The sequence below is a fragment of the Podarcis muralis genome, chromosome 3 (assembly GCF_964188315.1).
Source record: "Podarcis muralis chromosome 3, rPodMur119.hap1.1, whole genome shotgun sequence".
Classification (NCBI taxonomy): domain Eukaryota; kingdom Metazoa; phylum Chordata; class Lepidosauria; order Squamata; family Lacertidae; genus Podarcis; species Podarcis muralis.
In genome coordinates this window covers 80,198,169-80,270,257 of record NC_135657.1, presented here as the reverse complement: position 1 = coordinate 80,270,257, position 72,089 = coordinate 80,198,169, and the positions used below count along the sequence as shown (strand labels likewise).

At 42.0% G+C, this 72,089-nt stretch overlaps 2 protein-coding genes across 10 annotated transcripts; one reads left to right on the top strand and one right to left on the bottom strand.

Annotated features, from left to right (window-relative positions):
* Positions 1-5,101: 5,101 nt before the first annotated feature.
* MRAP2 (melanocortin 2 receptor accessory protein 2) lies at positions 5,102-10,208 on the top strand. The gene is given in 5 exon segments (XM_077926180.1): positions 5,102-5,236; positions 5,456-5,592; positions 7,197-7,296; positions 8,490-8,845; positions 8,848-10,208. Coding segments are annotated over 5 exon segments (687 nt in total). The 5' UTR covers positions 5,102-5,177; the 3' UTR covers positions 8,883-10,208.
* Positions 10,209-14,384: 4,176 nt separating this feature from the next.
* CEP162 (centrosomal protein 162) lies at positions 14,385-49,929 on the bottom strand. 9 transcript variants are annotated; one of them, XM_028722894.2, is made up of 30 exons: positions 49,331-49,430; positions 48,759-48,878; positions 48,152-48,240; positions 46,812-46,911; positions 43,731-43,866; positions 42,807-42,920; positions 40,668-40,817; positions 39,864-40,050; positions 39,005-39,072; positions 37,793-37,875; positions 37,027-37,054; positions 35,016-35,138; positions 34,118-34,303; positions 32,724-32,793; positions 31,689-31,977; positions 29,860-30,118; positions 28,191-28,336; positions 26,916-27,146; positions 26,370-26,507; positions 25,192-25,304; positions 23,656-23,761; positions 23,093-23,219; positions 22,009-22,172; positions 21,175-21,279; positions 19,523-19,756; positions 18,074-18,732; positions 16,599-16,740; positions 16,163-16,261; positions 15,073-15,207; positions 14,385-14,768 (listed from the first exon to the last, which is right to left on the bottom strand). In XM_028722894.2, exons 4-30 carry the CDS (start codon positions 46,869-46,871, stop codon positions 14,544-14,546), a joined length of 4,377 nt encoding a protein of 1,458 aa, XP_028578727.2. In that variant the 5' UTR covers positions 46,872-46,911; positions 48,152-48,240; positions 48,759-48,878; positions 49,331-49,430; the 3' UTR covers positions 14,385-14,543. The 9 variants fall into 9 exon arrangements, with proteins under 9 accessions (XP_028578727.2, XP_028578731.2, XP_028578726.2 ...); XM_028722898.2 differs by lacking the exons at positions 48,759-48,878; positions 49,331-49,430 and adding an exon at positions 49,169-49,276 and having other exon boundaries at positions 31,689-31,715; positions 31,749-31,977; XM_028722893.2 differs by lacking the exons at positions 48,759-48,878; positions 49,331-49,430 and adding an exon at positions 49,695-49,929.
* Positions 49,930-72,089: the final 22,160 nt, after the last annotated feature.

Below are 72,089 nucleotides of genomic sequence, written 5' to 3'. Positions count from 1 at the left end.
CAAGCCAGGACCTGAGCACAACACCACTCTTGAAACTTGTGATAACCCGCAACTGGTACTCAGATGCATACCAACAGTGGAGGCAGTATAAACCTTGGACCAGCACCTCCTTGCTCTATGGGAAGCAGTGAGAGTGAAAAGAGGGGAGAGGGAGATGGAGGAGGGAATCAATAGGGGGCCATCTCCTCTGTAACTAATTGTAGTTCTGTGCTAAGATCCTTAAACGCTATCTAAGCTTTATTTTCTGCTTTACAGCCCCAACCGTTGTTAATGAGTGTTTATCAAAGCTACTTTGCTTTCTGGGTTGCTGCATTAGCTGTCTTGGAGCTCATTAATGTAGATGAGTAATCTCCATGTCTCTTCCTAAATTTCCTTTCTTTGCTTTTTGGTGATGCCTCAGTTCATCAGCCTGATTTATCAGCTGCAGGAACCCACGGAAGATGGCTTCATGGGCATAAAATCTCTCAGATTGACTTGTTTCCTTGTGGAGTATTGCGCTAATCATTTAAATCCTGGAACTCTGTATGCACATGGTGCATTTTTATGTGTGTGTACAGTGGTACCTCGCGTTAAGTACTTAATTTGTTCCGGAGGTACGTTCTTAACCTGAAACTGTTCTTAACCTGAAGCACCACTTTAGCTAATGGGGCCTCCTGCTGCTGCTGCGCCGCCGGAGCACGATTTCTGTTCTTATCCTGAAGCAAAGTTTTTAACCTGAGGCACTATTTCTGGGTTAGCGGAGTCTTTAACCTAAAGCGTATGTAACCTGAAGCGTATGTAACACGAGGTACCACTGTATTCTCTCTCTCTCTCTCTCTCTCTCTCTCTCTCTCTCTCTCTCTCTCTCTCTCTGATTGCCATGACAGGAGGCATCATCTTGATGGTTTCAGTGTGTGTGTATACACCCACAAGTGTGTGCATGCAGGAGCAAGGCACTTTTGGGTGCCATTAAATGTAGCAGAATAGAATTGGGAGAGACATGATCTATTGAGCACAATCCACCAGGAAGTTCTCTGTGCAAAGCTCCCTGTAATCGGCAGGAGCAGCAGAAGAGCTCAGTGTACACTGAGCTAAGGCCATAAACTCATTAAACATTCCTGTTTATATCAATGTGGCTTGAGCAGGGGAACTTTCCACTGGAATGTGCCACTGCCACACTGCTTGGTGAGCAGACTGTCATTTCAGATGTTCCACCTCAAGCGCCATTATGTCTCTGGCCCATCCTGTGTGGGGTGGTGGTGGTGGAAAAGCATCTTGGGATATACTCTGAAGTTCAGGAGCCAGTGCTGAACGTGTGCTTCCACAGGTATGAGCCGTGCCATCTGACAGCCTGTTGTTGTTTATAAATGGTTGCTGATGTATATAGGATTTTGCTGTAAATCTGCAAAGGATTTTGCCACAATGTGGCAGGTTTGTCATCCGGGGCTTTCATGTTATAGATTTAGTACAGTATTATTATTTTTAAAAGAGAGAAATTTGTCTTCTAATTTGTAGAAGCCATCAGAGGACTGCTTGGATGACCTATGATGTACACTTTGTTGCCAGATTTATTTGAGGTATAAGGAGTAAGGGAACACGTAAAACAATCTGCTGAATCATCAATTTCTACTAGAAACCTGTTGTTCTCATCACTTCACCCACTACCATTATTTGCAAATGCAATTTTCCAACAGCTTTCCTGGCCTGTCAGTTCTCTGACTAAACATTTGCCTGGAGCTCTCTAATTTAAATTGATGTCATGCAGAGACTCACTATGGTGAGAACTGAAGATGCTGGTGGTGGTTTAATGATCCCTTTTGCTTGAGGCAGGTAGAGAATGTGGATTCTGCCTTTTGATTTTTTTTAAAAAGATACAGTTTGATGCTGTGTCTATTGCCTTCCAAACTCCCCCTGGCAAAAGACAAAATCATGTACCTCTACACTCAGTAACTGAAGGGAGAAAACAGTCTCCGCTAACCCAGAAATAGTACCTCGGGTTAAGAACTTTGCTTCAGGATGAGAACAGAAATCATGTGGCGGCAGCGGGAGACTCCATTAGCTAAAGTGGTGCTTCAGGTTAAGAACAGTTTCAGGTTAAGAATGGACCTCCAGAACGAATTAAGTTCTTAACCTGAGGTACCACTGTACAATGACGCCTCTTTCCCCTGCCTGCAATATAGAACACTTTAGGGAAGTTTTTCCTTGGGGTTATAAGTACAGTTTCCATAAAAGTCTCTTCAAGTGGATATTTTGCTTTCTCTTGTTAAATGATAAATATCTCATAAGCACAGATAGAGGCCTGGAAAAACTGGAAAAAAGTGTGTGGAATATTTAAACTATCTCAAACTGTTTTTTTTTCTTCCTTTTCATTTTTCCCAGAAAAAAGGGCTTTCAAAAAAAGCCTGCTTTCCCCCCCAGTTTTCCCGTCCCCCCCCCAGGCCTTCCCATCTCAAAGCACAGCATAGCCATCATTGGTGGCCCATCTTTTTTTTTAATCATCCAAGGATTGGGCAGTCCTCCCGCACTTGTTGCAAAGGCATCCAGGCATTTGAAGTCTCTCTGGCTGGTGTACCCATTTCTTATGTTTATGTTCATGCTAATAAAGCATCAGCTGTTGATTTCTGAATATCAGATCGTTGTTGAGGAGCCAGAAAGGGTGATGGATGCACTCCCTTTTCCTGGTCAGGTCATATTTTGATTATGTATTCTGTGTTTTGATATCGTGTTTTTATTTTGTGAACCGTCCTGAGACCTGCGGATATAGGGTGGTATACAAATTTAAGAACAAATAAAGTGCTGATCTAGCCCTTAGGGGATCAAATGACTGTATCGATGCCATTGCCAGATCATGGATCTGTTCCTTTATTAAAAGTTTCTTAAGGATGTTAAAAGCTTCATAAGGATGTACAGTGGTACCTTGGGTTACATACGCTTCAGGTTACATACCCAGAAATAGTGCTTCAGGTTAAGAACTTTGCTTCAGGATGAGAACAGAAATTGTGCTCTGGCGGTGCGGCAGCAGCAGGAGGCCCCATTAGCTAAAGTGGTGCTTCAGGTTAAGAACAGTTTCAGGTTAAGTACGGACCTCCAGAACGAATTAAGTTCTTAACCCGAGGTACCACTGTACACTTCACCGCAGTGACTGCAAGGTATCAGGGCTGATGTGTCAGGGGTGGTGTGGAGGGACTGGAGCAACATTTGACCTCAAGCTCAAAGGGGTGTCAAATTCAGACACTTGTTATGAGGGGGGCATTTGAAGTGGTTGTGTGAGCAGGAACTTGGCTCCTCCTCCTGCTATTGTGGAGGGGAAGCAGCCTCCATCCCATGGCAGCAACAGGAGGAGGCGTAGAAACCTCGGCCATGGAAGCTGAGCTGCCGCACGATGCCTGGATGTTGCACGTGATGCCGTCTCGCCAGGCCCTGTGCCCAATGTCACGACATTGCAATGTCATGATGGTGTGCACGACGTAAGCCCCCACAATATCTTTCCGGAGTTGGAGCACCTGTTAGCTAGTCATTCATCTCTTATTAAAGAATACTATGTTAGCACTTCAGTTGGTTCCTGAAAGCTGACAAGCTTAAATAAGAGCAGGGAGCATGAGAGGGAAAGTGGTGGGGCAGGGAGGAGGAGACAAATGACCAAATGTGAAGGATTAACAAAAATTATCTCCCTCCCCCTTGCCCCAGTTTCCCTGCGTCACTCAGGTGTACAGGACAGAATGCTGGGTTTGATCCCATGAAGTGCATTGATTGGGTATGCTAGCAATCCTATGTTTTGTCTGCTTTGTGAAGTTGGCATGATAAATGTGGTAAATGCTAAAATGTTGACTAATGCTTTCAGTGCAGTGAATAAATGTTTGTATGCACCCACTGAGCTGACAACTGGAAAATAACATCATGCCCCAGAGTTGTTTGTTATGAGACATGAGGTGATGATTAGATACTGAGAGTCAGTTGGAAAGTGGCTATACTTAAAAGTGAAAGGGCCCTGGCAAGAAACTGAACGTGGAGCACATGCTTTCGTCTGAAGAACGGAAAGAAATGAATGGCTATCACATTTTCTTTTTTTTAATGCTAGTAGTTAGTTTTAGAATTAACAGATTACCTCCTGAGCCTGACTAGAGTGTACACTTTTTTCAAAACTGCAGAATTTATTACGAACTGCCTATCAAAATTAAGAGCCCAGCTATTTTTAAAACACTAAGCCTGCAGAGGGTTTTAAAAAAATCCCTCTGTGACAGGTACGCTTGGATAGCAAGAGAATACCAAATAGCCTGTACTGCACCGAACAGTCTTAATATATGTGCACACATTTTTCAGAGTTCTCTTTCCTCTAAAGTGGAAATGGTTGTGAGGCTTTAACTATTAATGTCCTTTAAACTACACTGAAGGCGCCTGATTGTGGCATTGTGCTACGCATATAAGCATACATTTGTAAACCATGCAAACGTAAAATGAGGGTTTGTAATAATTGCAAGCTGTCTCTGAATGGATGTTAGCACAGCATTATGTTCCTTTTATGTGTCTACAGCTGGTCCACAGCACCTCACTTTTAGCATAAAATCTATGAGCCCCAGAGAGTCCATGTGGCATAATAATAATAATAATAATAATAATAATAATAATAATAATAATTTTATTATTTATACCCCGCCCATCTGGCTGGGTTTTCCCAGCCACTATGGGCGGCTTCCACAAAGACCAAAAATACACTAAGATGTCACATATTAAAAACTTCCCTGAACAGGGCTGCCTTAAGACGTCTTCTGAATGTCAGGTAGTTGTTTATCTATTTGACATCTGATGGGAGGGTGTTCCACAGGGTGGGCGCCACTACCAAAAAGGCCCTCTGCCTGGTTCCCTGTAGCTTTGCTTCTCGCAATGAGGGAAGCGCCAGAAGGCCCTCGGCGCTGGACCTCAGCGTCTGGGCAGAACGATGGGGGTGGAGACGCTCCTTCCGGTATAGAAGAGGTAGAGGTTAGAGTTTTGGACTGGGGCCTGGAGGGCAGAGTTCAAATTCCCACTTAGCCATGAAGCTCACTGGGTGACTTTGTGTCTGTCACTGTCTCTCAGTGTCACCTACATCACAGGAATGTTGTCAGGGAGAGAACCCTTGTATGCCAGCTTGCGCTCCATGGAGGAAAGGCTATATATAGCCTAGCATCAGTCCTGGAATCACCTTGTGTTCAGCTGCTTCAATGCTGATTTTAGCCATCCATCAACAGACTGCAGAAGGTGGAGGTGAAGGCTGGCATTTGTAAGAGAAGAGAACTGCTGCTGATTGGAATGAGGAGTTGTGGGTAGAAAGCTGAGAGGTTTGGGGTGGGGGCTTGGTTCAGATGCGTTTTTTCTGCTAAAGCTTGTTGTCTTTGCATTTCTGTATTGATGCAGGTTAGGAGTGCCTGGCGTGCTCTGGTCCATGGGGTCACGAAGAGTCGGACACGACTAAACGACTAAACAACAACAATTGATGCAGGTTGGAGATGGCTGGACCCAGATTTATTTCCAACAGAACATCCCACCACTCTTTGCTATCGAATTCTGATTATACTTGGGAATATGAATATTATGAATATGGGCCAGTTTCCTTTGAAGGCCTCAAGGCTCATAAATGTAAGTCTTAATCTGGAAGCTCTATGTTTGGGTTGTTTCAATTACCAAAACTCTTCATTCTCAACGCGAATGTCAAGAAAATGCATTTTTGAAATTGTGCATGCACGCGCACGTGCACACGCACACACACACACTTAGTCAATTTCATAGCACCATTGAGTTACCCCTTGTAATTTTCTTAAATATTTGTGCCCATAGTTTGAGAACATGGGCTTTACAGATAGGGAAGGGGGCAACCCTGACTTCTGAGCCAAGATTTTCTTTTCTTTTATGAGCACCAGTCATTTCAGGATCACTCCATGCCTCAGGGGTACATGGCGAGCTTCTTTTTAGATTGTCTCCGCTCATCCTATGTTTCATGGCCTTGGTAATAATCACATAACCTCAATTTGTTCCTCTGATCTGAGCTGCTCTTTGCCAAGACTGTTGTGATGAGCACTACACAGTCCTTTATGAAAGGAGGCTTATCTTTCCAAATGGAATTTGCCAGAGTTGTATGCAGAACGTCAAATGTGAGCAGAGCATTAAGAAGCTGCAATCAGCCTTAATTATAAGCTGCTTTACTCTGCCACGCTGTAATTGTTCCTTTTATTGTTTGAAAATTATATAGCTAAGGAAAAAAAAATAGCTTTTAGTATCTTACTTTTGTGTTCTTGCTGTCATTTGAGTTCGCCTTCTTTGCTGGTTTTAAATTCAACCCCCTGGACTATTGGGAAGGAAATGCCACAATGTGTGTGTTTGTGTAGGTGTTTGTGTGTATGCGCACAGACCTAGCGGGTTGTTTCCCATGCTATACACGTGCTAGAGAAATCTTTGCAAGGCAGCAGCAGTGGAGAAAGCCATTTGGGTGCTTGGGGCTGCACGTGTGCCCTATGCCCAGGGGCATGCCCTGCGCCCATGGAAGAGGCCAGCCACCTGCAGGGCAGGGCCAGCCGGGGCAGAATGCTCCACGGGGCCTCCGAGGAGTCTGCCTGTCTCCCCACTCAGCTGCCCTACAGCTGAGGGGGAGGCAATGGGCAGACTGTTTGGGGCAGTGCAGAGCCTGTGGGCACTCAAGCCACCACGTCACTCCCAGGAGAGACGTGTGGCTTGGGTGCACTATAGGCCCCATGTTGAGTGCCGCCTGGCATTTTGTCACCTTTCTCAGTTGTGACACCCCCTTCCTCCGCCCCTGCAAAGCAGCACTGTTTTTCTTTGCCTGATTTCACTGACAGTGTATATTAACAATACAAGACTCTGGCCCCAGTCCAGAGTTCTTGACATGACTGGCAGTGCAAGTTCTAACATCACTGATCACCTGCTGCAAGTTAGAGAGGAAGGTAGGGAGGGGCATTTAGGCACCCCAGCCTGCTCACAAGTGACCAAGACTGTGAACAGCTGACACAGTGATGTATGTGGATTGTACGTATAGCTGGGGGCAGTAGCACACACAAATACATTTATGTGCAGAGATGAACCTCACCAAATCAGGGCTTGACAAAATGTACACGAAACATAATCAGCCAAGGACTGGGCAACAGCTGGTTCATTTTTCATTTTTGTATTAATGGAAATCTAATGCACCCACGCCGATTAATCTCCCTCCTTCTCTGCTTCTCTTACAGATTCGATTGTGATTGGGTTTTGGGTTGGCCTTGTTGTCTTCGTCATTTTTATGTTCTTTGTACTGACCTTGTTGACCAAGGCGGGAGCACCACACCAAGAGTAAGTACCACCAAACAGACGTCTAAGGCCCAGGACCCAGGTGGCAGCAGCACCTCTGTTGCCATAGCTCTTTGGAATTCGCTCAGAAATAGAGTAGACCCCACACAGGTTATGTTTTAGCCACTGTACAATTCTATGTAACTTGTCCGTTCTGAAAAGACGATGGCCCCTTGATCTTGTCAATGAAAGAATGCCAGTTACTTCAATGAAGAAAAGGACACAAGATGCTGGTTTACAGCAGGTAATCAGCCAAGGCTTGGAAGCTAGGGGAAAGATGGAAAGGGCAGAGCCCCCATCAGCCTTCTTTCTCCCACACCCCCAAACCAGGATGTCTGGAAATAAATCAGATAGCCTAATGAATATTCGAGATGAGGGATCGAGAACTGGCCCTCTGGATGGAGCTGGACTCCAAATTCCCATCAGCCTCAGCTGGCATTGCCAATGGTTGGGAGTAATGGGAAGTGTAAACCATCGACACCTGGTGAGCCACAGGTTCCCCATCCCAGTTCATAACTGTTGGGAATACAGAATGTCCAGCTGTAGCATTTAGCTGGCTTGCAGGAGGCAGAGCCCATCTATCGCAAACCTTTTCTGGCAGATGGATTCCATCACAATTTTATCCATTCTCTGAGTGTAAGGGTGCTCCCCTGAAAAGAAGTTTAATGATTTTATTTAAATCTGGATGGCTTAGGTTTTGTTTATAACTGGGTTTTTTAAATGAAAATTACAATTATGTGGAAAACATTCAAAATTCCTGGGGTTGTTTTTTTTTTTTTAAACCGTTGAAAACACAAAATTAGAACTGCATGTCAAGCTTCTCCTTTTAAGAAGAATAGCTGGAGAGGACAAGTATTTCCATTCAGTTGCTTTGTTAAGTTTGTGTTTTCACAGGTGTTTGACTTTATTGTTATCAGAAATGTATGGTTTGTCGTGGGGCAGGGAGGACAGTCCTTCCAATGAACTCTACAGAATTTGCAGCACTTAGGGTTGGTTCAGATAGGCATGTAATCAGCTGATTATTGTAGGATAAGGGCAAGCCATTGACTCAATAATGGGGAGGACATATTTTTTGCCATCCTGTCTCAGCCCAGTCTGTTTCCAGAGAGTTTTTTGGCACCTGATCTTTTATATTTGTTCCTAAACGAAATTGTGCCCAATTTTTCACCCACCGCTCCTCTCTCCTTGCTTCCTAGCACTGCGGACTCTTCTGAGAAAAGGCTCTGCATGAACAACTTTGTGGCAGACTTTGGAAGGCCTCTCGATTCTGATAGGATCATTTCTCAGCAGGCTGCTGAGGAATCCAGGCTGCTTTTTCACTGCTACATCAATGAGTATGAGAACATGGACCGGGCAAAGCAATGCCAGAGAGTGCCAGTTATGGACAGTAACATCCATTTTCAGGAAGTAATTCAGAGCAGTGAGGGACTGGAGGAGGAGCTGAATAGCCATGCAAAATTCAACATCCCCAACTTTGTGAACACTGACCAGAATTCTTCCCTGGGTGAAGATGACCTGCTGATTTCAGAGCCGCCTATCATTTTAGAGAGCAAACACTGAGTCCAGCCTCCCACCAGATTATTGACTGAAGAACATTGAGCAAGGTATTCCTTACATTAAAACAGAACACATTTCTCCTTTACTTTCTATCCTCTCTTTCATTGGTGAATACAGGACTACAGTTGAATACGCTCTGGTAACCAGCATTGGATAGTTCTATGTGGTCTTTTAAAGTGTTTGTTGAAGCCAGAGCTTTTTACACTGCTTATCGTTTTATTTCATTTTATTTCTAGAAGTACAGCACAGCTGTTTAATAAGGAAGTTATCCATGCTGGAATATGATGGGATGTGGGAGTTGTTGGATTGTGTACATGTGAAGCCCCTGAGTGTGTTTGAAAGTCACAAAACTCTTAAGCCTTGCATTTAAGCAAGCTAAGAACACAACCCTCCAAAAACTCAATTCAGAGGAAGTCAATTGTACCTAAGTGTTGAAATACAGTGGTACCTCGCAAGACGAATGCCTCGCAAGATGGAAAACTCGCAAGACGAAAGGGTTTTTTGTGTTTTGAGCTGCTTCGCAAGACGATTTTCCCTATGGGCTTGCTTTGCAAGACAGAAACGTCTTGCAAGTTTGTTTCCTTTTTCTTAACACCGTTAATACAGTTGCGACTTGACTTTGAGGAGCAACTCATAGTGTGGTAGCCTTTTTTGAGGTTTTTGAAGACTTTGGTGATTTTTGAAGCTTTTCCAAAACTTTCCTGACACCGTGCTTCGCAAGACGAAAAAAATCGCAAGACGACAAAACTCGCAGAACGAATTAATTTCGTCTTGCGAGGCACCACTGTAAATGGGATTGCCACAATTTATCTAAGTCCTGTTGAGATCAAAGGACTTAAGCACTAGTAGTGAACTTTGCACTGAGGTCAATGGCTTTACAGTGAGACATAGTTCTACGTCATTTAGAAGTAGTTGGACATTCTGTAGCCTTATGCCATATCCTGTGTTGTAGGAATGAGTGGGTATACATCTATGCTGTATGTGTGCTTTATAATCCTCGTAATGTGCAAGAACTATTCTTGTGTGTTCAATCATATGTATACCATATATACTTACTGGGACCAATTGTCTAGCATGCTTCTTGCATGTGTACAAAAAGCCCTGTAGGTATACATCATGCTCAGACAAGTACCTTCTATTTCCTTATGTTCACACAGTTGTGTTTTTCCTATAGAAAAAGTAAACGGAGATGCTCTTAATTGGTTTCAGTGTGAATAGCATGTTTTGTTTTGTTTTGCTTTTCTTGATGCTTGATCCAGGAGTGTAACTTCTTGATATACATTATTTCTCCAGTACTACTGCTTGAAATAAACTGGGTTGTTGATTTTTGTATTAAAAAAATTAAGCCTGCCACCTTCTGTGAACTGCCATACCTTTATTGTGCCATGCAATATCTAGTCTTAAGTGAGCTTCTGAATTGCATTGCACATAGCACTATGGAAACAAACTTACAAACCGAGCCATGGATTGAAGCCAGTGTCAGTTTTCTGCGGCAGCAGTGCTTCCCCTTTTGCCTGTAGGCAGTTGGATGGGCCACTGATGGGATTCTTGTTGACGTCAACCAGCAGAAAGCCCCCAAATGGCCCCATTGCTGTCATTGGACCAAATGGATGTGCCTGCCCCACCTTCTGCCACTGCAGGGCTGCAGATGTGGCAATGGCCCCACCTCCCTGGGATGTGGGGGAGGGGGCTTTGGCTTGCTCATGAAGACTCTGATCTACTAAAGAAGATACCACACCTAGACATTATGAAAAAGGAATGTGCCTCCATCAGAAAGAAGATAGCTGACAGCATCATAAGGACTCTAACCATTACGAGTCCTTACTGTTGACACCAAATGCCCTGACCACTTTGCAAATACCATTATGCCTGGGAAACGTTTCCAGCTGTGGCAATGTAAGTCCCTTTTTGCTTTTTATTTTCTTTATTTTACAAGGGTTCTCTGATGGTGGGATGGAATATTGTTGACCTTTCCTGTGGTTTTTTGTTTGCTTGTTTGTTACTGCCTTTTCTTGAGAATTTATATAACATAATTGTTCCAGCAAAGCAAATTAACATAGTATCTCCTTAAATGCTCCTATTGGTTTGTTTAAATAATTTGAAATTCAAATTTGCCCATTTTTGTTTTGAACATCCTTCACTCAATGAGCAGCTTTCTACATCTCAAAAGTTTGCTTCTAGTGTTAAGTCTGAATGAGTCCAAGAAGCATACATACAGTGGTGCCTCGCAAGACGAAATTAATTCGTTCCGCAAGTTTTTTCTTCTTGCGAGTTTTTCGTCTTGCGATGCACGGTTTCCCATAGGAATGCATTGAAAATCAATTAATGCGTTCCTAGGGAAACCACCTTCAGACCAGGTCCGGGGACAGTCTGTTCCCCGACCTCTTCTGAAGGCTGGGGGGGGGGGGGACAAGGGCTTGCAGGCACTCGCCCAAAGCAAGGGGAGCTCTCCGAAGGGCTCCCCGTGCTTCGGGCGACAGGCTGCCGCCCCAAGCCTCGCGCACCCGGCGGGACCTCCTGCCGGGTGCGCGAGGCTTGCAGACACTCGCCCGAAGCAGGGGAAGCCCTCCGGAGGGCTCCCCGTGCTTCGGGTGACAGGCTGCCGCCCCAAGCCTCGCGCACCCGGCGGGACCTCCTGCCGGGTGCGCGAGGCTTGCAGGCACTCGCCCGAAGCAGGGGAAGCCCTCCGGAGGGCTCCCCGTGCTTCGGGTGACAGGCTGCCGCCCCAAGCCTCGCGCACCCGGCGGGACCTCCTGCCGGGTGCGCGAGGCTTGCAGGCACTCGCCCGAAGCAGGGGAAGCCCTCCGGAGGGCTCCCCGTGCTTCGGGTGACAGGCTGCCGCCCCAAGCCTCGCGCACCCGGCGGGACCTCCTGCCGGGTGCGCGAGGCTTGCAGGCACTCGCCCGAAGCAGGGGAAGCCCTCCGGAGGGCTCCCCGTGCTTCGGGTGACAGGCTGCCGCCCCAAGCCTCGCGCACCCGGCGGGACCTCCTGCCGGGTGCGCGAGGCTTGCAGGCACTCGCCCGAAGCAGGGGAAGCCCTCCGGAGGGCTCCCCGTGCTTCGGGTGACAGGCTGCCGCCCCAAGCCTCGCGCACCCGGCGGGACCTCCTGCCGGGCGCGCGAGGCTTGCAGACACTCGCCCAAAGATTTTAAAATGCTGGGGGTCGGGAGCGAAGCGTTCGCTCCCGCCCGCCAGCATTTTAAGATCGCCCGGGGCAGCAGAGAAGTCTCCGCTGTCCCGGGAAGGCAGGCGGGGGGGAGCAAAGACCTTTGCCCCCCGCCAGCCTTCAGAAGAGGTCCAGGACCTCTTCTGAAGGCCGGCTGTGGGCGAAAGTCTTTGCTCCCGACCGCCAGCAATTTAAAACAGGTCCCCGGAGATTTCCCTATGGGCTTTCGTCTTGCGAAGCAAGCCCATAGGGAAATTCGTCTTGCGAAGCGCCTCCAAAACAGAAAACCCTTTCGTCTTGCGGGTTTTCCGTCTTGCGAGGCATTCGTCTTGCGGGGTACCACTGTATATATATATACATATATACATATATATCTGCTACTAAAGGAGTTGCATTAGGGAGTAGTAGTTGCATAAGGGAGCGGGTGGCGCTGTGGTTTAAACCACTGAGCCTCTTGGGCTTGCCACTCAGAAGGTCAGTGGTTCAAATCCCCACAATGGGGTGAGCTCCCGTTGCTCTGTCCCAGCTCCTGCCAACCTAGCAGTCCGAAAGCATGCCAGTGCAAGTAGATAAACAGGTACCGCTGTGGCGGGAAGGTAAATGGCATTTCCGTGCACTCTGGTTTCCTTCACGGTGTTCCATTGTGCCAGACGCGGTTTAGTCATGCTGGCCACATGACCTGGAAAGCTGTCTGTGGACAAATGCCGGCTTCCTCGGCCTGAAAGTGAGATGAGTGCCACAACCCCATAGTCGCCTTTGACTGGACTTAACCGTTCAGGGGTCCTTTACCTTTTAACCTTTGTATTAAAAGAACAGGAAGCTGGAACACAACACCATGTCTGTAATGGCAGGTTTATAGCCAGAAATGATGATTTTGTATATTACTTTGCTAGGTGTTATTTCTTTTTTTAAAAATGGAAGGTGGGAGAACGGGTATCTAGACTGTGTAGGGTCAGACTGGGTTTTTTAAAAGATGGACCTCATCTGGAGGTTATAGTAGTTGCGCTGCTCTGCCCCCTTCCCTCACTTTCTATGACCTCATTTAATCTCTAGGGAAGGTGGAGATCATGTGAAGTAATGTGGCACCATGTTGATATCACAAAGTCCTTTTTAAATGATGCATACTATTTGATCCCTTGCAAAGTTAGGGCTCCACCAGTCTATGGATAGTGAAAAGCTTAGGCATTGCTAATTGTGATGGATCAGGCCTCAGGAGTGTCATTAAATGGCCTGGTGCTGGTGCACGTAAATTAGTAATTTACATGACTAAATATTATAGCATTTTGGTGTCACTGTATCAATACTAGAGTGGATAGTATTTCCATGGCCAAATAGAATGGCACATCATTTATGGGAAAGGATACCATTAGTGTTCTCACTTTGGGGAATCTCAAAGCAGAGTAGAAACAAATCAGCCCCTTTGTTTCAGAGGAAACAGGCTCTAGGGCAGATGGTGCGACTTTCACACTGACTTGAGGCCCTGTGCTTTTCATGTAGCTGACTAATTTTTAGCTGGCTTTGATGTCTGAAAGTGGCCTTAATGGCCAATGGTCCTGTTTTTGCTCAAGATCGCCAATTATGATTGGCGGCCTTGCCAATGAAATCTTTTCATCCTAGGATATCGAAACCAGCACTTTTCCAGCATTAACTGACATGGAAAAGGATGAGAATAGATGCCATTTGCAAATGTTCATTCTGTCCCTTCCAAGGAATTAAAAAGCTGTTAACCTGATAACGATTTAACAGTTGCCTCTAATGCCTAAAAACCACCTGTATGCCTTTATTTTGTCATGTTGCAACAGCTGTAGGAGACTGAAATCTGCTGCCATTTTATTGATGCACCTATGTCACCTTGTCAATGCTACAGTCACAATTTATGTGGTATTAAGAGCATTCATTTTATAAATACTTTATAAAATTATATATAGACTGCACTAGCAAGGCAGGTGCAGCAATAAAACATAAAATATCATTTGAAATGATGTGCATTTTCCTAATTTGATTTTTAGAAAAGCACCTGGAAAATTGTGTTAGCAGAGATATATATACACCTTACCTTTCAAGAGCCTTTATTCATACCTTTTCAAGAGATAGAAATCCATACTTTAAAGCTTTGCTGTAGTTGCTTCCTGAGTGGAAAGAAGCTCCTTTATTTATACAGGTTTGGGAGCAGGAATGAAAATGGAAGTTTGCTGACACCCCTGCACCCCAAAGGAGAAAGACCTGGTGAAAGTTGACATCATACGCTGCTTATGGATATTCCTGCTTGGTCACCAATAGTTTACTTTGGTAGACAAATCTTTGAATGCATCCAATAAAGTGCGGAGATTCTTTTTTGTGAAGGGGAAAAAAAGTTCAGCACTTCAAATTTGCTAGTATTATTATTTAATATACAGAATAAAAACAAGTCAGCAAGGATCGGGATAAATGTATACAGGAGAAACCTGGGCACAACTATAAAGTTAAAAACTAATCACCTTTTGTGGCAAGGCTTCATCTTCTCTCTCTATTGAAGCTGTTTCACTGATTAAATGAGGAGCTTTCTAGTCTTCCAGTCATTTTCCGGCATGCTTGGGCCACCTGGTGGAATGATAACACCCTGTTTCTGCAGCTGCCGTAGAACATCCAAAATCGAATCCAGTTCAATGCGAAATTTCTCAAGCTCTTGGTTCTTCAACAGTGCCAGCTTCCGCCATTTCTCAGTTTCCTGGATTTGTTCAACTTCTGCAATATGCTGTGTTTGCTGTATTACCTGGGTAGTAAGCAAGTTCACTGATGAGAGATGGCAGCATAATTTCTAAACCTGACTGCTTCATTATCAGAGCATTTAGAAAACCTTTCATTTATACTTGTTTTAAAAATTCTTTGGAAGGGGCTCTACAAATCAACACATCTAAATACTGACTAAATGAGGTTGCAGGTCTATCAGACTTTTTAGATGTGGCTTGAGACTCCATAATTTAAGTACTTGTTACAGTAAGCATTTTGAAGGGCATTTGCACTCAAACATTTGAAACATTGATTTTTTAAAGAGAAGAATTCCCTGTTTTATTTACCTGCTGAAGTTCTTGTTCTCTTTGTTCATATCTGGCCTCCAAGTGTTTGATCTTCCTTTCTAGACACACAAATCGTTTCATCTCTGGGGTCTGGCTCTCTCTAGCCTCTCCAAGTTCTTCTAAGAGTTTTGCCATCTAAAATGTGAGAACATGAAATTACCTGTTTTGTTTTTCTGTGTATGCTCAATGGCATTAGCAGCAACAGATGCTCCTACACCCACTCAAAACAATTCTGGGGATAGGAGTTTCCCCAGAAGGAATTCAGTAAGCACACCATCCCCATTGATTCAGTATGGGATGCAGCACACTGAAATCTAATAAGGGCACTTGTTTATTAAAATATCCCTAATATTTATTATATAAATAGGATAGAAGTCATATGGATTGCACTAGCTTAGCAGCAAGGCTAGAATCCCAAGTACACTTGCTATAGAGAGCTCCTGCAGCTGCAGCCAATCGGAAGCTGCAGAAGCCCTGTTCGACTTTCGGCTTCCAAAAGAACGTTCAAAAACTGGAACAGCCACTTCTGGGATTTGATCGTTCAGAAGCCAAAACGTTCGAGAACTAGGCTGTTCGAAAACCAAGGTATATATGTATTTTTGTGTGTGTGTGTGTGTGTATGCACACATTCAGTCACATGTAAAAATCAGCTTTAATTTTTGGTTTTATATCTCAGTCTGCAGTACAATACTGTACCCCTGTTTCCCATTTAAAATGCAATGGAAAACTCTGGCTTAAAGTCTCAAAGAACGAAGCACCAAAGGTACCTCTGGTTACCTACTTAATTTGTTCCGGAGGTCCGTTCTTAACCTGAAACTGTTCTTAACCTGAAGCACCACTTTAGCTAATGGGGCCTCCTGCTGCTGCTGCACCGCCGGAGCACGATTTTTGTTCTCATCCTGAAGCAAAGTTCTTAACCCGAGGTAATATTTCTGGGTTAGCGGAGTCTATAACCTGAAGCGTATGTAACCCGAGATACCACTATACATAAATTGCAGAAAGGGGGAAGAGGGCAGAGTCTGGGCACCACATTGTTGTTCCTGCTCAAACTGTCGTTTTAAAGAATCAAATTTTTAATACTCTGAATTACCTCTTTTTGAAGAATTTCCTCTCGCTTTTGTGAAACCGCAAGCGCTTCTTGATCTCTTTGCAACTCACGAACTTGTTGCTGAAGATGTTTAATAAAGACCTATGGAAAGATTCTCAATTATTAGAAATTTTCAACAAAGTACCTCTTGAATCCTATTACAAGTAGGTAAGTGGAGCTTTGGTTTAACAACTTGAACTTTTGTTGAGTAAAGCTGTATTAAGATCACTTGAATTTAACTCTGACTAAGCATGTAAGATCAGCTACGACTAGGAACACAAAAAGACACTGGAATGGAGAATTGTGAACTTCACCTTAAATGAATACAAAAATATAACCATAGTATATTTCAGAGGCAAGATTACAGTACAAAACATTGAGAAGCAGGAAACACTGGCAGTTTTTTGAAGCAGTGAGACAGACGACTGGTCTTCCTCACCTCCTGTGCTGAAATTTTGCTATTTAACTCAGCTGCCTTGGAAGTTGAATGCTCCATAGCATACTGACAAAGAATCTTCTCCAGCTCCTTTTGATGTGATGCTTTAAGCGCTGTAATGTATTCTTCCAAATCTTCCTTTGCCCTGTAAATGTAGCAGAATAAAATAAAATAGCATGTAGAAGTTTGTTGAAAACTTCAGAAAATAACACAGCATTTTCATGAAAAACAACAAATTTTAGATTTGTATGTGCATTTATGCCTGTGATGTTCCTGTAGCAGTATCCTTTTCTGCCTAGAATCCTTCCTGTACAATATATCTTGGCTCATGTACAAAAGGAGGGCAAGGGATAAGAATGCTAAAAAAACGCTGGCTTTGCCCCCAAATGAACCTGGCATTAACCTTGGTCTGCATGCCCTTTAAAAACACAAATATTTGGCATGTGGTCTTCCCAGCTGGATAGGTACTGTGACATGGGAAAGGGGCTTGAAGCCGTGGTCCCAACTGGAAATGCCATCCCTACCACCCAGTGCTAACCATGGGAGAAAATGGTGCCAACTGAAGATTTTATCCAATTGCAAATAGTAGGCATCAGGGGAAAGCGAATCAGGTATGCAGTTGGAGAAAGGAGTTTAAAGCTCCTCTTGTCATGGCCCCAATCATGCATATCCTCCTGCGCCTACTACATTTTGAAAATACAAGCACAAGGTTAAAGATATGAAGAAGGTCATGCCTAGCTTGGCCCTTAGTCACTGATGGGGACAGCTGCCTTAGAACCAAACTGTGCATTATATATTCAACACATATCACATTAAATGTAGGGTGTGGTGCGGGTTTCCCCCCTAGAAAATAGCTATGCGGGGGCTTGATTTTTAAAGCTCCTCTTGTACACTGGAGTATCAGTAAAATTATTTGGGGTGACATTTTCACGTCCAGATTTACAGCTAGGCTGAGCTCCCATGAAGATGGAATACATAAATAAAAATCTACATGTCACAAAGATGGTCAAACACATCCTTTCTCCTCCTGCTGCTTCAAGCCACCACTGCCCCAAGTGGAATGGCAGCCTTTTGCAGCTGCATTACAATTAAAATAAGGATGGCGGGGAGAGGACGTCACTGCTTTCCAGCATGATAAGGTTTCCATTGTTCAGTGACTCTTCCCATGTTGGAAGCACAATACACTACAAAAAATAAAAATAAAAAATCTCTATATTGGCTTAATTTACACAATTTATAGAAATGGCAGGGTATGGTTTTTCTGTGCCCAGAGTTGGTGGTGGGGTTATTAGAACAGCGTACCTACAAGCAGGAGTAGGAAACCTGATTCCAACTCCATCAGCCCCATTAATGGCTATAGAAGACAGGAGTTGTAGTCAAAAACATCTGGATGCCGCCAGGTTCCCCACTCCTGCCCCAAGCCAAGGAGTGACCTTGAACATCACATTTTAAAAACTGCTCAGTGTTAAGTGAATTACCTTCTTACAAGACTTTCAGAATTTGCCATGGCTGCTTGAGCTTTTATCCTTTCCTGGCTTAGTTCTAGAGTCAACTTTTCTACATCATCTTTCAGACGGCTGTTTTCTTGCAGGACTTCTGAAATGTGACAATCGGCAAAAGCGTGGGGCTGATATATTTTCTCATCGAGAGTGCCGGGGAAGAACTCTTCATTTCTGGGGTTCAGCTGACTAGGTTTGACAATATCCTTTTTCAGGATTCCTGAAGGCTTTTCTTTAGCATCTGCTTTGCCAGATGAGAGCATAATCCTCCTCTCTTTCTGAAGCCTTTCTACAGTCTTTGTGAGGTCCTGTATCTCTCTGTTTTTGGCAATCATTTCCTGATTTAGTCTTACCAGCTTCGCTTTAGAGTGAGCCTGCTCCACCTGGTATTCTAGCGACTGGAGGTCCGCATCATCTTTTGCTTTCTTCTGCAGCTCTAGCTGAGCTAACTGGCTTCTGAGAGAGTTTATTTCAGTCTGAAGGTTTTGCACTGTGATCTGGTGGGCTTCATTTACACTACAAAGTTCTCTTTCATGAGCTGCAAGGGTGGTGGCCTTGTCCGGAAGCTTCTGTGGCTCATTCAGCAGCTTATATTCCAGCAGCTGCTCAAGCTCCCCAACCCTCTTCTCATACTGAATCTGCAAAGACAAGACCCCATGAAGTGAAGCTTCCTAGGTAAATTAGATTTGCATCATACACACAGCTGGGATAGCCCAGTTGGTTAGAGCGCAGTGTTGATAACGCCAAGGTTGCAGGTTCGATATGGAACAGCTGTATATTCCTGCATTGCAGGGGTTTGGACCAGATAATCTGCAGGGTCCTTTCGCAATGGGCTGTATTCAGACTAACTGTGAATGCAGTTCTGCTCATGGGATGCTTCCATGGGTGCAAAGGGAAGAGGCAGGTTTTGTGACTCCCTCACCCTTAAACCCCCTGTGCAGCTTAAGGAAAGGATAAAAGGGCTCAGATAAAGGAGCACCCTAATTCAGCAAGTTCTGCATATGGAAGCAGCTTTCCACACACATTGCTAATATGGAAGCAGATAGGCACCTAGACCCACATCCCCACTGGGATGCTCCTCTGAGCCTAAGTGAACTTGCTGTATGCATCTTTTGTTATGACTATGCAACAGGATAGAATCTGCACAGGAATGAGCATATTTATTGTCCATGAATATGCCTGCATTGGAGCATGTCTATAATATTAAAGGTGTTGAACTTTCTGGTGCTAGAATACAAAGAGTTTTTAAAGAATATATAAAAGGTAACTATGATCTCATTCCCACTCCTTGGTTCATTACTGTAGGATTCAGTTAACACTTGGGAGAGAGCCCAGGAGCAGCTCAAGCTACTCGTCGGGAGAAACAAAAACTACGCAACCACACCAAAACAATATTGCTGTTTAAAAGCACAGTGGAGTCTAAATCACCTTTATCTTTTGAAACTGCTGCTCCATGGCACGGAGACTTTTCTTCGCTTCATCATCTTTACCCTCAAGTTCGGCTTCCAGCTTCTTAACTCTTCTCTCAAGAAAATCCACTGTATTCGTTTTTGCTGATGGATTGCCTTCCCCTTCAGAAGCAGTGGCCGTGGCAGCGGCATATATCAAAGCTGGCAAAGAATTTGGGTGCCTTCGTTTCAGTATCCCTTCCATTTCTTTAACCTTTCAAAAATTAGGACAACAGCTATTAGTTACTGTGTTTTAACTAGGCTGAAATCACATGAGCTGCATTTTCCCAATGACAGAGAATATACTGACAGTAATTAAGATCATGGATGTAATCCTGTCTACGCACTTTGCACTGCAAATGTTTAGAAATAGTGCTTCCAAATTTAAAATTCTATCATTAATGAGACACGGCTGGGATCCAAAAAAAGTCACACAGCAAGTTGTGCCTAAGAGTTTGGGCACACAGAGAGGCTTTTACAACTTTTTCTTTTTATAAAAAAACTGAACAGCAGACCCAGTGCCTTATCATAATACTCCTCTCTTGCAAAAATGGTTTGCTAGATGCTAGGAAGATGAACACTGGTGTCGACTGAGAACAGAGAAGGGACCATAGCTCACTCATAGAGATTTGCATGCAGATGATAACAGCATCAATCCTGGGCATTACCACTTAAAATAAATTAGGTAGCAGGTGAGGAAAAAGTCCCTTGGCAGACACCTTGAAGAATCACTGCCTGTTACTGTATACGATCCTAGGATGATAATACCCAAAGTTCTCTTGAGGATCTGAACCTAGTTGTATGATTCTTTCCCATTTGCCATAAACATATACATACAGGAAATGAAAGTATAAGTAATAGCTTTAAAAGCATCACCAAATTACATGAATCAACTATTAAAACCACAAAATTATCTCTGACATCAATATCTATAGACCGCATAATTAATAAAAATCTTTATTTTTTTTCATAAACACATGTAGTAAAAACTTCATTACCTATTACTTATCCCATATCTGAAGTCTGGATTGCAGTTTCTTCTCTGACACTCGATGCTCCTCACCTACCTGGAATTTGGTGCCCTACCTTTGGATATAATGCTATTTGAAACATTGCAATATATAGTTAAGATATATGGGAAGCAGTGTTTCGTTGTGCCGATGATTTGCCATTATTCTTCTCTCCTAAAGCATAAATGAGGAAAGCAGTAGCCCTCCAGATGTTGCCGGGACAACAACTCCATTCTTGACCACTAGTCATGCTGGCCAAGGCCAAGCAAAGGCAGCCGGAGCCCACAAACATTTGAAAGGCCACAGTGTCCCCATCTCTGTCCTATAGCACTCCCATTTACCTAATTTTAGCAACCGAATCAACTCTGGCAAACAGTGGGTTGACAGATGTAACACCGAGATCACTCTTTGCTAGTTGTGCACCATTAGAACTGATACAATCTAAACAAATTAAGATCAGCCCTACAAGTGCCTAAACACGTCTCCGATGCTACCATACATCTCGAAACTGGATTCGTAAGAATAGAGGCCAGAATATGGCTCGCCACACTAAATTACCAGCAGAGACTATCCTTCCTCCCTTGCTCCCTTGACTGTTAAGGGGAATTGTTGTACTACGTGCCTGCCGCTCAAGGTCTTGAATTCGTTTGGCATCTGCCGCTCTGTCCTTCGACCGTTTCTTTTGTTGTGCAGACTGATTCCCAGCTTCACTTCTAAGCTGATCCACCTACACAGTACACAGGAAGGCACACAGAAGAGTGATGTAAGCAATCCATTCATTTTATCATTAGCACGACCTCTTCTTTAAAACCGTTAAAGACTTGCATGTGTACGAACAAGAACAATAAACACAGAAATTGGTAACCACGGTGCATAGGAAATGATCCCCTCAATCTTATTTACAAAACTTGTAATTTAAGCAGCAGGGGAAAATCAGTACCAGCATGGTAAATGAATGGGTCGTTTTATCCCAGTTTAGTTAGTGCCAAACCTCATGTGCAGAATGTTCTAACTACATATTCTGGAGTGGAAACTGAATTACAGCCTAGATTCAGACAAACCCTGACCTACCGTGAAACCAAAGAAAGGGAGACCATAGGCTGAGATGGGGAAGCTTGTTTGGCAGCTTGTGACTGAAAGTCATGCCTTTGGGAACTTTATGACAGATAAATCTATAATCATAAATGTGGAAGCAGAACTGCTTGAGCCCCTGACAGCTGGAAACCTGAAGGACATTAGATGGGATTCAGCCCAAGTGTCACTACTCAGCTCTGGCCAAAAGGGAATTGCAGCAACAATTCCCAAAGTAAAATTCCTGAAGTTCAGGCTGCATGGTACCCTAGCCTTTTCTCTTATCTCTATGTGAAAAAGTACGATTTTGCTGGCTGGTCTCAGATGGCCTTTGCCTTGCTACTGTCTTGAATGGTACTGGAGGGAAGTCTGACCATGCAATCACCTCATGCTGCAGTTTATCAATTTCTTCTTTAGCTCCTCGAAGGCGAGCTGCATCTCTATCCAAGAGTTCCTGATTTTCTGCATACCACTGGAGTCTTTTCTGCAAGCGACCAATTTCGTCTTTGTATGATTCTTCTACAATCTTCATCTCATATGATTTTTCAGCTAGGAAGAAAATGTTCCAATTAAAAAAGTGTGACAAAGCATATCTGACTCAAGACTAAGCTTATCTTGGGCATTTGGGGGGGGGGGGAAATAGAGGCAAATTAATTTTAAATATCTTAAGGCTTTCTACAAAAGCCATAAGATATTTAGATTTCCTCTTTGTGGTGAAAACGACTCTTGTAAAAAAAAGCTATAAATCATTGTTTTGAAGTCTGATGATTTGTGGTGGTGGCAGAGAGCTTTTTCAAGAGCTGCTATTCCTTCCTTTCCATTCTAATAATACACAATAGGAAGATCAGACTACTAGTGATATGCAAAGAACCAGTGGCCTGGAACCAACATCCCCCCCCCCCCAATAATTCCATCCCACATTGACATCAAAAGGAATTTAGGAAAATTTCTCCTACTGCCCCCAGTCTTTGATGCATACTTTCTCTCTCGGAACTGCTCTTGTTGCCTGTCCCCAACTCATACGTGAGCAGTTTCCTTTGCATGCAAAGGGTCCTGGGTTCAATCTCTAGCATCTCCAGAAAGGAGCAAGATCAGGTGACGGAGAAGACCCGACACTTTGAAGAGGACCTTGCATTAGGCAGCTTCCTATGCTTGTATGATGATAAATTGTTTCGTTTGTGAGATTTCCATCACACAGGCCCACCCCCTGGTAGACAACTCACAGAAGCAAGTGTTGTGCCGTACCCTGCTCACGTGTTTCTGGAGGGGTAGCTGCCAATGTACATATAATCCACCTACTGCCCCTCCATCTCTCTTGATTATCTCACTCTTCCCTGGTGTGTTAATGCGAGACAGCAATATCACAAAAGCTTAATACAGTATTAATGGAAACACAGATGTTATAGTCAGTGAAGTAAAAGATCTTACTATTAAACGGAGGATTAACCTGTTCAAAAGCAGTGCTTTACCTGAAGTGGAAGTGATTTGGGCTCTTGCTAAATCTCGTTCCTTCTTCACTTGCACCAAATCTACTTCAAGGGCTTGCTTGTCTTGCTTTAGACGCTTTTTCTCTTCGAGCAAATTGCTTTCGATAGTCTTCATTCCCCGCCACCCCAGGAAAACAAAAGAGGGATACAGAAAACATGCCATGAGGATAACACCTCTTGTAACCATTGAAGTGAACTGAACTGATCATCATCACAGATGCCTGGATAAAGTGAGAGATTTCCAGGCATAGATCTGCTATACTGGGGCCACAGCATGGGAAAACAGAGCCTGACCTGCACAGCAGAGGGGAGCAGATTTGTTATTTCCCCTTGTGCCAGCAGAGTCAATGTAATGCAAATTACAGTGTCTTGTTTAGAGGTCTCCATGCAGCTTGGCCACAGCAAATTACCGTAAATGGCCCATTTGTTTCATTATTTGAAATATAAATAAATAATAGTAATAGCAACTTGCTGGCAAAATGTATAATGTTTTAAGTGGTGACTATTTCAGCAAACTAGTCTAAAGAAAAAGCATAAGTACTTGCCTTGGCAGCCCGAAGTTCTAAAATCAGGTCAGTGAAACTCTGATTCCCAGCTGATTCAGCATTCTGCACTCCACATGATAAAAGGTTATTTTTATCCTGTTGCTCTCTAGTTTAATTTTGAAAAAAGAGAGGATTATTAATTTTATACAGCTCATGGTTTGTTGAAGTAGTTCTATCTAAACACTATTCCTGCAATTAAATCAGAGTAATTTTTAAAATATCCAGTCCTTGTTAACTCATGCTGGCCTGATTCACATGTCACGTCAAGGTATAGTTTGGTGCTGATTGTTGGAAGACTGTTTTACTCTCTCTGGTGAGAAATACTGGTGAATGTTTATTTTCCCTAGTACTGTCAGAGTGAGAGGCTGTGAATCTAGTGGGAGTCAGCACCCATAGGTAAGAAGCAGGGGTGGGTGAATGTTAAAGTACCCCAGGTGAGCTTTGGGATAGGCCGCCTGAGACTTTCTCTCTCCCTCTCTCTTGTGCTTTATTGTGTCTTCCGCCTCCCCTTCCCCCTTCCTTCCCTGCTGCATGGGTATTCTCTATGTGATGGTGAGTTGGTTGGATGGGGACTGTATTGTTGACTGCTATGATGCATTAGGGGTTGATGTGAAAAGGTAATCTGCATGCAGCATGTATTTGCAAGGAGTTACACAGAGCCAGGGCACAGGGGACCATGCAACTTGGTGACAGAAGGAAGAAACAGGCACAGCTAGTGGTGGCAATGGAACAAAAGATGCTCACATCTGATGCCTATATCTGCCTCTCCACAGCCCCAGAATACTGTTGGATGCTCTTCCACTGTGCCCAACAGCTTGGTGGTGCTATTACTAAATGCCAGGTCTGTACAGAAGAAGACAGTGCTCATTCATGGATGAGAGTGCCCAATGGCATGTATTACTGAAACATGGGTGAGAAAGATGGGGGTAGAGGATTGCACCCTTGGTCTTATTTACTCGTAGGTATATTCTGTCACTGAAAAAGTGCAATTTATATGATTCTCTTCAATCTGTTTAACACACAGTAACTACTTTTTCTATCAGTGTTAGTGAGGGTCCTCTTCCCCTTTTGTTGAATGGAATGTTAATGTGTCGTATGATACCCCTTTTCTTTGGTATAATGTATTCATGCATATATTTTTTTCACTGTAAGTTCCTTGAAGACTCTTTAGATGACAAGCGACTAAATTTAATAAAACAATCAATCATTGTTACACTACTTCTTGAAAAGTTAAAGAAATGGAAGGGACACTGAAAAGAAGACACCCAAACTCTTTGCCAGCTTTGTTACATGACTGCGGCTATGGTCAAATGGTATATAATTTTAAGCTGACTTCAATGGAAGAATTAAGTTTAACTTCCTTCCACACAAAAAATGGGACATGCACTTCAATCCTATGTACGCTTACTTGGAAAAGAGACCTATAGTGTTCATTGGGGCTTGATCCCAAGTATGTGGGCAGCTTCCTCTTTACATTCACATTAAGACCTGCTTAAAGTCATCTACATTTTTCATTAGATCCTCAAATAAACTCACCGTAAAGACACCAACTCAGCCATCAAACGCTGGTTCTCTTTAAACATGTTTTCTTCATTTTTCTTGTTATTTAGCTGCAGCTCTTTCACTTGCTTATATAATCTTTCATTTTCCTTCATTGAAATATCAAGGATTAATTCACTTAGTTATTATGTATTCATGTGAAAGACACTTCTTAGAAATTACTCTTTACAAATTCCAGAAGGGTAGCCTTTTCTTCCGTCTCCATATAAATAAGTACCTCATTGAACTAATCAATGCACATTGTCCCTTGCTTATGAATGGACTAACATTTTCATGCATGTCCCAGCAATTGTCCAGCTGCTCTACCTTCATTATCAGTCTTTTATCTACCAATTTCAGATACCAATGTCTTTTCATATACGATATCTTTATTGTCATTGTCCCATACAGAACAATGAAATTGGAAATCTACATAAAATATTCAAACCCCCCTAAAAACTCTGAAACCCCATTTTAAAATACAATATACTAAAGAGACTCCTTATGCTGCATTTAGAACCAGAATTGCATTTGCATAGAAATTGTTTCTCATGCGGCTAGCCCTGGTCTTTATAACCCTATACCTTCTTCCAGAGATAATTTCCAGGGTGCGTACTATCCTGCGCTATCTCTGCAGCTTTCTTATGGCACCTGACAGCATAGATTTGATCTAAGGTGGGAAGAGTGCACCCAATTATTCTCTCTGCAGTCTTTACAACCCTGGACAGCATTGTTTTTTCCCTGGGCGTACAGCTCCCAAACCACACACACAGACCATAAGTTAATACACTCTCCACAGTACAATGGTAAAATGCCATCAACAGGTCCTTTGAGAGATTGTTTTTCTAGAAGATTCTCAGAAAATATAACCTCTGCTCTGCTCTCTTCATCAGGTCTTTGCTGTTTTCTCCCCAGGTTAGGTCATCTCTCAACACCATTCCCAGAAATCGAAACACTGAGACCTGTTCCATGCACTTCCCCTCAATAATAAGTGGTGTGAGGGCAATTGCCTTTGACCTTCAACAATCTGGTCAATTCACTATCAAGCTCCCCACCTCTCCTTTTATTTTTATACAATGCACCATAGTTCTCAACCTGGATACAGCTTTAAAAACTGACTGCGTAAATACTTTGTAAGTTTTACTCAGTGAAGCCACAGTATTAAGTATATCTACCTGTTGATACCCTTGAAGGAGAGTCTCCTGATTTTGGACTTCTTTTTGGATTTCTTTCAGCATTTCTCCATCATCAGGAATTCTTTCCAAAGCATTTGACAACTTTGTTCCTTTGTTCGGGTCTTCTCTATTATTTAGCTGAGAAAACATGAATTATGAATAACGTATGCTTCATAAAATCACTAGGAAGAAAAAGCCCTTATTAACAGATTCCTGTACATTTAACAGACTGTTCTCTTTAATCATCATTATTTGTATCCTATGCCTGTCTCCTTGCAATATAGCAAAACATATTAAGGGGGTAGGGAGCACCTTGCTTGGCTACCAGCTGAAGTAGCCTTCTCCTAAAAGCAGAAGGTCACTTCCTGCAAGGTGTTTTAGCTAGCTATGAGAGACAACATTTTATCCATGACTTGCCATGATTCCCAATTTGATTTTATCAGAACTAAAATGAAAGATATAGTAAATGCTGTTTTTAGTGAACTGTATTAAAAGTTTAAAAAAAAATAAAATTGAACAGGGAAAGGATATAACTAGGTACAGTACCCGTGTTTGAAGAATGTAATTCTCTTGGTTTAGCTGAAAAAGGTCTTTATCTTGTTGCATTTTCATTTCTAGGATCCTAGTCTCCATTTCCTTCTCCTTTTGCAAAGATGCGGCTTTTAGATTCTGAATCAAATCATGGGCTTCGGCCAATTTTTCCTCTGCTTCCTGAACTCTTTGCAGTAAATAAAGCTCTCTCCCACTATTTTGGGATGGAGAATATGAGGCAACCTGCTGTGGGGAAAAAGTATACTATTCTGACAGCTCATCACACAACCAAGATTTATGGATCATTTTCTTTCAGTTCTGTAGTACAAATTGCAAGTTTCAAAATTTTCAAAGACTGAATTTTATGAGAACCATTTAGCATTTTAAATTGAGAGAGGGAAAAAACAACAATGCAAGTAAGTTTTCTATGAAACAAGATGAAAGCTTCAAGGTTGGCTCGTTTCAAGTGTGAGGTAGCTTTGGCACTGCAGAAAAAACTTCATGCATTCAAAATGCAGTCAGTTGTTTGGGAGCACCGTGTACTGTAGCATAGATATGGATGTCATCAAATTAATAGATGGAGAACCATTAGAGATGAAGTGAAATAAGTATCATTTACTATGGTTTGGGTCTAGTTTAGTATTTCCACAAATGGAAGATCAAAAGGTCTCCTTATGCCAGGCATAGGCAAACTTGGCCCTCCAGATGTTTTTTGGGACTACAATTCCCATCATCCCCGACCACTGGTCCTGTTAGCTAGGGATGATGGGAGTTGTAGTCTCAAAACATCTGGAGGGCCGAGTTTGCCTATCCCTGCCTTATGCTTACAGAAGAGGCTATGATTCAGTGAAGGCTTACATGAACGAGCAGGGGTAGAAGTTGCCTCTTCCTACACTCTCATTTATGGACCTCTGCATCCAACCCTATGCAATTTTTAATGACAGCTGTCCTGCCTCCAGTGGACACTTACTCTATTAAATTCAAAGAGAAGGCAACACACTTTTGTAACCTGAACAGGATCTCTAATGCTGCACACACTTTTTGTGCAATGATTTGGAGTTACATTATAAGTGCAGTGTAAATCAGGCCACAGATCAGAACAGATAGAGTGCATCAAATTACATATGTATTCTCTTCTCACATTTGTGAGGGTAGACAACCTGGGTGATACTGAGACACTCCAGGACAGCAGGGATTCCTAGGACTCTACAAAAAGTTTATATCTGCTGCAGTACTGTTATTCCCTTGCAAGTCCCCTTTAAAAAAATCAATTTAGGAGCAATGACTTACATTGTGTGTCTGTAGGCAAGAGTCACTTTCTTTAGTTGGCTGTTGAAGACTGCTTGCAGATGATTGTCCAGGGGTAGCACAGTAATTTCTCTTTGTAGAAACTGGATTGTTTGCTGTCTGTATTGTCATAGTTCCAGAAAATGTTTCTTTGATGAGAAAAAAAAATATTGGGCACTGTAATCTTAATAGCCTTAGCTATTTATATGGAGACATAATACTTCTTTGAACAGATCATGCAGTGTACAAGAGGAAAAGCGAATACTACTGGGCGAAATTCCATGATGCCTGTTCACTAGTAGAATAGACTTCTGCTTCCATAAAATAACATCCCCTTCCTTTCCTCCTCTCTGCTGTGTTGGGGGAACTTCCAGAGGAGGTGGAGGTCACTCATGTGACATTAAATGCTGCCCACTGCTGTTGTCTTCCTGCTTTAAAATTACAGAACCAAATACTGCTGCCATACTTCCAAACCACTTTCTGCAGTTCACTATTCTTCTTCATATATCCCATTACCCCCTAAGTATTTAAAATAACATATAATCTTCTCTTACAATTCTCGGGGGTGGGGGTGGGATCCACTTTAAACAAGGATTAATCCTGTAGGGAACATGCATGTTAAAACAAGGCACTTGTGTCTGACAAGTCATTTTACAACTTCACCCCCTCACCTTATTTCTGTGCTTTTATATTGTAAACATATCACCATCTAAAATATTTCCTTCCTGCTTTAGCAACCTTACCTACTCAAAGGTCTCCTGTTCTAAACAAATACCACTGCTACTTTTTATATCTAGAATTCTTTCCAAGTCACTGACATGGTGGGTATAACATCAAATATTTCTCTAAAAACACATATTTTGCACAAATTCTTTCACTTAATGTTGTGCAGCCAAATCCTATACAGATTGACCATATGGTAAGTGTGCACAGGAATGCATTTACAACTTGTTATCCCAGCCTCAGCCTCCCTTCACTTTGTCAACTCCTCCTCCTCCTCATCTAGATTTGGATTGTAAACAAATTAGGAGAAAGTTCTATATTTTTCAGAGTATCCTAAACAGAGCACCATGTTCACCAAACCGAAGGACACTAACAAATACGTCCTCAATTTTTTGTTTTGAATTCTGACTTGCTTCCCTGAATCATCAAACTTGATAATCTATCCCATCTTCAAAAAGCAGTTTAGAGAAGATGCACAGGAGCTCTTTTTAATGAGAAGCAGAGGAAAAAGAGCACGCACAGGGTGATATTTTTCCTTTGGGACTCCTTCATGGCCAACTCTTTATCTGCTGCCTTACAAATAGTCTCAGGCCACAGTGGTTTTGCCTTGGGAACTCGAGGTCAAAGATACTCTGCAGTCTCAAACAGTTTGCTGAATATAGTTGACAAACTGGAAGTGCAGTTAACTAACTACACCTTGCTTTAAAGAAGTTGAAATGCCTTGTGCAAATCACGTTGCTATGTTGAGCACTGGTAAATCTGCCAACAAAAACATTTAGGTCAAAACCTATGTTTGAATGTATCTAAATGTTTCACATTTTTCAACAGTATTATCATCTTGCAAGAAGCAGTATACAGTAACATTTAATCTTGAGGAATCCTACACTTGACATTTCCCCTACATTAAACCAAACATATCTGCATTAAAGACACACTAAAAATCCATTACCTTTTTGTCTTGGAGGAGATTTTGTTTTTAAAACTGGCTTTTTGACGTTTTCCTTTAATGTCTTCTTTTCATTAATTGTGGAAAAGTGCTTTAATGGAGAACTGGATCTTCCATATCCAGAACTCCTAACAGAGCTATGGGGTCCACTTAGAGATTTCTTTCTATGTACAGCAGCTGTATTTTTGGTGTTTCTGAAAGTTACTTGTTTGGTCATCACCGAATTTAGACCTTCTTTAGTCCAAGTGTTGGACAGACGAGTCTGGAGACAACATTATATATTATTAAATCAACCAGCTTGGCTTTGAATGTAAAATCAAGTCAAGTGTTTACAATGAGCTTAACACAACAAGTTTTATACAGAGTGCTCACCTGTCAATCATCAGGCATCAGGTGACAGAACTTCGAAGGAAAGAATCTGCTTGAATTCAAGCCAGAATGCAAAGGAAGAATTGGGAGCACACTTCTTCCTGTTAGCTAGTTAGAACTTTCCCTGGTCATCAGGCCAGGCAAAGTAGGGCATAGTGTGCTCAAAACAACCTGGTGAGCAAACCTCTGAGGCCTGGCAGGTCTAATAAGACTCAAGGGAATAGAGGTTCCACACCAATGATATATACCAGATTACATTTCAATGTGTTGTGCTATTCAGCTCATGTGTAAAATTTCCTATTTGCTCCCAAAGACTGGAAAATGAGAATAACCAGGAAACAAATTTGTGTGCCCATGGGGAGGTACCAGTTTCTGTGGCAGGGTGGAGCAGCCTTCCTGGCACTGCCATCACTGCAGCTTACCTGGATGGGGCTGGGGTCAGAGCTCTGTTGGCCAATCCAGCACTACTGCTGGTGCACCTAAGCAGCCCAGACCTTCCATTGCCCTGCTCTATCCAGGTAAAGTGCAGCGACACAGCTGTCAGAAGAGTGGCTCTGCCTCACTGCTACTGATGGGCAAATTGAGAGAGGGGAAGGCTGCATTCTTAAAACAATTTGCCTGGAAGTAAGTCCCACTGAAATTGATCTTCCTCACCCGAGTAAACATGGGTAAGAGTGGGATGGAAAGAAGTCTGTTGATAATATTTTAAAGGTCTACTAAGACTTCTTTGATATTCAGCTGCCTAGCCCTCAGCTGCTTCAGACACAGAAGAAAAGGCAGCTTCTGTCTTCAAAGCTGCATAATCAGAGAAGATTAGCCAAGAGTGTCAAGACAGGTGAGGCAGGAAGAGGTCAAGGAGGAAACTGCAACAGTGAAAAAGTTAGAGCAAGGGTCAGCAACCTTTTTCAGCCGTGGGCAGGTCCACCGTCCCTCAGACCATGTGGTGGGCCGGACTATATTTTGAAAAAAAATAATGAACAAATTCCTATACCCCACAAATAACCCAGAGATGCATTTTAAATAAAAGCACACATTCTACTCATGTAAAAACAAGTTGATTCCCGGACCGTCCACGGGCCAGATTGAGAAGGCGATTGGGCCGCATCCAGCCCACAGGCCTTAGGTTGCCTACCCCTGGGTTAGAGGGAAAAAATGGGGAACAATAGCAGGGATTCAACAACAGAGATCTTTATTGGCTGAGCCCAGTGTCTTGGACTTCTTTCTAGGGAGGTTAATTTAGTTAACCATCTTTGGTGCTTGGTGAAGGAAAGTGAGATAAAAATATTAAGGAAAAAATAATCAATCAATTAATCCTTGTAGCACCCAAGGGCCTAACTAGTGAATATTATGTACAATCTGTTTATTAAACAAACAAACAAACAAACAAACAAACAAATATGATATGTGCATAGCTGATCTTTATACTTGCATAAATCTCTTTAAGACACTGAGATGCTGTTTACCTGGTTAGTCTTTTTGTCTTGATGCAATACTGAAGAACTTGGGAGACTATTTTGCCTCAACACATCATGTTTAAGTTTATCAATCCGTTTGTCCTTGCCAGTCCTTTGATGAGGAATCAGTTCACTATCTTCCTTTGCAACAGCTTGAACAAGAACATTCTCTTGTCCACTATGCTGTTCCAATGAACAGCCAATGTTTTGCTTTTCCTGAGCAGTAGCATTCTGCTGCTCTTCCAGTATTAAATGGCTCATTAATTCATCAGTGCCGTTGTGTGTTGCTTTCACAGGGCTACAGAAAAAAAGTGAAGAAAGCACAACCCAAAGATTATATGCATTAGGTTTTAGTTTATACATTATTGTTACGTGACTGTTAACGGGATACATTAAGACATATGGCCTGATCCTGCAGGATGGGTTTTAAGCAGTCATGGAAGAAACCGTGGGTGCTGCAGGAGCTAAAAAGCAGCACCTTATATGAGGCTGAGTGGAAAAGACACAGCTTGATATTCCCAGTTTTCTTTAACAGCATTTGCAGGTAGGGTTGGGAATGTACCTGCCTGAAACCCTTGACAGAGACAGCCAATGAATGTAGACAATACTGAGGTAGATTGACCAATGGCCTGACTTAATATAAAGCAGCTTTCTATGTTAGAAAAGACTAGGGTTGGCTCCTACAGCTGGTGCAAAGAGAAGAGCTGTTCACTTATGCTGGAAACTGTGCCCAGTCACAGCACCTCTTCTCTTAGTTTAGCATTCTGCAGGACTGGACCATTAGAATCTATTTCAGGTGCACAACAGCACGCCAGCTTCAAAGTTAAGCCAATAACCGTATTAAGTGAGTACTGGCAGTATGGGACTTAATCTCAGGATTAGGTTTTAAGGACTGATCTGTCTCAACTGCAAAGCACAAACTGCAAGCTAAGACAAACTCCCAAATCCTTTGGACAGAGGTTGAAGAAGGGGGAGGGGGCAAAGAACAAGGCAGAAAGAAAGGACATTAATTGGCACAAACTGTGTATTTTCTAGAATGAATACCTTGCAGGGTCCCTGGTAAAATCTGAATCTGCTCTGATAGGCTTCATCAGTTCTTCTATGGTGGGGAGATCTAAGTAGATGAAACGACAACATTCTAGATCAACAAACAGTAATGAAATACTTTCAAATGAAACTCGCCCACTGATTCTGTGTTCATGTACATGCATGAGCACATCCAGTATGTCCTTGGCTATAGGTAGTCTCCTGTTATATGTAGTGTGATCTCTCCTGTCTATGGCATAACATTCCTTTTGTAACAGTAGCAATCCTTTTGAGATATAATTCATAACCTCCCCAGACTATTTACAAACCAATTAATCTTCACTTTTATGTATGTGTTTAGTAACTGTCTTACATTTTGGTCAGGTCTCCTGTATATGCAATCTTTTTTAGTGAATGAACAGTTTGTGTGACTCCTGGGTCAACTTTCGCATTACTAAATGAACACACTCAAACAGTATCTGATTAAGGACCTACCACTCTAAAAATGAGCAACTAAATCGTCAGTGCTTCAGAATTTACTTTCATGCTGTGCTAGTATCTCAGCAGGTAGCAAAGACACAGATGAATAATAATTCACTGGGTGGCAGCTTCCACAGCAAGCTGTTGAGGGTCAATGGGGCTAACAGTCACTTATGAAGACTGTATGTGGAAAATGCTCCTCTTTATCTTGGCCTTTGAGACCATTAAGATATTGTTTTATGTTGTGCACTTCTTTTGCTGAATTTGTTCCATTTGGAACATTTTTATGTGCTTTTATGACTGTAATGGATTTACTTGTTTTTATAACTGTATATTATCTTGCTACAACCTGCTCTAGGACCTTATGTTGAAGGGTAGGTAATAAATATTATCAATAAATAAAGGGAAAGAAGCTATTGTGAACAAAAGAATGAGCCATGAAGAATCTCCTTGGAAACCAAAACACTATCCTCAATGCTGAGGAAGACCTCATAAACATCTAGGCAAGTGCGGGTTCTGATGCAGCAGACAGAAGGATGAGTCATCATGGAATTAAAAGGGAGATTTTTTTAAAAAGGACTTTGCCCCTCAGTCTGGCTCAGAAAGTGCTTTTGAAGCCATGTGTACACTAGAAGACAGACTGCATTAACAATTATGCTTGCCTTTGCAACAGTGTGTAGCCAATCTTTTAACTAAACTGTGGTTTGGTGCTAGTGCAACTGCAGCCTACTAAACAGAAGGATTGAGTGTTGGAGATGGGAAAATAGTGTCTCGAGAGGAAAGGTAAAATAACATGATTCCAAGAGAATTCAAGGACTCCATCCCCAAGCCACCAGTGTTGGTATAAGCTTGTGCTGGAAGCAATAATAAATCAGGAATCTTTGATGTGCATATGCCAAAATAAAGTTGTATTGGGAATTTTCAATATTTACCAGAATCAGTAGTGGAGGTATTTTTGGGACAGCCTTCTGTGTTCGGTGAAACATCTTTAGCTAAGTTCTCTTCTATTTTACCACCATGAATTCTTTGCTCATCAGAATCTCCTAAAGACTGCTCAATATGGCAGTAGGCCTGATGCAAAGCTTCAATATCACTATTCGTTTGTGCACCAGAAATACCTGAGGAGGGACAGGTGAAAAAGTTAACCAAGATGAAGTGAGCAGAAATGTCAATAAAGCAATAGCAACAATTACCTACGATACTAACAGTAGAATCGTGTCCACTGAGAAACATGTCTTACTGAGTTCAGTGAGGCTTACTCCCTAGTAATGGATAAGGGATTGCAGCACTAGGCTACAATCCTATGCACACTTCCCCAAGAGTTCAGTAGGACCGACTTTCAAGGAAACAAGTTCAGGATTGCAGTGTTAGGCTGAAGTTCACAATAATTAAATATTGGTTGCCACCAGTGACAAAAATATAGATTACATCCTTAGCCATTAAAACTCAGTAACTAGTAAGGGGGGGGGGGAGCAAATCACTCCTAAATGTTTATTTCTCTTTCTCTTCTTCAATCCAGATTTTCAAAACTTAGGAATTGCCTGCATAATCTTTTACCTTGAGAAAATATTAAGCAAGGAAGACATAGTTATAGTTATGCACTTCTAAGTCTCTTCAGTTTGAAATGCTTGATTCTTTCCTGTTGAAATCAATATGACTTCAAAGAGCTTAGCTTTGGCTGAATAAGGCTCTAAATGTTTACATGATCAAAGGGTAATTGTGAAGCAGAGAGAGCTAGAACTGACCAAGACAGACTGCTCTTGCCTTACTTCTGTTTTCAGCATGGCTAACAGATGTGGAAAGAAGTAGTCAATAATAAAGAGGGTTTACCTGTTCCATTCATTTCACCGGCAGCGGTTTCTTGAGGTAGAGGGTGTTCTGTCACAGCTGCATCCTGCTGCTCACCGATCTTTTGCATCTCCAGGGTCGAGTCTTGGGAATCGAGAAGGACAACTAAAGAGAAAACAGATAAGTTAGAGAACACTGACGTGCAACACAATTGTATCTCCCATACCAGACAATATGAGGGTTACAGACTCTAACCTTTGCTCTTCTGCCATTTCAGTACAACCTTTTAAAGTAGCCACCCCAGCAATCTCAGATGTCCCTAGCAGCTTCTAAAAAGCACATGGATAAGATATATAAGGCGGCAACCCAAACCTCTGGCTGGGAGCAACAGGGCTTGCCAGAGTGGCTTGGCCGCATCCACAGCTCTGTCCCTTGTGCTAGCTCAGGCAAAAGATGGGTGGGGGAGCCTCTTTGTTGTGCCACCCCCAAGACAAGGCCTGTTGCTATCCTGTGGTGGCAGCAGGGCTGGCTCAAGACCCAGCATATCCCCTCCATCCCTTCCTTATCCCTGAAACACCTCATTTTGGTGGATTTCTGAGGGCTGCTACCAATGGTAGCTTCTGCCCACCTGCTATTTGGGTGGGTGCATTGGGGTGCTGGTGGGGCTCCCCTGCCAGTGGAGGCTTGGCAGCCAGGCTGGGTGGAGGGACACCTCTGTCCCCTTCCCACATGGTGCACTGGGGGCTTGGATCGCTTTGCTTGATTAATAAGTGAGGCTAAGGTCATAGGCCAGAAGATGTTTCAAAAGTAGAGAAGGCATTCATGATAAACAGGGTGGAAGGGGGAAATGGATAACACAGTTTTTTATAGTAAACAATTCACTATAAAGGATTTTTGAAGTACAAACTCCAACTATGGCTCTTCACTACTGGGCAATTGCTTCAAGCCCTTACCAGATTTAGCTTGTTTTCCCCAAAGCATGGAATAAATTTCATAGCTAAAGGTGCAATTAGGCACCCTTTTTTGGAAGAAAGTCACAATGAACTCGGTGGGAATTGCTTCTGTGTAAAAAAGTATGCAGTTGGGTGCCACATTTCTCATAGTAAGACAGGTCAGAAAGATAGCAGTGCAAGGAAGTTTACCTGACCATGAACTGCAATAAAATATAAATATATTGAACTTAATACAAATATATATTAATTATTTTACTGGGATTGTTTGGCTTATAAAATTATTGTTAAAGCCAACTTGGCACCCTCCTGTTATTCTGGATCACTCTTGACCATTGACCATACTAGCTGGAGCTGACAGGAGCTAAGGTCCAATAAATAGTACAGGAGGCATCACGTTGCAGAAGGCTGGTTTAGATTATCCAGCATAAACACAATTTACACATCTGAACTACTTCTCAAAATGATTCTCAAAACTCAAGAACAACGCTCTATGCTGGTTTCAGTTACTAATAATTTGATTTCAGACCTTGATCATGTCCTCTCAGATAAAAATGGGGATTAATAGCAATAAATACTGATGACTCCACTGTTACTACATTAAGGGAGGAGATGATTTTTGTTTATTCCTCCATGCCTGTGTGTTTGTTTTATCTAACAATAAATGACTGTAAGAAAAACTCTAAGTGGCAGAACCCTATACGCCCTTAAAAGATCCTCCAGAGATTTGGAAGAGCCTCTAGAATAATGGGAGAGGGAGATTGGTGAACATTTGACTTCTCCCTCCTTCTACTGGATCTCAGTCCCTTTTACAAATGGAAGGAGATACTCAGTTCTAGAGCTAAGCCTCTGATTCCAAAAGGAAGCCAATAGTAGGCATCAATTTGGAATAAAAGGAATACCATTTACTTCTACAGATATCTGCAAAGCATCTCTAAAGCAAATGTCGCCAGCACAATCGGAGCTAGCACTGAGGTCCATTTAAAAAGTATGGATAATTTCTGGCTCTTTTCACCCAAAATTGGGTACAGCAAAGCCAATCAAACATTCAAGCCCTGTGCCGTATTTTTAACACGTTTCCACATCTTGTAAAATTTTTGTACCTTCAGCCAGCATGCCAGTCTTTTCTTCCTAAAAAGTTAGAGAATACATATGAATATGCATGATGTGAAATATACATATTTTTATTATCTTGAATGCTTTAGATGGTGAGCATATCACTGCTATACAACTACAGTGCAGGGACACTCATCCTGCCTTTATTAAAATTATAATAAGGCACATATGTACAAATGGATTTCCATCTCTCTTCCTATCACATCCATATCCTGCAATCCACAAACCTTTTTCTATTCTATTTTGTGACTGAGAGTGATGCCTGGGCACTGTTAATGTCTTTTTGGTAACATGCCTTTTATCTCCTAACCTTTGTCTGCATCAGTACTGCTACTGGTCCAGCCCCCCCCCCCCCAACCTGCTGCAGTTTTCAGATTACATTGATCTTTGTCACATTTATTATTGTCCTTTGTTTTATTCCTGGATTGTAAAACCACCCTGAGAGTTACAAATGGGATTGAATGGCCAGATATTAAATATTACAGAGTCCACCCCTACCCTAAACAGCAAGCCTATCAACTAAATAGCATCCATTACGTCTGGACTGGATGCATCATCATCATCATCGTCATCATCATCTGCTACCCTACTACCAAAGAACCTTATGGGCCTTTAGTGTGTCTGAATAGGATTGCACTGTACAGTGGATGTCTGGTAAGTTCTTCGTTGCGTATAAGCAACACTAAAATCACAGGGCTGACTTATAAGTAATGTTCAAAACATGAAATGGTTCTGCTTTTCCAAAACGCTTACTTTAGCTTCTGTCACAAGAACTTGCTCAGCTTTATTGTCTTCATTAGATTCTGAACCTTCTTCAAAATCTTCACTATAATCACCTGGAATGTGTGTGACACAAGGCATACGGTTAATTCCTTGTAAGAAAATAGGACCAGCCATCCCCCTACATCTCTATATAGCTCTTCCTTGGATCAGATCAAACAGCCAGGAAGAGATGGATGCAAGAAACAGACTGGAACCCTTTTATTGGCAGATTTATTCATGAGTAAGGAGCTCAGCCCCCTCCTTCAGCAGACTGTGAACTGCACAAATTCAAGTATTAAACAAATGTTCTGAGGGTAGGGATAATCTCTCGACCCTCCTTCTAGCAGAAAGAACCTAGATGGCATGAAAAAACCCAATACTTAAACTCTCGCTCATTTGGAATGGAGTCCCTTCCAACGTGCACACTTGTGCTCTGCAAAAAAACCCTGATATTCTGCAGTAAGCATTGAAAAATGTTCTTCAGCATCCACCAGTTCTGTAATATTTCCCACATGTACTGCTAGATCGTAAGAACAACCTTCTTTGATCAGACTGAAACTTTTATCAAGCCTGAGAGAGGCCTTCCGGGTCCTTCTGGCTAGACCTTGGAATTTCCCCCCTAGGCCACACCCCTCTCCAGGCCACACCCTGTTCTTCCCAGACCCCACCCCTCCCCTGTTCTGCTCCATCCTCTCCTTGAGTGCTTTTGCATGACTGGAGTGTATCCCTGAACTGTGATAATGCCTTTTGCTTATCTGGATTAAGAGCGGTGTGTGTGTGTGTGTGTGTGTGTGTGTGTGTGTGTGTGTGTGTGTGTGTAGAACTTCTGAGTCGCAGGAATGTATCCTATGGCTCAAGGGTAAGAGTCATGTATGTTGCTCCACTCACTTTTGTCTCTGGCTCCATCCATGAGGCCCCTAGAAAGTTGTTCATGAGACAAAGTCCCCCCCCCCCGATATATCTGTTTCAGCACTCTGTTACCCATGGCAGACAGCAATGTGCTTTCATTTGTCTCTGGTAACTACAGCTTTATTGGCTCTGAATATGGGCACTCCACTTTAGGCTATCGTGACCTGACCTGCATGGATTTATTAGAATTACTCAGTTTTAAACAACATGGATCATTCACTTCATAAGTCAAATTATTTTCCATAAAATTCTGTCTGTAAAGTAAATGATAATAAAACACTGAAGTACAGTTACCAGATTTTTCATGGTTCCTTGGTTCATCTTCATTGCCTTCTTCTACCTGTTTGGCTTCAGAGTGATTTCTGCAAAATATGACAGTACTACTTCTAGAAAAAGGTCTCTCACTCAGCAGTATTAGACAGAACAAATTTGTTTTCATGCTCATAGTTCGGACTGCTCTGCTGTTCTGGTAGTTAACAGCATATCATTCTAAAAATTAAAAAAAAATCTAAACTATGCAAAATAGACAACTTTGCAAGTAGTACAGAACTCTCAACACTAAGCCATGGTCTGTTTTAAACATTGGCTTAATAGCAAATGTGCCTCCCAGCCTTTCTGCTTCCATGTGCAGCACAAACAGGCTATAGTATTATTATTATTGACTTACTGCTTGTTTGAAACAAAAAAAAAAACACACCATTATCTGGGTCCACGTGACACGACAAGCCACACTGTGGCTAATCTGCTGTGTGCAGAATCTACAGGGGGAGTCATAAGAGAGGGCGAGGAGTACACTCACAATTAAGTCACGTTTTAAAACAGGGATGAGGAACCTGTGGTCCTTCAGATGTTTGTTGTACTACAACTCCCATCAACCCCAACTACTGGCCACATTGACTGGGGCAGATGGGAGTTGGAGTCCAGCAACAGCTGGAGGCCTACAGGTTAGCCACAAATTCAATCAGAATCCTGAATACAGTGAGCCATAAGATGAAGATTTAATTTGCACAGTTCAAAGCAGAGAATTGAGGTTTCATCATTAGAAAAACTGGATATTACTATGCCCTGCTTAAGAAACTATTACTGAAAATATCACAGGAATGTTTAGAGTTCTGAATATTACTAGAACTATTGATTTTTATTTTAACTTTACCGTAGAAATGCTCTTAATCCTTCAGAATCATTGGAATCCAGCTCCTTATTCAATCTAGAATAGTCTATCGTAGATGATGCTCCTTTCTCAAGATCAGCAAAGAACTTCTCCTTTTCCTCTTGTTCTTCTAAAGTATCCAATCCGGCTCCCAAAAAGATCTCATGAGGCCCTGAAGCCACAACTGAATCTAAATTTAAAAGCACCAGAATATAAATAAGTACAGTAAATTAATATCAATTTTCGTAAGAAGGTCATTGCAGGGGGAAATTGTCTAGTAATGTCCAGGCACTGCCTTAAGTGAGAAATCAAGAAAATGCAGAGATAATGCCCAAAAATGTATGACTTGATCTTAAACAAGCCTATTCTAAAAATACCAGAGTTTCATGAGCATTATACATTTATTGAGTGTTTATGAAACTGGCACTGAGTGCTCACAAAACTCTGGTGTAGTTGTGTATAACCTCATGGAAACCAATAGAGAAGATGTTCCGAGTAGGAGAGCTGCACATGTGCACCAGAGCTCCTATGGCTGGAACAGACTGAGGGACTGAAGTAATTTGTAATGAGAGCAATTCAGAGAACACTAAAGGACTGAACAGCACTATACAACAGCAATTGATTGCAGCATCTCCCACGTTTTAGTGCCAGTGTAAAAATAAGTACCTTATTTTAAGGGGGTCAGTTCATATTCAACATATCTACCTGTTTAAAAACACACAACACCACACATATAATTTAACAGTTATTTAATCAGCCAAATAAAGCTGAGCGGAGAGGGAAGTTTGAGGTCTGAAGGAGTTTTACCGTTAGTTTCCAGGCTATCTTTGCTTAAAGAAACCGAAACCCCACTAGGCTGCTGGAGCTGAATGCTTCCCGCATGATCTTCGTCTGCTTCCAGGATAGCATGAGAAAGCCTTCGCGACTTCAGAAAACTACTACTTGTGCTGCGTATTCCTTAAAACAAAAGGAGGAGGGGGAAGAAAAGTCTGACATGAAAATCCATGCTGGAACACAGTTTTATTTTTGGAATTTATATAGGTTGCCCCCACAACACTGATCTTTGGATGCCTTGCAAACATAAAATAGATACAATAAAAAACAAATTATAGCTTTAAAAACAACACGTCAGCAGGGATAGAGATAAAATCGGTTTCATTGTAAGGCTAAACAATGCACAACATGTAAACAGTGGTTTACAATTGTGAAAAATCACACATTTTTTCAGGCCTGAAAAAAATCAAAAAGGTGTTATCAGGCACAGAAATAATCAAAAACAAAGTGCAAGGTGAGTCTCACCAGGGAGGTGGTCACATAGCTGCAGCTCAACTACTGAAAAGTCCCCTCCCTAGTAAGCATCTCAAGATTTGGGGAGGTGCATGTGGGAGAAAGCAATCTTTATTTTGGAGGAGAAATAAAAGTGCACTGTATTACTAAGGTGTCAAAAATCCCTTCATTGGTCCGTACAGTTTACGGACTGCCTAAAAGCTTCTTGAGGGCTGCAACTGGAAGAGATAATCAATACGTCCCCAAGGCCCACATGGAAGCCCATTCTGCCAGTGCACAGGGCTCTCTCGATTCCAACTATGGATTTTTGCTTTCACAACTCTATTTCACAAAGCGCAACTTCATTTTCTAGATTATTTCTAAAAATAATGGACATTCACTCACGTTAACTCCTACACCACTGGCTCCTACGTTATAGCTGATAACTAGGTTCGAAGTTCTATTAATAAATCATTGAAAGATTTTTTATAAAAAAAACCCTAGGATATTTCATAAGTTGCAAAATGAGTAACTAGATTCAAAAATAGGCCAGGAAACAGAGCCCTACTTACTTAATGAAGCCCATTCAGTGGTATATTGATTGATTAATAAAAAATATTTATATTCTGCTGTACTATAAAAAGAAAAACATCAAAGCAGTTTACATCAATAATACATAAAACATGCAATAAAAGTCATATAAAAAAGTTAAAAACAGACAACAATTTATAGCTGTAAACATTTCACATTCAGTGAAAAGGCTGTATGTGTGAATAGTTCTTTTAAATAATAATTTTAAAAATCATACTGAAAAACCAGTTTAGGCTTGTTACCCTTAGTATGGTCATGGTGGTTGTTAGCAGAGATTTCTTCTTTGTTAGAACACACACTTTTCTTTGCCTTAAGGGATTTTTCCAGTGTTTTGTACTTAGCCAGTGCCTTGCTGTGGGATGCACTTGAAAAGGGTTTAGGAGCAACTACTTTAACTACACACAAACAATCACAAGTGTACAGGTAATGGGTTAGAGACCAAAAAAAAGAAGGGTAAATTTTGTTACCAAGCTGAAAAAAATGACTCAATATCTAGCTATTTTCACACTGCAGCTAGAAGTGCACCACAATTAGACAACTCCTCTAAAACAACACTACACAGTTCTTTGGCTAAATTACGCTTCCTTGAAGTATACACCAAACTATCTATTTAATGCTTTACAAGAAATATTGCACGTGTTCATGGAGTCAGAATGCTCAGTGTAAAAAACAAAACTAGTTTGCTCAAGCACTGTTTGCAATGAAACTTAACAGTAAAAATGAATAAAGGATGTGATTATAATAACTGGTCTAATATTCAGATTGAATTTGTGCAATCCTAATCCCTGGCTGAGCACTGCACCATGCATCATCTCTACACATAGCTCACGATTACACAATTAATTCATACCATATTTACATACTTTTGTATGTTGCCTAAAAAAGCATGAGGTTTTTTACCCAAGTCAAAGTTGCGTTCACCAAATACTGTTGGTGATAGCACACATAATTAAAGCCAATATTTGTTTGATCAGAACTGGTATCAAACAAAGGGAAACCATTATTTCTGAGAAATAATTGATTTTGGCTTGCAATATAGCACAACTATTGCAAAGCTGATCTCTAAAAAGGGGTAACTAAATCTAGTACCAGACTGGTTATTTGAAAGTGGTGATTTGTTTTCACTATCTTCAATCATTTCGTCTTTTGCCCCAATGAGTTTCTTCTCATTTTCTTGTTTGATAAATCTGTTTGTTTTAGAAGCTTGGGAAATGAAAGAAAAACAACATGTGTAGAAAGCCAAGGAAGACATCATGTCAATTTTTTTTTGGAGAGGTTACCAAAAAGCAAACAAGCAAGTTAAGTCCGAAAAAGGATTTAATAAATGGCAGGGGCAAGCACCTTTGAGACAGCATCAATGTCTTAGCATGCCAAGTATAGAAGTCCATGACTGGAAACAGCCACCACTGGCCAATGCAACCTTGGCTGAAGACCAAAGGAATCAAAGTACACTATCTCAATCAGCTACCGTACATTCTTGACTGCACTCTCCATGCAACACTTTTGTCCTCGGGTAACCTTGCAAATCCTTCACCAAATATGAGGCCCAAAAGAATGTGAATTCACTCCTCAGGCACTACTGCACTTGACTAGGGATAAGAGAGAAACTGATTCACAACTAAATATGAGCCTACCTAATTTGTGCTTCTGGAACCAGTATGTGACCTGGAGAGAAGCGCTCAATATGCAGAACGGTCATTTTCTTAAGACAAGATGTTTGTACAAGAACTTTGTATAAGTAAAATCAAACAGCATTCAGAGAAAATGTTTTGCATGCAGAGGCTGCAAAGCTCACCTACTTTGACACATAGGTTCCACAATGGCTTACTTGAGTAGTCTGTATTTTAAGAACAGCATCTTTAAAACTGAAAATTACTTTATCTAACACAGGAACCTCAATAATTCTATTTGTAAAAAAAGAATCATAAAAACTATGATCACAAAAGGCTTGATTGCCATCTTGTGGTCACAAGTAGTAAAAACATTACACAGAATCCAGACAGAATTCATTACCATTATCGGAATCGTCCTCGGATATCCACCACGGCACAGGATTCTTCTTCGGTTCTTTATTTGTGGCCTGCCCAACAGTGTCATGAATGCTGGATTGTTTCTTTGGCTCATTTCCAAGTGAATCATCTGAAAGGGACTGAATCAGAAGCAAGAATCACTTGTGCTGTTATGGTTTATTTTCTTGGGTCTCCATAAAATAGGACATGAGACCTGTTCAAAGTTAAGCTTTTTTAAGACCCACTGATCTCAAAGAGAGTTGAGCATATGGCAGCAATTCAATGGGTCTTAACTAATATTGATGATCAATTCCATGGTAATTTACCGGAGGATCAGAGTACTGATATTCTATGGCAAAGTGTGATATTTGTGCGGTTTCTAGCCTCTCTTCTTCTGTTTTAGCTGACAAATTAATCTCTGACTACTCCCCAGTATTTCTCATCACTGTCATTCCTGGGAAGGGAAAGAAAGACGCTTATGTACTTGTAGCAGAACCTGCAGACATATGCCAAGGACTTTCTGTACAACCATGTGCAGAACGCAACAATTACCCAAAGGATTGCTTGCAGACTTCTAAGATCACTTAGATGATGTGGGGAAATTTTTTACTTGTGGCACTGCACACTACAGAATATCATAGGGTGGTGACAAAAAAAATCATCATTTTCCAAGGTTTTCCCTACACTTTAGAATGTCTTTTCTTCTGCTGTATGTGACACAACATTAATTATTTGCTTCAGAAGTCTTGTAAAGATGTATCTGTTTGTGCAGGCTTTCCCTGATCCATAAGATTGAACACTGAACTACAGGTCTTCTGTTTTATCTTTTATTTATTATGAGATTGTTTCACTGCTTTTATGTTGATCTGTACTGCTTGTGAGCTGCTTACAAATTTTTTTAAAGTATCATGTAGTTTAGAAATGATTTTAATTAAATACATTTTAAAGGTGTATTTTTTAATAAAGTCTAAACACAAACCATTGTAAAGTCTAAACACAAACCATCTGAATCAACCCACAGTAATGTACATAGTATAGACTTTTTCCAGACATTTCAAGTAGTGAAACATAGCATATGAAGCAGTCCTTAAGTGGCAAAGACAAAATAACAGCATTTATTTCTACTTTTCCAAGCTATTGAACTATCCAGAGAAAACAGATTTATGTTTTTAATATAATTTTAATGCACAGCATATAAATAACAAAGTCAAAGTTAAGTTCTGTTTTTAAGGCAGAGCACAAGTTCAAATGCAACACTGAAGCCACAAAACAACTGCATTGGGAGCTACTGACAGGTGCTTGATGCAAGTTCTGTTATCACTTGCTATTTCTTTTGCGACTAACTGCATCCTCTGCTCAGCAAGTGGAACTAGGATGATGCCGATACTCCTCAGAGCATTGTAACTGAAGAAACTGAAATGTCCCCAGATGTTTCAACAGAGATCTGGAAACCTTCTATGTCTAGCCATCTTGTCAACTTCAAAAACAGTAGAGTAACAGCTGGGAAAGAAAACACTTACAGAAAAAAATGGCATTACGGGTCCCTGATATATAAATTGCATGAACATGACCATAATGAGAAAGACTGAAAAAAGAAAGGAATTATCCAGGCCTTTTTAGCTGTACCGTCCAAGCCCCGGTTTGATAGACAAAAAAACCCCCCTCTGTATGTCCGTGCAAAATCATGAACTATACAAAGGAGTTAGATAGCGGTGAGATTTGGATCTAAATAACAATGGTTCTTATTGGAAAGCCAAATGTAGCATGATAGTAGCATTGAAAAACTAGCATACAGTGTAATTAAATCAGGTTGCCTCATTAATGGCATACGCCATGAAGCATTTTACAAAAGATAAGAGTTGCATCCAACTAAGTAATAGAGTAGACACACTGAAATTAATGGACATGACTAACTTTATTTATTTCAGTGGGTCTATTGTGAGTTGGATACAACCCTGAGTGTCCACACAATGTGTGGGTTACAAGTGTGTGGTTACACTTACACACACACACACAATGTGCTTGTAGACATGCCATATAGGACTATGCTTAATAGCAGCATGGGAGGCAGTACTAAAATACAGATAAACACATTCCTCAAGATTCCAGAGAATGTACAAAATGCAGTTGAGATATGCACAGTGTCCAAGGCCTGTTGTAGTCAACCAAGTCCTACTTAGAGCAGACCCACTAAAAATTAATGAACTTAAGTTAGTCATGTCCATTAACTTCAATAGGTTTACTCTGAGTAGGACTAGCATTGACTACTGCCCTACATATAAAAGGAGTTCAACATCATGCTGTTACAAACATTCCAACTGTGAAAACATTTCTGCTTGTCTGATGAAACAATTTCTCCTCTCCTCCTGCTGTGCACTGTCCTGGAGTTCTCTGCAGAGCTGATTTGGGGGCTGGGCAGGGAAGGGTGGGGGGAAGTTCCATTACACTAGCGGAAGTCCTTTATCAGGCTTTCACTAGCAGGACGAGTTAGTTGAATCCATTCCATTGTTCAATGCAGAGTGCAAAACACTGAACAGATTATGTGCACGTTCTCAATGAGGCCTGGTGAATGTGCAGAATGGCTGGTTGCTATGTGCATTAACTGCTGAACTTACATTACCCTAACATATATATGGCAATGGTTATGATGTGCACATTGTAGTTGCTTCTCCTCTCATTAGAAAGGAAGCAACAGGATCCCTGCTATGGCATCCAATAAAGAATGATAACCAAGAACAAGAGTCTCACTGACGGATCATCCACTGTCACTGATCTCACAGTGACTAGCTACAGAACCTTTCATTTACAGGAAATACTTAACAGTCAAACGCACTAATAAAGAACATGATCTGTTTGTTTACACCAAGCTCTGTAAAAATTAGGAACAAGCTAAAGAGAGATGTATATTTTGCCATTTCTCATAAAAGAAATGAAAGCTCTGTCTTCCAAAAGTTAATTCCATAAATCAGAATTCCATAAATCGGAATTCATCTCCTGTAAGCCAATCATAGATGTTAATAAGTTTAGCCAAACTGCAGGTATGTCTCTGAAAGAAAACAGTAAAGAAAAAAAAGTATAACAATACCTCTTTCAAAAACTGTTCAAACTGTTCATCTAGGTCTTCTTTTGAAAACCGGTGAGCCATAATCAGCAACTGCGTTTAAACTCGCAAATCCCTGAAATTACTAAGTAGATAAGAAAAGAAAAGAAAAGGCTTGAACAACAAAAACAGAATAAAGCACAAATTAAATTATTGCTGCCAAGTATTTGAATTTAATGTACAACCTTCCAATCTGCTCTTAGCATACTTGTTTGACAACTTTTAGCAAACCATTCATGCTGGAGCAGATAGGCCCTTGGTCTGACCCAACAAAACTCTAATGCTCTTCAAAGTCATGTACTTCTACACTCTTATGTAAATACCAGAGTCTTAAAATGAAATCTCTTCTTACATAAGGTTCTATCTGTGGAAGATTGTAAGCTTGCTGGAATTTTGTCATTTCTCACAAGAGAGACTGAAAGCCATGTCTTCCATGAGTTAATTCCAGATCCTCCAAGTGTCCCTATTTACCAGGATATCCCTGACTTAGAGAAGACGTCCCAGTTTTTGATTTGATCCTGGAATGTCCCGCTTTTTCTTAGGATGACTCTATTTTCACTGGAGAAATGCTGGAGGGTATGGAATTATCTGCCCCACCCCCCCGCCATCTGAAGGCAATCCTGTATAGGGAAGTTTTTTAAAAAAATGCTTAATGTTTTATTATGCTTTTATGTATGTTGGAAACTGCCCAGAGTGGCTGGGGCAATCCAGTAAGATGTGTGTGGTATAAATAGTAAAATTATCGTTATCTCTCTGCAGTAGCTTATCTTAAAGTTTAAAGTGTCTATACTATACACTTATTGCATTTATAAATTTTAAATTTATTGTTGTACATTGTTTAAAATGTTTGTTTTCCTTCTGGGATTGTACCCCCAAGTGTGTTTTATAAGCTGGTCTCCAACCGTAATAAATTATCTATCTAGTAAAATTATCATTATGGAATGGGGCATCCCTATTTTCATTGGAGAAATGTTGGAGGGTATGTAATGCTATTAAAATGAATTCTTATCTTGTAAGTCAAAACCAGTCTTTGCTACATTACTCTATAAAACACATTGAATGCTGATGGCTCCATATAAATAAGCAAGCAAACAAAACAATTATTTCCAATAAGTCACTCACTCCATTCAACTAACACAAGAGAAATGATCCTGAGATTGAAATAGTTAGATGTACCATGTTTTGCTATGTTGTGCAACTTGGATATCTCCTCAGCTATGTTCTAGTCAAAGATCTCAAATATTTTTGTTCAGATAACTAAATATTAGCAACACTTCCCAAAATGTAAATAAAGCAATTGCCACTATGAATACAAGCAAACTTACCTCTAAAAGAAAATCCCTTCTTGAGCCAATACGGGTGAACAACAGGCCTTTAAACCTTCCTCAAGTAATTCATGATCCAGGAATATGTACTATATATAAAAAAAGTAAATGAGAAGTGTCTTGATTGGTCTCTAATAGGACATTTTAAAGCTCTCTAGATGTGTCAAGTGCTGACACAAAATATCAAAAACAAATCCCAATTTGGGAAGTTTATCACAAAGCACATTTCCCACATCTTGCTCATTGTTCTTCTGAAACCTACATGGCAGTACAATATAAAACAGGAATGACTGCAGAGAATTCAGTTAAATAAGGTATTGTTATGTAAGCACATGGAAAAAGTCTCAGAAAACACGGTAAGAAGATTACAAATGCCACCTCTCATGACACATAATCTAATCTGCTTTTTTTAAATAAAAAAAAGGCACAAGAAATAATATTGTATTGCTTTACAACTACGGTAAGTACAGAAAGAAAGAAAATATTTCAGTCTTTTGTAAAAACTAAAAATCCTATTCCTTCACCTGCAGTGCCTAAATTTATCTGCATTTATCATCAAATAAATTTAACAGAGTGCCTAAGGAAAGTTTACATTATAATCCTATACCTGTTTTAACTCAGCCCTTTGAGTGCAATGGTGCTTACTCCCAGGAAAGCATGCATGGGACTGCCACCTTATCCTGAGCTGCCAGCCTGAACCCACCTGTCGTACTGAACGTAATTAGCCCTAGTGAAAATCAGAGAGATCAGTTTCAACTGCGTGGCCCAACTTTACGCAGACTTGCGTATACCTATAGATGGATCTGGGCCGCTTGAGATATGAGCGATATGGATTCGCGTTGCTTGATGAGGCAGAGGACAATTTTAAGTGCCCAGCATTTTGTTTCCAACGCTGGCAAGCGAGGGAGCGCGCTTAGAAGTAGGAAATGCGGCGGCGGCGGGGGGGGGGGCTTTACACCTGATTCACAGGGAGACACAAGGCTCCTTGCATCTGCCACACCTGTTGACAGCTCTAACCTTTTTGCATCTGCTTATTCCCTCTTCAAGCTCCCAGCAGCGACCATGGACCTGCCCCCTCCCCGCTCCGGAAGGGCTGAGAGGTGGTCCGTTTCTTTCTTCCCCCCCCCCCCAGCCCGAGAAGGCGACGGCTGGCTTCTAAATCCCCTCGCGGGACTTCACCTGCCGAAGCGGAACTCTCCATGGGACGACGAGGGTCCGCGGAGCGACTCGGCCCTATCCGCGCCAGGCGTCAGCCGCCGTTTCCTAGGAAACGAGCGGAACTCGCCCGGCCACCGTAGAGCTACGGGCTACGCGATGGTCACGTGAGGCAGCGCAGATTGGGGAGGGAAATCTACATGAGGGGGAAGGGGAAGAGAAGCCTCTCGCGGTCACGTGGTACAAACGGTTCCTCTCCTCTCGCAACCCGCGCGCGAATTAAAAAAACAACCCCGAACCTGTTTTATCTCAGCGCGTGATCCCACTTGCTGGAGGGGATAGCAAAGCGCTACACTTTCAAATGTTTAAAACCTAAATAAATAAATACCGTTTTGCACACCCAGGTAGTAAAGCTTGATTTCTGCTGCCGTCTTTTGTTCGAGGCAGGGCGCGCTGGTGCTCAGTCGCAGCCATCATGGTAACAAATCGGAATTTCTGCATTGATTTCTATGGGCAGCTCTTCTGCTCTGGGGAGAGGGGAAATGGAAGTCGTCGCTTGAAGCCAGGAACCGGCCCTGGGTCTTAAGTCGAGCAATAATCCAGGAAAGAAACACAGCTCTTTGGAGGGGCGGGGGCTGGGGGCTGAATGGAAGCATCGCCAATGCAGCGCTTAGGGAAGCCAGGAGCCGCCTAACGGAGGGAAGGAGAAAAATGCACGGGGATAACTGGGTGTGGGGCGGCGGCCGGAGATAGACATAGGTGAGCAAAAGGAAACTTCGAGAGTTTCAACTTCTTAAGACAGCTTGCTACTGGCCGTGTCGATAACATCAGCACCGTAAAAGCATTCTGCAGACATCATTGACTCTCCTTGTGTCACATTTTCTTGAGAATTCTGTTTTTGCTTTTGCTATCATCGAAGCGTTTAGCATTGAAGATGATCGTGCCTAGCAAAAAAGCCAGTGGCCAAGGATGTTGGAGATGCAACTCAGCAACATCTGGAGGGCGAAAGGCTCCCCCCACGACACATACCAGGAATGAATCCCCCTCAGGCTTCCAGAGGGGGTTCAGTGAAAAACACACCGCTGCAAAGGAAGTACTGGAAGGCTAAATAAAAATAGTTGTGGTGATTGTAACATAGACAATAACCATTCACAGCCTGCTTGTGAAATGCCAGATCCAGGATTAAATTTGGGAGCAATTTTCCTTTGAACTAAGTGGGGCTTCCTTTTAAGGAAGTGTGCATGGGCTTTGGTGTAAATCTTATGATAAAATCTTATGATTAAAAAGACCTTCCAGTTTAACATCAGAGTACAGAGTTAATGCTATCTAGTGTTGGCTCAATCTTCACAAAGCTGGGAAACTAAGGACAATGCCATAACAAATGCGTCTTGTAATCAACATGCATGTTGTGCAACTCACAAACTGCTTGCTTATAACTTGCCATTCATGCACCCATACTTCATTAGATTAACATGTGGGGCAGTGTGTGGGGTGTTCAGTGGAGGGAAGGTATGGGGGGGTCTTCAGTGTGAGGTGTGTGCATGGGAAGTTTCTGTGTGGAGCGTTTCAGTGTGAGATGGCGTATGTGTGCAGCATTTCAGTGTTGAAGTCCATGAGAGAGGTTGTGTGTACATCAATAGATAAAAAACTGAATGTGTATAGATTAGAGGGGGGCCTGTCATCATGATCCTGCCCCCTGCTTGCATGTTCACTCACCTCTACACTGCTCTGCATGAAGAGAGATTTGCTTTCTAGCAACCATACTCTGAAACTGGAGGCAAACGATTAATGGAATGAAAGTAAAAGTCAGAGGAAGATACAGAGATGTTTTCCTCAAGCAGCAAAGCAGCAAGTGGGGATAGCCAGACTATCCTATGTATTCATACATGGAAGTAAGTCCTCTTATGTTCAATAGGACTTGTTCCCCAGTAGTGTTCAGGATCACAGCCCAGGCCTCTTGTGTACAGCTGCACACACTTTACAACAAGTGGGGAATCTGTGGCCCTCCAGATATTATTGAACTCCAACTCCCATCCTCCCTAATCATTGGCTGCACAGACCAGAGCTAATAGGAGTTGGAGTCCAACAACAGCAGGATGGCCATAGGTTCCCTCTTCTCTGCTTTACAATCTAAGACACTCTATGGTGAAGCCAAGATGCTAGAGTGGTTTACCAAAACTGAAGTAATCTCAAATAAGCGTATTACATTGGCAACAGCATGAAAAAAGCAGAGTTCGCAACATTTCAGAATTGTAAAACAATGCGTTGTTTTGGAATGGATTTTCAGTGTCACTGCTCAACATGGCCCCATCTGTCTCTGCTTTGTTCAGTAGAGACTGGGCTGGTGGTCCTCTGACAAATTTGTGGCTAGGTTAACTTCAAGCCTAAGGCTACAATTGCCTAAGGCAGCAGGAGTGAAAATTCAAAACATGGGCTTTGTTGTTCAGTTCACAGTAGGCTGCACTTCCAAGTATAGAAAACAGAGGTCTTTCTATTTGCTCATCCCAATAAAGAATTATTCCAAACTTGCTATACATGCCATAGATTCAGATATCTGTAGCTAATGTTGCAACAAAACCAGATAAATATGTGGAGAGGCTTTATTGAGAACTAATTTGACTCACCCTTTTCTTCTTATATGTGATAATTGCATGCGGCATTGAAGTCTCAGTTGTCTCCCGGTTTCCACCTCTCCTCTGTATTCTAATTTTATTTTTCTACTTTTTACATTCATTATTCTTACTGCATTTTCTATGTGCTTATGTCAATTAATGACCATTCTGTATGAGAAATGACCATCATAATAATAAAGTTTTTTTTAAGAAAAAAAGGAGGAAAGTACCCCAAAGCGAGATCATTCTTGGGTATTTTCTTCAGAATTTGTTAAACAATATGTTTTATGATAGAACACTGCAGCAGTAATGTAGTGTGTGTCTTTGTGTGTGCAAACACGCACATTGTATGTTTTATTTCCAAAACAGAAATATGCTCAAGTGGTGATGAAGCTTTAAAAAAGAGAAATTGGGGGAAGCTGCTGAGCTTGCCTGAGGCATCTGATTAGATAGTATTTCAGGACTGAACTTGAAAATATGTGAAATCAGATATTATGATAATAAATCCTAGGCCATTTTCAAAGCCATGTGTTGTTTTTTCTTTAAAAAATAAAAGGTTAGAAGTTTCATACAAGATGAAAAGCAAACAAACAGCAGTGAATGGAGAATTTTCCTTAAACTGTGCTCTCTGTTTGTGGCCACTGCTGCTACTTCCTTACATGACTATGCAATAAAAATAACACACAGCATCTGCAACCAAAAATAACAAAAGGGCTTACCGCACACGTACAAGCCACATAGCACTCAGAATTACCATTAGCTTCCTGGGAGGCGTTCATTTTTGTAAAAATGAAAAATAACCTGTAAATTCAATAGTTGTTATTCGCACATCATAACACTGGCTCTCATGGCACTCCCTGGGACATGTTTGTGTGAATTGATTCTTCCCTCCTCAATATATGAAGCAAGCAATAAAAGTAGTAGACTGCTTCACCCAGAATTAGTCGTATCAGGGCCAGTGTCTGCCTGGTGTAATGGCTGCTTCTGGTTATATTTCCAAACTTGTTATTTTGAAACTATAAGGAAAGCAGCCAGAGAATAGCCATAAGCACTCGCATACAATAGTATGTGACTATGAGATGTCTGGAGTGGAGTGAGGTTCTTGAGTTCGGAAAAAAGATTTCAACATCATTTGCTCATCATTCCAGAATTACAAATGATGTGTGGCTTTGACCATTTCTGATTTCTGGAAAATTGTGACTGCATTAAAAAAAAAGTATGGGACAAAAATTAAATCTGATATTCAGATTGGAAGGCTATGAGCAAGACCACCTGTTTATATTCATTTTTGAGCAAAGCTTAGTTGTAGCTGCTAAACAATATTTATTATTATTATTAATGATTGCTTCCAAATATGCTTCAAAAAGTGTTTCAGTCTACGGGCAGTAAATTATACAATAGTCTCTCCTGTTGGAATCCAGACACCCTCATGTTCAAGTGGAAAATGCTTCCATAGGCATGTGACAGGAATGGGTGAGATCAGAGGTGGAGTTAGGGGAGCATGACCAGTTCACCTTCACTGGGCACCAAGCTGAGAGGGCATTGCAGGGGCCGCCACAACAATGACAAACAACAGAAGGCAAGGGGGTGCCACTGAAATGTTAAGCCCAAAGAATGTAACTGGTGAGATTTCCTTCTGACAGTAGCTGCCCCATACCTCATTGGGCGCCACTACCTTGTGAAACTTAAGGAATGCAAAGGGAGCTGAAGCCCTATGGCATGTGCAGAACACTTCAGATCCCAGTTCGTAAAACCCAATCCATCTATTTCAAGACAGTTTCCAGCTGATTGCACGGCTCCTGCCAACCTAGCAGTTCGGAAGCATGTCAGAGTGCAAGTAGATAAATAGGTACCGCTCCAGCAGGAAGGTAAACGGCGTTTTCGTGCACTGCTCTGGTTCGCCAGAAGCGGCTTAGTCATGCTGGCCACATGACCCAGAAGCTGTACGCCAGCTCCCTCAGCCAATAAAGCGAGATGAGCGCTGCAACCCCAGAGTTGGCCACGACTGGACCTAATGGTCGGGGGTCCCTTTACCCTTTACCTTTTACAGAAGCATGGTATAGCTTCATTTTCTCTCTCTCTCACACACTGCAGAACATCAAAGGATTGGGTTTTTGTTTTGTTTTTCACATCTCCAAGTAGGCATAGACATATCTGTCAATTTCTGTTCTCAGTTTCTAATTTTTACAATCTTGAGTTCTCCCTATTTCTGCAGCAGTTTGTGAATTGTATGCAGCTGTGACTGAAGTACATATTTTCCCAACCATCATCCCTAATATAATGCATTTCTTAAATGTTATTTTCACTAATATATTAATTTTATGCACATCTCTCCCTAATATATGTATTTTAGTAAAAATTGGCTGGTTGAAGAACTGTATACAAAATTCAGAGAAGTTTGTTTCGGTTCTCATATTGTTTCAGAAACTGTGAATTAACTAGTTTCGCCTTTAAATGCAAAGTGAGTTGATTAGCTCCTCTCCCTGTCTCCAGGTAAGGCTGGAAGTGTATCCTGTTTGAAATGCTGGATAGCTCTGCCAGTCAGGGTAGACTGAGCTAGATGGGCCAATGATCTGATTCAGTACAAGATCGTTTCCTATGGTCCAGTGCAACTCCCTACCATGGTCTTATCCAATATGTCAATAGAGAAACTAAGCTTTGGGCCTTGTCTGTTGTAGGCAATTGTTTCTGAATTCTAAGTAGGTCGCTTCAAAATGCTGGCAGCTATTTCAGCCTTCCATTTCGGATTCTTCTTTGGTTATTTTTAGTCCTTCTGAAGCCTGGGAAATCAGAAATATAACCGCTTTGAACAGCCTAGAGAGCCAACTATAGCAGAAGCTCTGAATTTGATTAGATAAAACAACAAAGAGGTTCTGTTAGGGCAGAGGCAGGAAGAACTGAGGTGGGTGGCAATATCTGTCATAACTCAGGGGAAATGTAGCCTCAAAGCACTCAAAAGTGGGTGTAAAAATAACATAAGCAATAGACAACTTTCCCACATCTTGAGGTCACTCTTCAGCCTGAATAAAAAAAAAAGAATTCTTCACATTCACTTTTTTTTTTTTACTTTTAAAGTATAATAAACAGTACACGAATGGGTGTTTCTTCTGAGAATGCTAGGGAGGGGATCTTCATCAGTCTCCCCCCCCCCCACAAAAAAAGTAGTGCTTCAGCAAGAAGTCCTCAAAACAAAAGAATCCCATAGCAATTTCATTTGTTATGGGATCTGAACTTAAGAATCAAGATTATGTGTAAATCACCTCAGATTGCAAACTGTAAATTTATTCATTTTAGATTAAATTTATGCTGGATCAGTATTACTGCCATGTATTCTCATGTTTGATATTCTTTTAACCTTTAGTTAAAGAGAATTTTCATTACTAAAGAATATCATTGTTCTATATAGAACATATTGGATATTTCTTACCTCAGAATATCCATAGGGCTGTTGCTCAGTGGCAGAACATTTGATCTGTATGCAGAAAGTCACAGGTTGAACCCCTGGTATTTCCAGAGAGGGCTGGGAGAGAACCGTGTGTGAAACTGGGAGAGAACTCCTGGAAACTTCTGCTGGTCATTGTAGACAAAACAAGTAAAAATAAATAAGCATGTTAAATACATAGTCACAATGCAAACGTTCTGTCCAAATCCCCTGGTGAAACAAAAATATCTTTGCCTGACAAAGTTGGCACCAGGTGGGCATCCCAGAGGATAGAATTCCATAGAAGGGAGGTGCTACAGAAAAGGCTTGTTCTCTCATCATCACACTCCAGACCTTCTTTGGAGGTGGTACACAGAGAAGAGCCTCAGATGATGATCTTAGGGTCTGGACAGATTCCTATGGCAAAAGTCAGTCTCTTATGGTGTACAGGTCCTGAGCCAAAAAAGGTTTTAAAGGTTAAAAACGGCACTTTGAATCGGGTCCTGTAACAAACTGACAGACAGTACAACACTTTCTTGTCCGAGTCTAGCTGCTATGGTGTTCACTAGCCGTAGTTTCTCAACTGTCTTCAAAGGTAGCAGGCATGCAGGATATATTGGGCACAGGGCCGTCTTTAGCATATGCGGCACCGGGGTGCAAAGATCCGCCCAGCACCCCAAATTTAATTTAGCCCCCAAATTAACTTTTATTATGCCTTATGCCACAAAGGTCCGTATAGTTAAAGCCATGGTTTTCCCAGTAGTGATGTATGGAAGTGAGAGCTGGACCATAAAGAAGGCTGATCGCCGAAGAATTGATGCTTTTGAATTATGGTGCTGGAGGAGACTCTTGAGAGTCCCATGGACTGCAAGAAGATCAAACGCATCCATTCTGAAGGAAATCAGCCTTGAGTGCTCACTGGAAGGACAGATCGTGAAGCTGAGGCTCCAATACTTTGGCCACCTCATGAGAAGAGAAGACTCCCTGGAGAAGACACTGATGCTGGGAAAGATGCAGGGCACAAGGAGAAGGGGGTGACAGAGGACGAGATGGTTGGATAGTGTTTTCGAGGTTACCAGCATGAGTTTGACCAAACTGCGGGAGGCAGTGGAGGACAGAGGTGCCTGGCGTGCTCTGGTCCATGGGGTCATGAAGAGTCGGACACGACTAAACGACTAAACAACAACAACAATGCCACTTTTATCATTTGATAAATAGCACTTATGCCTGCGCGGCTCTAAAAGGAGTTTTTGTGTGTGTGTTTTGTTTTAAACCAGATTTTCTATAGAAGACAAAAAACACATTGGGAGTCGGTGTAAAGACTCCATGCATGCGCTTATGGTTGTAGAGAGGTGTCTGAAAGATGAGACATTGTGCGCATGCGTGGGAGAGCCATCTCAGACAGCCTTTCATTGTGGGAGCAACCTCATTTCTAGAGGAGCTGGGAAGGCCCTTGTGAGTGCGCATATACGAGTTCTTCTTCCAGAGCCTGTGCACACTCCTGTCGCTAGATAGGTGCATTCTCTTTCTGTCTCTCTGTCCCTCCCTCTTTCCTATTACTCCCCCTCCTCCTGGCTTTGGTGAGCGATACTGTCCAGAGAGCTCTCCGTGCAGCAGTGTCAGCAGGCAGGTGGCACAAGATTAGTCATGTCAAAGGTGTCGCTGACCTGCTGCCGCATAGCAGCTCAATCCAATATGCTTAGGCGGCTTCAGCGGCGGGCGCCCCCCAGAATTCAGCGCCCGGGTGCCCTGCACCCCTTGCTCCCCCGGGTAAAGACGGCCCTGATGGGGCACAAGGGGCTGTGCCAACCCCATATTGAGGGGGCTGCCACCCTCCACTGAAGCCAGGCACCCTTCACGCACCGCAGCCACAGCCTACACCTGGGAGCCCAGGAGCTTGGCAGGAGCTGCAAAGTGTGAGGGCGATCTTCGCCTTCACACATCCCTGCCTCCGCCTGGCAGCCCGGGATACTTGGAACCAGGCGGGGGCTGCAATGAGCAAGCGTGAGGACTGCCCTTCTGTGTGTTCTGCCTCTGCCCGGCACACACCAGGCAGCTGTCACGTGACACGTGATGCATCACATGGTTGCACCCCCTCAATGTGGGGGGGGGGGTCAGTACCCCTGAAAGGTAGCCACATGCACAGCACATTGCAGTAGTCTAACCAGAATATAGACAACCAAAGCCACCCTATCCCTGTTCAGATTGGGTTGCAGCTGAGCTACCAGTCAAAGCTGGTAGAAGATATTTTGCAACCATGTAGGCCACTTAGGTGACTGTTGGATTCATGAGTAATGTCAGCTGACTGACAAGTAGGCCAGGATCTGCACCACTTCTATGCTTGATTCTCACCAACACTCCCTGTCCCCTCCAGATAATAAGCACACAGTCATTTATTTCCCAGGAAAGTACGTTGTTGGGATTCTAGTTTTCCTGATTTCATGTCTGTTATAAATGATACCAAATGGTTTTTCTAGTTCCCTGGCATTTCAAAAACATATTTTTTAAAAAAACAGTCACAACACAGCAAATGTTATGGAAATATGCTGAACACAGAGTTCATTCCAATTCTCTTTTTTATCCAAACAATTTTTTTTACAAGAATTTTCTCTCGAACTATTATGCTCAGTATCCATTTTGCCTCTTAAACAGGGGCAGGGCGGCTCGTTTTGCATTTTTACAAGGAGCAAGTCCTAATTTTTAGGAGCAAGTCCAAACAAACAATTAAAATGCAAAATTGTTAATGTAAACACAGCGAATAAATCCCTAATTCCCCTCCCGGAACAAATAATCAATTTATCAGGCTTCTAAAACTTGTTGAGCAAATGCCTTTCCTTGAGTTATGTACAAAAACATACACATTTTTCTACTTTTAAAAAACATGCATTATAATTCAGGATGGTTTAAAAAAAACAAAACGGTTTGGAGGGGTTTTTCTGCACTTTGCTATTTGATTTGGCTTAGGTATAGGTTGCACAATATATGCCTTTGTAAATCGCAAATTCCTCAAGGTTAAGGAAAACACAGCCTCGAAGCTTTAGGGGTGTAGCTTTTGGCGCTGAGACTGTTGACTAATGAAAAATGCTCTGCAGCTTTGCATGAAAACGTGTACAATAATTATCGTGGCAATGACATGATGTCTGACTCATCCTTGGTGGTTTGGATTGCATGTGTGGGATTGTGTTTTGGACAGAGCACTCCAGAATAGCAACACTCCATCAAAAAACACAGCAGTACACCTGTATTCCAAATGGCTGAATAAGGCAAAACACATGTCACCCCAACGCTGCAAATGAAATTTAACGGGGAAAGCTGCAGGAGAAATAAAGGCAAGGACCGTAACACTGGCATGTTTGAGGATTTGTTTCTCTCTCCAGCTCTCTGGGATGATTTATTCATCACTAAACCTCTGTTCGCAAGCCATGTTTGATTTCACTTAATGCCGACAAAGTCGCTGCAACCGGATCTTTGGAAAGCAATGCCAAAGAATGTTTGATCCAGATAGATAGATTACAATAGCAGGCATAATTTACAATGAAAAGCCAACGCTGCTTCTGCCCCCAACGTGTGATGTGGTTTTAAAACACTTACAGGCCTGATTCTTATTTACACAAAGTTTTCTTTGCGCTGCTAAGAAAGGCCCTCAGATGTGAGGGTTAGCGACATTCATTCATTTTATTTTTTAAAATTACTTTTATATGTCCCTTCCCCACCAAGGAAATCAAGATGGTGTACGTGTTCTCCCTCATATTTATCCTCAGAACAACCCTGTAGGTTAGGCTAAAAGGAAGTGACCCAGATCTAGTCTGCTGCTCTAGCTTAGAACCAGGTATTTTTCTTTTGGTACATTTAGGACATTCTTGCACTATAAATATAAAACAGTTTTTTTCATCTTAAATTTACAAGTCAAAAAATAAAGCACACAAAGTCAATAGTTAACAAAGGTATAATATTCTACTATGCCCTACAAAGTTAGCTGGGGAATAAAATGGAAATGGGGGAAAATATAACAAAAGGGGAAAGGGTTGTCCGTTATAATCCTGAGTTTAGAATTCCAACAGACTTTCAAATACTTTTCATTCTTTGACTGTAAAACAGTTTAACTGGCACAATTTCCTGTATTCCTGTGAAAGGGATCACTAGGCATAGTGTTAGCTCTCTCCCAAACTACATTTTCCTGAGTGAAAGGAGGAATGTCAATTAAATCAGATTAAAATCTGTTTAAGGCCACAATCCAACCCTACTGAATTGGATGCAAAGAAGCCAAATTGCATACAGCAGCCCTTGGTCATGCCACACAAGAACAGTAACTACAGCAGAAGAAAATGGCAGTACATCTTGGTTGTAGGTGGCACTGCTGGTGTCAGTTCACCCTTGCCACGGAGAGGAACTTTTAGTGGACCACTGGGCATATTGGCCAGTCCCTCTGTTACTGAGAAATTCGGTTCAGGTGGAACTCCGCACATGTCTTTGAATATGGGTTTGGTTTGGCTTTTGGCAAAAGCATAGAGAAAGCAAGACATTTTTGTGCAGTAGCATCTGTGCATGGATTGAGTCCCCAGAGCCTTAGCCATTTTTAATGCAAACACACCCTTATTCCATTCAAGGGACATCTCAGCTTCTTGGCTGTGAGTTTCATATAAAGGTTTTAGCTGTGAGTTTCTGATTGACCAGAGACCCCTTATGAGCTCCCACCTTGCCTACACTGAAAAAAACAACATTTGTTGATGTCTGGCAAGAACTCAGTATTAAAATAGCATTGAATGTCCCTTTTCATATTTAGCATGTGCATATTTTGGTGCACATACATGTTCTCTCCTCAGTGTTCACCACATTGTCTCTGCACAGTATTTCTAAAATGGATAAAAAACAGAATCCATTTATCCCATTGGTGAGCCACACAAATACATATTCTTCCTGAAGATCTCCAGTTGCAGGATATTTTAATACGTGTCACTACTCAAGTTTTAGTAGAGATTAATATTACCCATTTAGGCACCTTTTATGTCTTCTCATGCAAAAAAGTAAATAAAGAGATACCTTGAATATTTCAAATTTCACAGTGGATCACATCCACTTCTGGGACAACAACTGCAAACGTAGCCTTTCAGACACATGTCAGTGTGATGAGCCAAAGTGCCAGCAGTGAGGGAGCACACATATGGTATTGTTTGTACTCCAAAGTACGGAGGAACGAAACAAGTTTAACAAATACAGATGGTTAAGATCAGTAAGGGTGTTTAATGAAAACAAACAAAGGACGGCTGCATATAAACCAGAACCTGTTTGCCTTTTGCTCCTTTTGACCAGTGATGAAGGACTGTTTTCTGAGTCTACAGCAACCCTTTCCTGGTGACAAATGTCCTGTGGTAGTTTTTGTTGTCTTCTTTGGGGGACTTTGGCCTCCACAGATGCTGACTGTTGCTGGTTCTTTCATGCTTACTCATCTGATGAATTAATGGTTGGGTATTTTTCCGTCTTTCTTTTTTAAATTAAATGTTTGTACAACCTGTGATTTAAAAGTACACATGCAGCAAGAGAACTGGAATATGGGGGGGGGGAGCAGCTCCCTATTTCATTACGGAGGACAGGTCATGATCCATTATATATATATAATTATTTCATAAACAGATTCTAAGCAACTGAGGAAGCTTTAAAACATAAAAAGCATTACATAAAAGCAAAGAAGGGGAAAAACCCCACCCCAAAACAAAAAACCTACGGCACGAAACAAGAAAAAACACACACATTTCAGTAAATACTGTACAAAGACTCCTACAACAAACAGAGAAACCAAAATTAACAGATCAGTCCATCTCCACACACAAACATGCATAAAGTAAAAAATACAAAAGTTAGAGAAACCCACTTTAAAGGGCTGAAAACAAACAGGCAAGCTTTCAGCTTGTGTGTGCGTGCAAAGGCTTCCCAAAAAATGGCAAGGAGGGTGTGGCATTTTGTATCTCATCCATGCAGTTATGGAGCAGACAAGTATCTACTTTGATGCAGAAATAATCCTTTTCAAGTCACTGTTTTTACTGGGTCTCTCAGGAAACACCGAGTCAAGTAGAACAAAATAACACGGGAAGCTGCCCTTATGCTGAGTCCACCAAGCTCAGTATTGTCTACACTGATGACCAGCAGCTTTCTAGGACTTCAGTCGAGGAACCTTCCCTTTCTTATCTGAAGACGCCAGAGATCGGAACTGAGACTCTTCCTCCATGCAAAAATGGTGCTCTGCCACAGTGCCGAGACCTTTCCCCTGCTGGATCAGACCAAAGACCCATCTAGTTCACCACCCTATTCTCACACTGGCCAGATGCTGATGGGAAGTCTGCAAGCAGGAGTGCGATAGCACTCTCCCCACTTGTGATTGCTAGTGGGGCGTAACTACTTGAAACTGACATTAAAATAAAAGGCAGCAGCCATGACATTATCTATTTATTTTTGAAGGTGCTGAAGTAGTGAAGACACAACTTATACTTATTATTTGCTACAAATGGGAACGAACAAGGCTATTGACTAGGGTTGGTGTGTTTTTTTTGTCCAGGTTACCGGACAAAACTGAATATGTGTCAACCTGTGAACTGAATATTATGGATTGGTTTTAAAAAAAATAAGAATTTTAATACACGCAGAGTGTAGTTGCACTATAGAACTTGTTCTCACAGGAGGCAGTGATGTCCACCAGCTTGGATGGCTTTGAAAGAGGATAAGACAAATTCATAGGAAATAAGGCTACCAATGGCTACTCCATGCCTGTGTTCTGCCTATATAAAGGTAAAGGTAAAGGGACCCCTGACCATTAGGTCCAGTCATGGCCGACTCTGGGGTTGTGGCATTCATCTCCCTTTATTGGTCAAGGGAGCCGGTGTACAGCTTCCGGGTCATGTGGCCAGCATGACTAAGCCGCTTCTGGCGAACTAGAGCAGCGCATGGAAACGCTGTTTACCTTCCCACCAGAGCAATACCTATTTATCTACTTGCAGTTTGACGTGCTTTCGAGCTGCTAGGTTGGCAGGAGCAGGGACCGAGCAACGGGAGCTCACGCCGTCGCGGGGATTCGAACCACTGACCTTCTGATTGACAAGTCCTAGGCTCTGTGGTTTAACCCACAGCACCACCCACATCCCTTTCTGCCTGTATAGATGGAGGCAATAATGCCAGTTGCTTGAAGCTATGTGAGAGGAGAGGGTTCTTGTGCTTGGATCCTGCTTGTGGGTTTCCTGCAGGCATCTACTTGGCCACTGTGAGAACAGGATGTTGGACTAGATGGGCCAGTGGCCTGATCCAGCAGCCTCTTCTTACATTCTTAATACCTGGGAACCAGTATGGATATCGGTAAGTTTCTGAAGATTTTGTTTCCTCTTCTTAAATGTGACATTGGGAATATGTGCATAATCTTCACAGAGCGGAAGGGGCACAGAGAGAAGAGACACTTTGGTACATCTGCCGCAGCACAACTGGATGCCTTCATTTGCCCAACTGCAACAAAACATGTCTCTCCTGTATGGGTCTCTGCAGCCACAGCAGGCAATGCAACCTTCCAACAGTTTGACTTCACCCACAAAGGCACACTTCTCCCTTGTCTCTCAAGACAGACAGATGGCAGTAACATTTATAGAGTTGGAGTAGATCATGTGACCATCCAGAACTGGAGTATCCCCAACTGCCTGGCCTTTGTTGGAAGACCTTCTTCTGTAGGTAATATATTCATACTTCGAGGGTATTTGCAGTCTTCTTAAAATTGAGGGGCTGCTCCTTTTAAATGCAGTACTAGCATACCAACCCAGCATCCGACTGAACCATAGATCACTGGTATGCTAATGCTGTTCATGTAGAGCAGCGGTTCTCAACCTGTGGGTCCCCAGATGTTGTTGGACTACAACTCCCATCATTCCTGAGCTCTGGCCTCACTAGCTAGGGGTGATGGGAGTTGTAATTCAACAACATCTGGGGACCCGCAGGTTGAGAAAGGCTGATGTAGAGGATACTGGTCTGATTTAAAAGTTAGCCATATGGAATTCCACACAGGAAAGCTTTACTAAAAACAACAGCATCACATATCCAGTGGATTTCTGGGAAGATATATTTACCTTTGTGTCCTTGCAGCATTGTTATCAAAAGTGTAGGATAAATCTCCACATCCAAATCTTAGGCAAGAGATGAGTCTATATGATTTTAGCCTCTGGGAATGGGGGTGGGGGGAAGGAAACCAGTATCTGGTAGCAATGTCACACTCTTCAGTGAGGCTTAAAACAAAACTCAGAAATCAGTGTCAGGGGATTGTGTTGTTGTTGTTGTTGAATGAGGCATTTATCATATCACTTTGGGGTTAATCTCTTGAGCCAGCACTAGGGTGGATGAGGTAATATCTGCACATGCTGAGGATAAGATAGAATGGAAATGGATGGGTGGGAGAATGGGACGGTAACATACCGTGAAGATTATGAGCCTGTTGGCTGAAATCAGTATGAGCTGTGACTGAGTAGTAATGTGTGGAAATGCCAGATTAGAATGGCTTTCATAGGGAATGCAATGCCCTCTGAAACATGAGTTTTCCGTAGCGTGTGCTGCAAAGATGGGGGCCTGCAGGAGTACTAAGATAAGTAATTGGGAGTTTGACATAATCCTGGAGGGAAGAAGTTCACAGAGCCAACACATTTCACGGATAAAACTTCAAGTCTCAGCCTTATTGATTTACTTAGGGGTGTCAGCAACTAACTTCTATGGGGTGTTGGAATTTTGAAGATAGAACCAAGTTAATGCAGTTCGTATGTCCCGGAAGGGAATGTGGCACTGGCTCATATGGTTACAACATACCCTTAAACACACACATCCTAAAATGATGATTTAAGAATTCCATTAGCTGTCTTTTAGCATGCCCTTAGTAAAAGCACAGCTCATCCAGTCATTTCAATAATTCTTCTTCTTCTTTCTTCTTCTTCTTCTTCTTCTTCTTCTTCTTCTTCTTCTTCTTCTTCTTTCTCTTCCTCTTCCTCTTCCTCTTCCTCCTCCTCCTCCTCCTCCTCCTCCTCCTCTCCCATGTGTTGATTTTTACAAAAACAAAATCTAAAGGTGACTTAACAAGATAATGTGCAACAGATAAAAACAACGAAACCCATAAATTTTAAAACAATATATAATAAAAACATCTAAAATACTCATACAATAGCATAACAACAAGGACAAGTCCTACCTAAAAGTAACCACCACAGAGACCAGCTTAGTTACCAAAGGCCTAAGTGAATAAAAAGGTCTTAGCTTGGCACCTAAAAGCTGTTAATAATGGTGCCAGGAGCATTTCTCGGGGGTGATCATTCCACATAATTTGCTTTGGCCCAGGGTTGGTGCTTAATGAGCTTTTGAAAGTAATTCATTTTGAGAAATATGATTCTAGATATGAAAGTGAGCATAATCCTCTTTCCTTCTTAATCTCAGGACCTCGCACCTGCATTCTAGACTAATCAGCTCATCTTTAGCATGCTCTCACTATGAAGGGAAATTTCTGCTGTCAAATTTACCTCATAACCAGAGCCCTCTCAAGTTCCCGCAGAATGGTAATCTCACACACAAGGGTCATGCATGGACTCCTGGATAATCTTTCAGAATGCACTTCACATTTCTTTAGGGTTATAAAGAAGAGACTGCAGAAACTTGGCAGGTCTCTTCTCTTTGTGTTTGACTGCTTTGAGGTGCAGGAAGAGGATGTGTGGTGAAAAGTGTTTTTGATATATGTACGCCTGCTTTGGTTGTAAGACCAGGATGTGTGGCAACCCTGTTGTGGGTGAATACCCACATGGTAAGTGTTAGCCAATTGTGGAAATGTTATATAGGAGTCCTGCTTTCCTCACATTATAAATATGGCACCTGAAAGAATCTCAGTACAGTGGTACCTCGGGTTACATACGCTTCAGGTTACATACGCTTCAAGTTACACACTCCGCTAACCCAGAAATAGTGCCTCAGGTTAAGAACTTTGCTTCAGGATAAGAACAGAAATTGGGCTCCGGCGGTGCGGCGGTAGCAGGAGGCCCCATTAGGTAAAGTGGTGCTTCAGGTTAAGAACAGTTTCAGATTAAGAACGGACCTCCAGAACAAATTAAGTACTTAACCTGAGGTACCACTGTACTGTTTTGGTTCTTATAGGGCACAGGGTGTCACTGAGGAAAACCTTTTCCATTCTGCATAAAAGGACAAATGAGTGTGAATTTGCCTCTTTTAAGTCTCTCTAGCAAGTGTATTCTAGATGGCCACAATCCAGGGAAATATGGGGGAAGAAGAGCCACAGACACAGGGAAAACTCATTTTGAGCAACAACACAGGTTGCAAAGACAGCTTTTGACATAGCATGGAAAAATGGCTGCTCACTGAGGATAGCTCCCTGCACATGTGTGTGTGCCCGTGTGTGTGTGTAAATGACCCTCATAGATCGGGGCTTAAGACACAAATTTCTGGAAGGTAATGCCCAAGGTAGGCTACTAACACCAGCCCAATCTTTGGATTCTCAAATTGAATCCATGGCATGAAGCAGCTTCCATCAGTTGATCCTGCCCCTCCAGAACAACTGTAACTTGGGCACAGTTATTCATCCTCTGGAATGTGATGTGGAGTTGTTTTTGAAGACTGGCCAGAAATTTTAGTTGGTTTAAAATGGAGCAGGAGAAGTGGGCACAAACAGACTGAATTCCTTCTGGCAAGACAAGCCGGACAGGGCCAAGTCCAATCAATTCAGTAAGGCAATGTCAAGTCAGTAATCAGGACCCTGGACAGTTCCCAGTGGCCCTTCATGCAACAATGCTCCATCAACAGAGAGCTGAAGCATCTGCAGTCTTATAAAGGCAGACAAGGCCTGTTTTATATTAGACCCCACCTCCTTCAAGGTGGCAGCTGTGTTCTTAAAGGGCCCTTGCCTGATTCTGTATCTTTTAGCTTCTGTGAGGTCTAGGAGATGAAGGAGCTCCTTTGAGTCCACAGATGGTGGTAGGGCCACATACTTTGGCTAAGAAGGCACAGGAGAAGATTCTCCCCTCAGGGAAGTGGCCTGAACTTCATCCTCATCCAAATCTTCTTCTGAGCATGGTGGGACCCCAGGACCATGGGCATGATAGTGTTGGGACATAATTCTTCTTGGTTTCCCAAATCACGATTCCTTGGACTATGATTTTTACATCTGAATTGGACGAAGTGGCATAGCAACACAGAGAGAGAATACAAGAATTCAAAAGCAAAACACCTACCAGACTACTGAAATGTGGCATTGACTCTGCAATGTGAAGGAACGTAAGAAACACCCACAGACTTCATTTTCATAGAGGCTCCCATAGACTTCATTTTCTTCGTCTGCACACACTTTTTTTGGAGTATGTGTGTCTGCTTTGTTCCATGAGAGAATTAAGAGATACTTCATCCAACAAAAAGTTTTACAAAATGCCATCACTGGGCACCCAATTTCAGGAGTAGGTTAATATGACAAACAACTGATAGCAGAGTTGTAGGGTGGGGCACCTGGATGGGTGGAGAGGGCTTCCCTCCACTATCCCCACTGGCTAGTAGCCTTTGTTACTTTCTTGAAGGTATATGGCAAGACCTTTCCTTGTTTAAATATGTCCATCTTGAGGTATCCTTCAGGTAATGGAAGGCCATTTCAAATTTGCATTAGGCACTTACCCAAAGTAGTTTAGCTCAATGTGCTGCTAGCGATAGAAAGTATTGCTTAATGCAATGTATTTGAGTCAGGATTTACTGAGCAATGTCCTGATCTGTAAATAAACTGTTTTCCACAACAGTCAGATCATGTAAGGAAGACGCATGCTGTAAGACAATTGTATGGGAATGGTTAAAAGCAGATGTGAGTTGATGCAAATAACAGGAAAATAACCCCCCACCCCTGCCACCATCAAACAGCATGTAAATTATGGATAAAATGGTTTGAATATGCAATTCAAACAATATTTGATCTACCAAATGGAAGCTAGAAGCTTATAATAATAATAATAATAATTTATTATTTATACCCCGCCCATCTGGCTGGGCCTCCCCAGCCACTCTGGGCGGCTTCCATAAAAACCACAAATACAGTAAAATATCACACGTTAAAAACTTCCCTGAACAGGGCTGCCTTAAGATGTCTTCTGAATGTCAGGTAGTTGTTATATCGCTTTGACATCTGCTGGAAGGGCGTTCCACAGGGCGGGCGCCACTACCGAGAAGGCCCTCTGCCTGGTTCCCTGTAGCTTTGCTTCTCGCAGTGAGGGAACTGCCAGAAGGCCCTCGGCGCTGGACCTCAGCGTCCGGGCAGAATGATGGGGGTGGAGACGCTCCTTCAGGTATACTGGACCGAGGCCGTTTAGGGCTTTAAAGGTCAGCACCAACACTTTGAATTGTGCTCGGAAACGTACTGGGAGCCAATGTAGGTCCTTCAAGACCGGTGTTATATGGTCTCGGCAGCCGCCCCCAGTCACCAGTCTAGCTGCCGCATTCTGGATTAGTTGTAGTTTCCGAGTCACCTTCAAAGGTAGCCCCACGTAGAGTGCATTGCAGTAGTCCAAGCGGGAGATAACCAGAGCATGTACCACTCTGGTGAGACAGTCTGCAGGCAGATAGGGTCTCAGCCTACGTACCAGATGGAGCTGGTAAACAGCTGCCCTGGACACAGATTTGACCTGTGCCTCCATGGACAGCTGTGAGTCCAGAATGACTCCCAGGCTGCGCACCTGGTCCTTCAGGGGCACAGTTACCCCATTCAGGACCAGGGAATCCTCCACACCTGCCCGTGTCCTGTCCCCCAAAAACAGTACTTCTGTCTTGTCAGGATTCAACCTCAATCTGTTAGCCGCCATCCAACCTCCAACCGCCTCCAGGCACTCACACAGGACCTTCACTGCCTTCACTGGTTCTGATTTAAAAGAGAGGTAGAGCTGGGTATCATCTGCATACTGATGAACACCCAGCCCAAATCCCCTGATGATCTCTCCCAGCGGCTTCATGTAGATGTTGAAAAGCATGGGGGAGAGGACCGAACCCTGAGGCACCCCACAAGTGAGAGCTTATTTCTTCTTCTTCTTCAACTTTGCTTTGCTAGCTCCTATCAATAACTATATAAATTATTAGATCTGTCCTAGTGTAAAGCTAGGTGGTACAATCAATGATATCAATCCCTTCAATAGTATTCACGCAGGACACCCCCACACCCCCTCAAGATGTGGAGGGTGCAGCCCCAGTGTTTTCATATCCAACCAGCTGCCACCAATATTGGCACAAAGGTTCTGTTATGGTTCACTATTTCCAGCACTGAATTATTGTATGCGCAATCCATGCCACGTACACCATATTAATGTAGTAGTGCCTGCTTTTGTAGTTCTTCTGGATTCAAAATAATAATAATACTTTTTGTATGCTTTTTTTTTTTTTACATGCAGTAGCTGGGTATAGGCGTGGGACAGACAGACCAGGAGATAAGGGACTGAAAGCCAAAAGTAATAATTTTTGAAAGCATACTATAATAAAGAATATGTTGACTATGCAATAATACTTAGTTTGATAATTGCTTAGACATATTATGATTGTTTTAAAGATGCTCCATTTCCTTTAATGGTGTTGCATTTAAAGAGGTTTATATATATACTTGTTTTACTTCCTATCCCTATATAAACACCACTAATCAACTATCCATTTAGCTCCATCTCCAATTTAATCACAGACTGGTTAGAGAGCTTTACCTGAAATATTACTGATAGCATGACTAGTTAATTAAAATTCTGCTACTGCAGGTTTTGAGACAAACAACATACTTTTGGTTGGAGGCCAATCTGCAGTGGAATGGGAACGGTGCTGCATGTGACAAAACCAGGTCATACCAACAGAAGCACCATATTCAAAATTCCAGTGCATTCATGCAGTCCTGACCTTACTGTACCTTGCCCCACCATGCCCTTTCCAGGTAAACAGCAGTGACACTGATTTGGGAGAGAAGCTCTGCCTCGCCACACATGCTGCTACTGAGCAAACAGACTCACATAGTCTAACTCTCAGACGGAAATCAGTGGGACTCAAAAGGACTAAATTGTTATTGTACTGCAAGATTATGAAGAGACTCTAGACTTAGGTTTAATACCTAGGTAAAAGTAAAGGTTTGGACAGACGATGGCATGCTTGCATACAACTCTGTACTGCCAGGTATAGGATAGATTGAGCCTGAATGGCATTCAAACTATCAGTGAACAAAGGAATTGCTGGCATATTGAATCACTAGTAGGGATCAGCTGGAAGAGTCTGATATGATTTGGTTTTCTCATTGCACTAGGGCCATGTTTTCAATGTGCTGCTGATGAGCTTGGTTAAAACGCAACAACAAACTTTTCCAACTTCTGATTCAGAAGTTTCCTAATATGCTAGCTGCATTATAAAATACTTTGTTAATCTCATATCCTTATTTTCAAAGAGCCACATCATCTAGTTATCTATTTTTCTGAAGTAAAATGTTGGCAGATGTGAGCTTTCTGTTGATTTCACTGCACAGGGCAGAGCAGGGGTGGGAAGATAAGAATGAAAGAGGTTGAATGTGCAATCATTTAACTAGCAAAAGGGTGCCATTCTTATAAGCTATTCTTGAACTGCTAAACAGGAGATGTAGAGTCACGTGAGCATGGCTGTCTTAAATGCCTGACAGCTGCAAAAAGCATCACAGTTCCTGCAAAGTACATTTCCACAGATCAAGTTACTGCCGGGGAAGGCTTTAACAATCTTCTACTCTACTTTTAACCAACAACAATTAGTATTAGCAAATGGTCCAGGCCATTGCCTGGAATCACATATGATTTTTATTCAAGTAAGACAAAAATCTTATTCATACCAGATCTGTAAGCTCAGCACAAGTTACTCTGCTTAAAATAATGGCTCTGAAGTAGTCCTATCCTTCATTTTCTAAGCTGCACAAAAATCATGCTCACGTTTATTTGAAATCAAGTCTCCACCCCACTTTTTTTGTCAGCCATCTGGAAATGGGAGCTTACGTCTGGGCATACACTTCATTCTGAAAACCATTATTCATTGTGCCTTTATGACTCCATTGTCTCTCTGTTATAACCAATCATCATCTGTACTTTGAAAATAGAGGATAGTCTGGCTGTGGTAGTGATGGAGGAGGAGGAAAGAGAAGACACACAGAATGTTTTCTTCTAGCTGATTTATAATGTATTTCACAGAGAAAACTGTGTCTTCTTGTGGGGAGGAAGATGTGGAAGGCGGGTGGTGGAAATCACAGACCAATTTTAGGTCATTCAAGTTCATTCTCCAAATCAAGACAGGCACAAAGAGATTACTTTTCAAAAATGATGCATTTATGGAATATAAAATATCTGTTTTGATTTCCAGTGCCTGGGCAAGTTCAGGATGTAGTTCCTTTACCACATACTTCATGATCTAAAGGGGTAAAAAATGCACAGAGGTTTTGATGCCGAAGAAAAATATTGGCACTTCTAAGCTCCCCCCTCCCTTCACTCACATGAAAGGACTTGAAAATCTATCCTCTTGCTGGCTGCTGTAAGTAGTTAAAGGGTTTAAGCATAAACCTTATTCTCTATGGATACAAATCAGGAAGTACAAATACTTAGACACTTCATTGTAGAAAGTTCAACCTTCTTCACTTCTGCTCACAATGGGATATGTGAAAATAGCTCAAAAGTATCAAGAAAATGCTTTTGTTCACGGATGGTAATATATGTGAATTGGTGCGTGAGTGGGGAGATGCCTGAATTCACTCCAATCCTGAACACACACACACACATATATCACAGAGTTTCAAAAATTGGGAATCCAGCCACTCATAGCTTGCAGAAGCTAGCACACGGGGCTCCTTGCCACCACATGCTGTGAATGCAAATGCAGCAAGTTCCTTTGGAAGCAACCATGCCCTCTTCTGCATAAGCAGCCACACCCTTCACACCAACTGGGAACTGGTGCTGGTTATCATAAATACTATTACCTCATGCCATTTCTATTGAGAATTCTTCTTTGCCACTTACCAGTTTGTGTCCTTGGCATAATGTCTACCAATTGCCTTAAATCTGTCCTGCTACAAATTACACCTATGCTGAAAGATGAGACCACCATTTTCTCTCAATTGCAAAACAAACAAACAAACAAACAAACAAACAAACAAACAAACAAACAAACAAACATCAACAACAACTCATGGCTGCATTGTGAACGAAAGTCCTGAAATTTCAGCTCAAAGAAACCCAGAGTGCCATAGGTTCTTCCTCTTCCCCTGTATGTTAATGGGCAGGGCATAACAAATATTTGGGTCATTGAGTTCAATTCCAGAGGCAATGCCATCTTTTGTAATAGTGGTTGTTTTAATACCAATGCATCCCAAGTGCCCTCAGTGTCTTTAAAATACATGCTAGCACTGATGCTGCCAATTTATTGGGTCTGTTAAGTTGGCTAAAACTTTGTTACCGTCAAAGTTGCACACATCTTGAGTTTTATATGAGCCTTTCAGTAGATGTGAAGGGTGTGTTTTGTGGAAACTGGGGTGCACAACACTTTCAAATATTTAGAACCTGATACTTTCCATGTTGTCCCTTTCAAAGATTTTAAAGGTTCATGAGCTACATTTGACTGTGTGTGCCCTTCAGATTCCAACAAGAGGCATCTGAGATTTAAAAAAAGAAAGTGTAAGTCATACTCCTCAGAACCATCTACTACAGCAAACCTATTATGCAGTGGTGGGCAGAAATTGGTGAGT

Excerpts from the sequence above, each read along its gene's own strand:
- CEP162 (XM_028722893.2), bottom strand. The coding sequence starts at position 46,871 with ATGGCTCACCGGTTTTCAAAAGAAGACCTAGATGAACAGTTTGAACAG. Across the intron at positions 43,867-46,811 it reads TTGAACAGTTTTTGAAAGAG|TCCCTTTCAGATGATTCACT; the intron begins GTATTGTTATAC and ends CTTCTGATTCAG. Across the intron at positions 16,741-18,073 it reads TCTGAAAGTCTTGTAAGAAG|GGCAAAGGAAGATTTGGAAG; the intron begins GTAATTCACTTA and ends CTACATTTACAG.